General features: G+C 45.5%; 1 protein-coding gene across 1 annotated transcript; it reads left to right on the top strand.

Annotated features, from left to right (window-relative positions):
• Positions 1 to 22,531: 22,531 nt before the first annotated feature.
• LOC125521370 lies at positions 22,532 to 25,633 on the top strand. Its single transcript, XM_048686432.1, has 3 exons — positions 22,532 to 23,566; positions 24,709 to 25,242; positions 25,330 to 25,633. The coding sequence occupies exons 1-3, from the start codon at positions 22,583 to 22,585 to the stop codon at positions 25,435 to 25,437; spliced, it is 1,626 nt and encodes a 541-aa protein (XP_048542389.1). The 5' UTR covers positions 22,532 to 22,582; the 3' UTR covers positions 25,438 to 25,633.
• The last annotated feature ends 25,621 nt before the right edge of the window (positions 25,634 to 51,254 follow it).

Raw genomic sequence — 51,254 nt, 5'->3', positions numbered from 1 at the left:
ATCTCATAGTCATAGGAACATGTATAAGTCATGAAGAAAGCAATAGCAACATACTAAACGATCGGGTGCTAAGCTAATGGAATGGGTCATGTCAATTAGATCATTCACCTAATGATGTGCTCCCGTTAATCAAATAACAACTCTTTGTTCATGGTTAGGAAACATAACCATCTTTGATTAACGAGCTAGTCAAGTAGAGGCATACTAGTGACACTCTGTTTGTCTATGTATTCACACATGTATTATGTTTCCGGTTAATACAATTCTAGCATGAATAATACAATTCTCGGAAGGGTGCTTTCCAAGCTCATGTGTGGCAGAAGTTGTCATTTTTTTCTCCGTTCTTTTGTTCCGACGATCTACCTTCTATTCCTTCATCCAGAGGCATTGTGATGTTGCTCTTTTCTAACATCATCTCGAATTGTGAGGATCATGTTCTTTCTTTTGCTTATCAATTCAACCGGAGTGTCGTGTTTTCATTCAAGTTCTCTCATCTTATCAAGTTTTGCCTTCCTTCTCAACCGGAGTGCTGTCTGAGATCTTTCTTACCCCTTGTTCCATTCTTTCAATAGTTCCGGAGGCAGTGGGTTGTTGATCTCATCAAGTATCCTCTCATCTTGTCAAGTTCATGTTGAATTCTTTCCATTTACAGTCGGAGTGCTGTCCAAATTATATCATTCTTATTCCTTCTCTATATTGTTTTAACCGGAGTGGTTTCAATATCTATCTTGCCACTTAACCTCTAGATTCTCGTCGTATCCCATGTTCCTCTTATCTATCGGAGTGTTTTCAACTTCTTGCATCTTTGTTGGCTTCCTTATTTCAATTTGTTTAACCTCGAAAGGTTCTTTGGGTTCACTCATTTGTCAAAGAAGCAACTTAGTTTTACCTTTTATCTTCCTCTTCCGTTTTCCCTCCGGTGCCATCCTAGATCTCGGGACGAGATCCTCTCGTAGTGGTGGAGTGTTGTGACGCCCTGAGACCGTTGCGCCAGGTGTCTTCCAGTTATTCGCTGTTGTTGCCTTGTCTTTTGCTTGCGTGTCGCATCTTTTCATGTCATCATGTGCATTGCATCATCATGTTTTTGAAACTTTCATCCGTCCCGGTCTCCTCGTTCTTTCCGTTGTCCGTTCTGAGCCTAGACACACTTGCACGCGCCCGCGGCACGTCCGAAATAGTATTTTATAAGTGGCTGGTAAATGTTCTCGGAATGGGATGAAAGTTGGCGTGCGATGTTGTTTTGTTGTCAGTAGGTCGCCCGCCTAATTTCATCGCATTTGGAGATCGTTTGATGCCCCAACGGATAACTATAGCGACATTATAGTCGGTCAAATCGTCGGACGTTTTCGGTCTCTGGAAACAGTCGCCGGGCTGCATTCCCCCTCTTTACTCTCAGCCCAAGCCCTTCCTCACAGTCCACCGCCAGGCCCCGAAACCCCTCCTTGCTCAGAGCATAGTCTCCTCTCGCGCGTCCGAAACTTCCCCGAACCCGACCCGGACAATCGTCACCGGTGGGTCCGGATCATCCCCTAACATCTATAAAACATCTCTGTTTTGTTATTTGGACTTCCAAACCTATTTATTCTCGACCGTCCAATTTCGATCGGAGGGTCCAAACCTACTCCTTTTTCCCTATAAATAGACCACCTCTTTCCAAATCAGACCAAAACCTAATTTCTAGGGACCCACCCCATGTCCAATCCCCGCCGCCGCCAGTCAACCACCCCTCTTCTTCCTCGGGATCCATCCTGATCCCGTAGCCAATCCTCCACCTCTCCTCGAATTCATCCATCGGCTAACCAAATCCCTCCACCTCCCTCACCGACTCTGGACGCGCTCGCGGATCCGGCCGTCTCTCGGCATGCCCGCGCCATCCCCATCCCGGGCGTCGTTCACGCCCGTAGCCTCGCTCCCAACCTCCCGCAAGCAGAGGCCCCGCGAACCTCTCGCTCCCTCGAGCTCGCCGCTCCTCCCGATCCAACGCGCCCTCCGGCGACCACGACCACGACCAGGCCAAGCCTCGCCGTCCCTAGCCTCCCCCTCGCCATCCCTCTCTCTCCCGTTGCTAAACTCTCTCCCTTTCCCTGTGTTCTTCACGCAGGAGCTACAGTAGGCCATGGCGCCCTCCTTTTCCTCGCCGGAGCACCGCATCACCCGCTCGTTCCCATGCTGCAACAGAGCGCGGCGCCATGCCTGCCTCCTTTCCCTCACGCTCGTTCACCGCCGCCAAGTCCGTGCTGCCATGCCCCGCCGCTGCTGCTGCAAGTCCCGCTCTGTCCCAGCCTCTTCCCCGCCGTCCTGGTCTTCTCCTCACGCCCGGACCTCCTCGTTGAACCTCGCCGGAGTTCTTCCATGACGCCAGCAACAGTAGCAGCCGCTGCACCCTCTCACCGCCGTTTTTGCAGGAGCCTGCCGCCCATGGAGCTCCTGAAGGTTCCCGTCGCATTCGCCTCTTTCCAGGGAAGAACGCCCTCGCGCCACGCCATCGCCCGGATCAGCCACCCATCGCCGGAGTACTCGCTGGACCTCCGCACCCGCCGGCCTCCCTGCTTCTGCTGCTTCCTACATCGGTCGCCGCTGTCTTGCTGCTGCATCGAGCCGCTCCAAGCCGCCGCTGCATCCCCTGCTTCGAGCGACAGAGCACAACGGGTCATGCCCGCGTTGACCAGTCGCCTCGCTCACCCAGCGCCTCGTCCCACTCCTCGCTGGTCGACCGCGACCACGCCTGGGCCGCATCTCGCGCAAGGCCCAGCCGCGCCCCTCCAACCATCCAGCCCACCAGATCCGGGCCACGGCCCATGGTGAGGCCAACTCCAACGCCTCCTGTGTTTTTTTTCTTCTTTCGCTGTTGGGCCAGTAGTTTCTGTCCATGATGTTTCTTCCCTATGGCGATTTTATCTTTTATCTAGAGACTAACAGTTTTACAGAAAACTCCCTAAGCTTCATGCATATCCTAACTAATTAACGGTGCATCATATTAAAACAAACTTTATATGAAAGTTGCTTAGAATTTTGTGTAGTTTCATAATATGCCACTCTCAATCATGTTTAAAATGTCTGAAATGATGTTTGCACATATTTTGCCTATTACCTTGTTAAAATGCTTTATTTCATAACTTAATAACCGTAGCTCCAAATCTAATAAACTTTATATGTAAATGGGGTAGAATTTTGCCTAGTTTAACATGGTGTACTTACTTTGTAGGTTTAATAACTCTAAAATTATGTTTAGGGCAGAACAGTACCAAACCTTAAAATATGCATATGAGGATTTTCCGGACTTGTTGCTTGTTGTTCCGGCCTCATTTAAACTTGCCTAGATAGGTAGTTTTCATATGCTCCACCTCTTGCCATGTTTAACAACATTTAATATTGTTGGGTATCTAAACGAGAGAGAACTAAATAAGTCATGTGGTGTTCCGTCAATATGCAACTCGTTGCATATTGAGCTCCACTTAACTTGTAGTTTTGCTTGTGCACTTTGCCATGCCATGCATATTTAAACCGGACATGCATCATACTTGGTTGTGCATCATGCCATGTTTATGTGGTGGTTGTTTACTATGTTTGCTTCTTTCCGGGTTGCTTCTCTCGTTAGCTTCGGTTCCATTCCGGAGTTGTGAGGATCCGTTCGACTACGTCCGTTTGTCTTCTTCATGGACTCGTTCCTCTTCCTTGTGGGATCTCAGGCAAGATGACCATACCCTCGAAATCACTTCTATCTTTGCTTGCTAGTTGCTCGCTCTATTGCTATGCCGCGATACCTACCACTTGTCATATCATGCCTCCCATATTGCCATGTCAAGCCTCTAACCCACCTTGTCCTAGCAAACCGTTGTTTGGCTATGTTACCGCTTTGCTCAGCCCCTCTTATAGCGTTGCTAGTTGCAGGTGAAGATGGAGTTTGTTCCATGTTGGAACGTGGTTATTGTTGGGATATCACAATATCTCTTATTTAATTTAATGCATCTATATACTTGGTAAAGGGTGGAAGGCTTGGCCTTATGCCAGGTGTTTTGTTCCACTTTTGCCGCCCTAGTTTCCGTCATACCGGTGTTATGTTCCTTGATTTTGCGTTCCTTACATGGTTGGGTTATAATGGGAACCCCTTGACAGTTTGCTTTGAATAAAACTCCTCCAGCAAGGCCCAACCTTGGTTTTACCATTTGCCACCTAAACCTTTTTCCCTTGGGTTCTGCAGACTCAAGGGTTATCTTTATTTTAAACCCCCGAGCCAGTGCTCCTCTGAGTGTTGGTCCAAACTAGAGCCCCTTGCAGCGCCACCTCGGGGAAACTTGAGGGTTGGTTTTAGTTGTACGGATTGCTTATCCGGTATGCCCTGAGAACAAGATATGTGCAGCTCCTATCGGGATTTGTCGGCACATTCGGGTGGCTTTGCTCGTCTTGTTTTACCATTGTCGGAATGTCTTGTAACCGGGATTTCGAGTCTGACCGGGTCTTCCTGGGAGAAGGAATATCCTTCGTTGACCGTGAGAGCTTGTGATGGGCTAAGTTGGGACACCCCTGCAGGGTTTTGAACTTTCGAAAGCCGTGCCCGCGGTTATGGGCAGATGGGAATTGGTTAATATTCGGTTGTAGAGAACTTGACACTTAACTTAATTAAAATGCATCAACCGTGTGTGTAGCCGTGATGGTCCCTTCTCGGCGGAGTCCGGGAAGTGAACACGGTTCTTGTGTTATGCTTGAACGTAAGTAGTTTTAGGATCACTCTTGATCACTTCTAGTTCACAACCGTGCTTTGCTTCTCTTCTCGCTCTCATTTGCGTAAGTTAGCCACCATATATGCTAGTGCTTGCTGCAGCTCCACCTCATCACCCCTTTCCTACCCATAAGCTTAAATAGTCTTGATCTCGCGGGTGTGAGATTGCTGAGTCCTCGTGGCTCACAGATTACTTCAAACAGTTGCAGGTGCCGTTGAAACCGTGCAGGTGACGCAACCGAGCTCAAGGAGGAGCTCGATGAAGATCGTGTTCGTTGTGTTGTTTCGTTTTCCAGTTGATCAGTAGTGGAGCCCAGTCGGGGCAATCGGGGATCTGTTGCATTAGGGGTTGTCTTTCTTTATTTTGTTCCGTAGTCGGACCTTAATTGTATTCTGGATGATGTAATGCTATATTTATGTATTGTGTGAAGTGGTGATTGTAAGCCGACTCTTTATCCCTTTCTTATTCAGTACATGGGATGTGTAAAGATTACCCCTCTTGCGACATCCCTACAATGCGGTTATGCCTCTAAGTCGTGCTTCGACACGTGGGAGATATAGCCGCATCATGGGTGTTACAGCCGCCCCCCTCTAGATGGATCTAGACGGGGGCGGCGGCTAAGGGGGGAGGCTTGCCCCCCAAGCCAAGGGGGCGCCCCCTTTAGGGTTCCCCCAAACCCTAGGGGCATGGGCCCTAGGGGGTTTCGTGCCCAGCCCACCTAGGGGCTGGTTCTCCCTCCATATTCAGCCCATAGGGCCCTCCGGGGCAGGTGGACCCCCGGAACCCTTTCGGTGGTCCCGGTACAATACCGATAAACCCCCGAACACTTCGGGCGACCGAATAAGGACTTCCCATATATAAATCTTTGTCTCCTGACCATTCCGGAACTCCTCATTACGCCCGAGATCTCATCCAGGACTCCGAACAACATTCGGTAACCATGTACAAACTTTTCCTATAAACCCTAGCGTCATCGAACCTTAAGTGTGTAGACCCTACGGGTTCGGGAATCATGCAGACATGACCGAGACATCTCTCCAGCCAATAACCAATAGCGGGATCTGGATACCCATTGATGTCTACTACACAACCTTCTTCTTGTAGATGTTGTTGGGCCTCCAAGTGTAGAGGTTTGTAGGACAGTAGCAAATTTCCCTCAAGTGGATGACCTAAGGTTTATCAATCCGTAGGAGGCGTAGGATGAAGATGGTCTCTCTCAAGCAACCTTGCAACCAAATAACAAAGAGTCTCTTGTGTCCCCAACACACCCGATACAATGGTAAATTGTATAGGTGCACTAGTTCGGCGAAGAGATGGTGATACAAGTGGTATATGGATAGTAGATAAAGGTTTTTGTAATCTGAAAAATATAAAAACAGCAAGGTAACTAATGATAAAAGTGAGCGTAGACGGTATTGCAATGCTAGGAAACAAGGCTAGGGTTCATACTTTCACTAGTGCAAGTCCTCTCAACAATAATAACATAATTTGACCATATAACAATCCCTCAACATGCAACAAAGAGTCACTCCAAAGTCACTAATAGCGGAGAACAAACGAAGAGATTATGGTAGGGTACGAAACCACCTCAAAGTTATTCTTTCCAATCAATCCGTTGGGCTATTCCTATAAGTGTCACAAACAGCCCTAGAGTTCGTACTAGAATAACACCTTAAGACACAAATCAACCAAAACCCTAATGTCACCTAGATACTCCAATGTCACCTCAAGTATCCGTGGGTATGATTATATGATATGCACCACACAATCTCAGATTCATCTATTCAACCAACACATAGAACCTCAAAGAGTGCCCCCAAGTTTCTACCGGAGAATCAAGATGAAAACGTGTGCCAACCCCTATGCATAAGTTCATGGGCGGAACCCGCAAGTTGGTCACCAAAACATACATCAAGTGAATCACGTGATATCCCATTATAACCACAGATACGCACGGCAAGACATACATCAAGTGTTCTCAAATCATTAAAGACTCAATCCGGTAAGATAACTTCAAAGGGAAAACTCAATCCATTACAAGAGAGTAGAGAGGGAGAAGAAACATAAGATCCAACTATAATAGCAAAGCTCGCGATACATCAAGATCGAATCGCCTCAAGAACACGAGAGAGAGAGAGAGAGAGAGAGATCAAACACATAGCTACTGGTACATACCCTCAGCCCCGAGGGAGAACTACTTCCTCCTCGTCATGGAGAGCATCGGGATGATGAAGATGGCCACCGGAGAAGGATTGCCCCCTCCGGCAGGGTGCCAGAATGGGTCTAGATTGGTTTTCGGTGGCTATAGAGGCTTCTGGAGGCGGAACTCCCGATCTATTGTGCTCCCCGATCGTTTTAGGGTATATGGGTATATATAGGAGGATAAAAGTTCATATTGACATGAAAATAATAATACTTCAAGCATACTAACTAAGCAATTATGTCTTCTCAAAATAACATGGCCAAAGAAAGTTCATCCCTACAAAATCATATAGTTGTCATGCTCCATTTTCGTCACACAAGAATGCTCTCATCATGCACAACCCCAATGACAAGCCAAGCAATTGTTTCATACTTTAGTAATCTCAAACCTATAAACTTTCACGCAATATATGAGCGCGAGCCATGGACATAGCACTATGGGTGAAATAGAATATGATGATGGGGGTTATGTGGAGAAGACAAAAAAAAGGAGAAAGTCTCACATCAACGAGGCTAATCAATGAGCTATGGAGATGCCCATTGATTGATGTTAATGCAAGGAGTAGGGATTGCCATGCAACGGATGCACTAGAGCTATAAATGTATGAAAGCTCAACAAAATAAACTAAGTAGGTGTGCATCCAACTTGCTTGCTCACGAAGACCTAGGGCACTTGAGGAGGCACATTGTTGGAATATACAAGCCAATTTCTATAATGAAAAATTCCCACTAGTATATGAAAGTGACAAAACAAGAGACTCTCTATCATGAGGATTATGGTGCTACTTTGAAGCACAAGTGTGACAAAGGATAGTGGCAACGGCGCCAGAAATCCTTCTTGCTACCGCTTGAGCATGCGTTGGTTTTCCCTTGAAGAGGAAAGGGTGATGCAGCAGAGTAGCGTAAGTATTTCCCTCAGTTTTTGACAACCAAGGTATCAATCCAGTAGGAGGCTACGCGCGAGTCCCTCGCACCTACACAAAACAAATAAATCCTCGCAACCAACGCGATAAGGGGTTGTCAATCCCTACACGGTCACTTACGAGAGTGAGATCTAATAGGTATGATAAGATAATATTTTTGGTATTTTTATGATAAAGATGCAAAGTAAAATAAAAGCAATGAAAATAACTAAGTATTGGAAGATTAATATGATGAAGATAGACCCGGGGGCCATAGGTTTCACTAGTGGCTTCTCTCAAGAGCATAAGTATTTTATGGTGGGTGAACGAATTACTGCTGAGCAATTGGCAGAATTGAGCATAGTTATGAGAATATCTAGGTATAATCATGTATATAGGCATCATGTCCAAGACAAGTAGACCGACTCTTGTCTGCATCTACTACTATTACTCCACACATCGACCGCTATCCAGCATACATCTAGAGTATTAAGTTCATAAGAACAGAGTAATGCCTTAAGCCAGATGACATGATGTAGAGGGATAAATTCATGCAATATGATAAAAACCCCATCTTGTTATCCTTGATGGCAACAATACAATACGTGCCTTGCTGCCCCTACTGTCACTGGGAAAGGACACCGCAAGATTGAACCCAAAGCTAAGCACTTCTCCCATTGCAAGAAAGATCAATCTAGTAGGCCAAACCAAACTGATAATTCGAAGAGACTTGCAAAGATAACCAATCATACATAAAAGAATTCAGAGAAGATTCAAATATTGTTCATAGATAAACTTGATCATAAACCCACAATTCATCGGTCTCAACAAACACACCGCAAAAGAAGATTACATCGAATAGATCTCCACAAGAGAGGGGGAGAACTTTGTATTGAGATCCAAAAAGAGAGAAGAAGCCATCTAGCTAATAACTATGGACCCGTAGGTCTGAGGTAAACTACTCACACTTCATCGGAGAGGCTATGGTGTTGATGTAGAAGCCCTCCGTGATCGATGCCCCCTCCGGCGGAGCTCCGGAACAGGCCCCAAGATGGGATCTCGTGGATATAGAAAGTTACGGCGGTGGAATTAGGGTTTTGGCTCCGTATCTGATCGTTTGGGGGTACGTAGGTAAATATAGGAGGAAGGAGTACTCCGGTGGAGCAACAGGGGGCCCACGAGGGTGGAGGGCGCGCCTGGGGGGTAGGCGCGCCCCCCTACCTCGTGGCCTCCTCTTTTGTTTCTTGACGTAGGGTCCAAGTCCCCTAGATCACGTTCGGTGAGAAAATCACGTTCCCGAAGGTTTTACTCCGTTTGGACTCCGTTTGATATTTCTTTTCTTCGAAACCCTAAAATAGGCAAAAAAACAGCAGTTCTGGGCTGGGCCTCCGGTTAATAGGTTAGTCTCAAAAAATAATATAAAAGTGTATAATAAATCCCAATAATGTCCAAAACAGTAGATAATATAGCATGGAGCAATCAAAAATTATAGATACGTTGGAGACGTATCAAACACCCATAGAGTTCTGGTGTTGATCATGTTTTGCTCGTGGAAGTGGTTTAGTCAATGGATTTGCGACATTCAGGTCCGTATGCACTTTACAAATATCTATGTCTCCATTTTGAACATTTTCATGAATGGAGTTGAAGCGACGCTTGATATGCCTGGTCTTCTTGTGAAATCTAGGCTCCTTGGCAAGGGCAATGGCTCCAGTGTTGTCACAGAAGAGAGTCATCGGTCCCGACGCATTGGAAATAACTCCTAGGTCGGTAATGAACTCCTTCATCCAGATTGCTTCATGTGCTGCCTCTAAGGTTGCCATGTACTCCGCTTCACATGTAGACCCCGCCACGACACTTTGCTTGCAACTGCACTAGCTAACTGCCCCACCATTTATACACGTATCTGGTTTGTGACTTGGAGTCATCCGGATCTGTGTCGAAGCTAGCATCGACGTAACCCTTTACAACGAGCTCTTCGTCACCTCCATAAACGAGAAACATATCCTTAGTCCTTTTCAGGTACTTCAGGATATTCTTGACCGCTGTCCAGTGTTCCATGCCGGGATTATTTTGGTACCTTCCTACCGAACTTAGGACAAGGTTTACATCAGGTCTGGTACACAGCATGGCATACATATTAGACCCTATGGCTGAGGCATAGGGGATGACACTCATGTTTTCTCTATCTTCTGTCGTGGTCGGGCATTGAGTCGTGCTCAATCTCACACCTTGCAACACAGGCAAGAACCCCTTCTTGGACTGATCCATATTAAACTTCTTCAATATCTTGTCAAGGTACGTGCTTTGTGAAAGACCAATGAGGCGTCTCGATCTATCTCTATAGATCTTGATGCCTAATATATAAGCAGCTTCTCCAAGGTCCTTCATTGAAAAACACTTATTCAAGTAGGCCTTTATGGTTTCCAAGAATTCTATATCATTTCCCATCAATAGTATGTCATCCACATATAATATGAGAAATGCTACAGAGCTCCCACTCACTTTCTTGTAAACACGGGCTTCTCCATAAGTCTGTGTAAACCCAAACGCTTTGATCATCTCATCAAATCGAATGTTCCAACTTGAGATGCTTGCACCAGCCCATAGATTGAGTGTTGGAGCTTGCACACCCTGTCAGCATTCTTAGGATCGACAAAACCTTCTGGCTGCATCATATACAATTCTTCCTTAAGGAAACCATTAAGGAATGCCGTTTTGACGTCCATTTGCCATATCTCATAATCATAGAATGCGGCAATTGCTAACATGATTCGGACGGACTTCAGCTTCGCTATGGGTGAGAAAGTCTCATCGTAGTCAACCCCTTGAACTTGTCAATAACCCTTAGCGACAAGCCGAGCCTTATAGATGGTCACATTACCATCCGCGTCTGTCTTCTCCTTAAAGATCCATTTATTTTCTATGGCTCACCGATCATCGGGCAAGTCAGTCAAAGTCCATACTTCGTTTTCATACATGGATCCTATCTCAGATTTCATGGCTTCCAGCCATTTATCGAAATCCGGGCCTGCCATCGCTTCTTCATAGTTCGAAGGTTCACCGTTGTCTAACAACATGATTTCTAGGACAGGGTTGCCGTACCACTTTGGTGCGGAACGTGCCCTTGTGGACCTACGAAGTTCAGTAGCAACTTGATCCGAAGTTTCATGATCATCATCATTAACTTCCTCTCCAGTCGGTGCAGGCACCACAGGAACATTTTCTTGAGTTGCGCCATTTTCCGGTTCAAGAGGCAGTACCTCATCAAGTTCTACTTTCCTCCCACTTACTTCTTTCGAGAGAAACTCTTTCTCTAGAAAGGATCCATTCTTGGCAACAAAGATCTTGCCTTCGGATCTGAGGTAGAAGGTATACCCAATAGTTTCCTTAGGGTATCCTATGAAGATGCATTTTTCCGACTTGGGTTCGAGCTTTTCAGGTTGAAGTTTCTTGACATAAGCATCGCATCCCCAAACTTTTAGAAATGACAGCTTAGGTTTCTTCCCAAACCATAATTCATACGGTGTCGTCTCAACGGATTTCGACGGAGCCCTATTTAAAGTGAATGCGGCAGTCTCTAAGGCATAACCCCAAAATGATAGCCGTAGGTCGGTAAGAGACATCATAGATCGCACCATATCCAATAGAGTGCGATTGCGACGTTCGGACACACCATTACGTTGAGGTGTTCCAGGCGGCGTGAGTTGTGAAACAATTCCACATTTCCTTAAGTGCTTGCCAAATTCGTGACTCAAGTATTCTCCCCCACGATCTGATCGTAAGAACTTTATTTTCCTGTCACGTTGATTCTCAACCTCACTCTGAAATTCCTTGCACTTTTCAAAGGTCTCAGACTTGTGTTTCATTAAATAGACATACCCATATCTACTTAAGTCATCAGTGAGGGTGAGAACATAATGATAACCACCGCGAGCCTCAACGCTCATTGGACCGCACACATCAGTATGTATGATTTCCAATAAGTTGGTTGCTCGCTCCATTGTTCCGGAGAACGGATTCTTGGTCATTTTGCCCATGAGGCATGGTTCGCACGTGTCAAATCATTGATAATCAAGAGACTCCAAAAGTCCATCTGCATGGAGTTTCTTCATGCGTTTGACACCAATGTGACCAAGGCGGCAGTGCCACAAGTATGTGGGACTGTCATTATCAACCTTACTTCTTTTGGCATTCACACTACGAATATGTGTACCATCACGTTCGAGATTAAATAAGAATAAACCATTGACCAGCGGAGCATGACCATAAAACATATCTCTCATATAAATAGAACAACCATTATTCTCAGATTTAAATGAGTAGCCATCTCGCATTAAGTGAGATCCAGATACAACGTTCATGCTCAAAGCTGGCACTAAATAACAATTATTGAGGTTTAAAACTAATCCCGTAGGTATGTAGTGGTAGCGTGCCGACAGCGATCACATCGACCTTGGAACCATTCCCGACGCGCATCGTCACCTCGTCCTTCGCCAGTCTCCGCTTATTCCGCAACTCCTGTTTTGAGTTACAAATATGAGCAACCGCACCGATATCAAATACCCAGGAGCTACTACGAGCGCTGGTTAGGTACACATCAATAACATGTATATCACATATACCTTTGGTATTGCCGGCCTTCTTATCCGCTAAGTACTTGGGACAGTTCCGCTTCCAGTGACCGTTTCCCTTGCAATAAAGGCACTCAGTCTTAGGCTTGGGTCCATTCTTTGGCTTCTTCCCGACAGCTTGCTTACCGGGCGCGGCAACTCCCTTGCCATCCTTCTTGAAGTTCTTTTTACCCTTGCCTTTCTTGAACTTAGTGGTTTTATTCACCATCAACACTTGATGTTCCTTTTTGATCTCCACCTCCACTGATTTCAGCATTGAATATATCTCAGGAATGGTCTTTTCCATCCCCTGCATATTGAAGTTCATCACAAAGCTCTTGTAGCTAGGTGGAAGCGACTGAAGGATTCTGTCAACGACCGCGTCATCCGGGAGATTGACTCCCAACTGAGACAAGCGGTTGTGCAACCTAGACATTTTGAGTATGTGCTCGCTGACAGAACTGTTCTCCTCCATCTTACAACTGTAGAACTTGTTGGAGACTTCATATCTGTCGACTCAGGCATGAGCTTGGAAAACCATTTTCAGCTCTTGAAACATCTCATATGCTCCGTGTTGCTCAAAATGCTTTTGGAGCCCCGGTTCTAAGCTGTAAAGCATGCCGCACTGAACTAGGGAGTAATCATCACTACGCGACTGCCAGACGTTCATAATGTCTTGAGTTGCTGGGAAAACAGGTGCGTCACTTAGCGGTGCTTCAAGGACATATGCTTTCTTGGCAGCTATGAGGATAATCCTCAGGTTACGGACCCAGTCCGTGTAGTTGCTGCCATCGTCTTTCAGCTTGGTTTTCTCTAGGAACGCATTGAAGTTAAGGGCAACATTAGCATGGGCCATTTGATCTACAAGACATATTGCAAAGTTTTAGACTATGTTCATGATAAGTAAGTTCATCTAATCAAATTATTTAATGAACTCCCACTCAGATTGACATCCCTCTAGTCATCTAAGTGATACATGATCCGAGTTAACTAGGCCATGTCCGATCATCACGTGAGACGAACTAGTCATCATCGGTGAACATCTTCATGTTGATCGTATCTTCTATACGACTCATGTTCGACCTTTCGGTCTTCTGTGTTCCGAGGCCATGTCTGTACCTGCTAGGCTTGTCAAGTCAACCTAAGTGTATTGCGTGTGTAAATCTGACTTACACCCGTTGTATGCGAACGTTAGAACCTATCACACCCGATCATCACGTGGTGCTTCGGAACAATGAACCTTAGCAACGGTGCACAGTTAGGGGGAACACTTCCTTGAAATTATTGTGAGGGATCATATTATTTAAGCTATCGTCGTTCTAAGCAAATAAGATGTAAAAACATGATAAACATCACATGCAATCAAATAGTGACATGATATGACCAATATCATTTTGCTCCTTTCGATCTCCATCTTCGGGGCGCCATGATCATCATCGTCACCGGCATGACACCATGACCTCCATCACCATGATCTCCATCATCGTGTCTTCATGAAGTTGTCTCGCCAACTATTACTTCTACTACTATGGCTAACGGTTAACGATAAAGTAAAGTAACTACATGACGCTTATGTTGACACGCGGTTCATAAATAAATTAAGACAACTCCTATGGCTCCTGACGGTTGTCATACTCATCGACATGCAAGTCGTGATTCCTATTACAAGAACATGATCAATCTCATACATCACATATATCATTCATCACATCCTTTTGGCCATATCACATCACACGGCATATGCTGCAAGAACAAGTTAGACGTCCTCTAATCGTTGTTGCAAGTTTTTACATGGCTGCTATAGGTTTCTAGCAAGAGCGTTTTTTACCTACGCCAAAACCACAACGTGATATGCCAATTTCTATTTACCCTTCATAAGGACCCTTTTCATCAAATCCGATCCGACTAAAGTGGGAGAGACAGGCACCCGCTAGCCACCTTATGCAACTAGTGCATGTCAGTCGGTGGAACCAGTCTCACGTAAGAGTACGTGTAAGGTCGGTCCAGGCCGCTTCATCCCACGATGCCGCCGAATCAAGATAAGACTAGTAACGGCAAGTAAATTGACAAAATCGACACCCACAACAACTTGTGTTCTACTTGTGCATAGAAACTACGCATAGACCTAGCTCATGATGTCACTGTTGGGGATCGTTGCAGAAATTAAAAAAATTCTACGCATCACCAAGATCAATCTATGGAGAGACTAGCAACGAGAGAGAGGGGAGTGTATCTTCATACCCTTGAAGATCGCGAAACGAAAGCGTTACAAGAACGCGGATGAAGGAGTCATACACGAAGCGATTCAGATTGTGGTTGAATCTGATCTAAGCACCATGGTGCCTCCGCGTTCAACACACGTGCAGCCCGGTGACGTCTCCCACGCCTTGATCCAGCAAGGAGAGAGGGAGAGGTTGGGGAAGACTCCGTCCAGCAGCAGCACGACGGCATGGTGGTGGTGGAGCGTGGTACTCCGACAGGGCTTCGCCAAGCATCGCGGAAGGAGGAGGAGGTGTTGGGGAGGGGGAGGGTTGCGCCTTGGATGTGGTGTGGCTGCCCTCCCACCTCCCCTCTATTTATTGGGGCAAGGGAGAGGGGGGCTGTCCTCCTCCAGATGGATCTAGAGGGGGGGCGGCGGCCAAGGGGGGAGGCTTGCCCCCCCCAAGCCAAGGGGCGCCCCCTTTAGGGTTCCCCCAAACCCTAGGCGCATGGGCCCTAGGGGGTTTGGCGCCCAGCCCACCTAGGGGCTGGTTCTCCCTCCATATTCAGCCCATAGGGCCCTCCGGGGCAGGTGGACCCTCCCGGTGGACCCCCGGAACCCTTTCGGTGGTCCCGGTACAATACCGATAAACCCCCGAACACTTCCGGTGACCGAATAAGGACTTCCCATATATAAATCTTTGTCTCCGGACCATTCCGGAACTCCTCGTTACGTCCGGGATCTCATCCGGGACTCCGAACAACATTCGGTGATGTAACACCCCGGATATGATTTACCTGAGATGTAATCCAACTCTTGCCGTTTCCGGCCTTAAGTTATTTTATTTTCTCGGGTTCGGGTCTTTGTCTCCATGTGTTGTTGTCGTTGTCTTGCATCTCATATCATGTCATCATGTGCATTGCATTTGCATACGTGTTCGTCTCATGCATTCGAGCATTTTCCCCGTTGTCCGTTTTGCATTTCGGCGCTCCGTTCTCCTCCGGTGGTCATTTCTACCTTTCTTTTGTGTGTGGGGATTAAACATTTCCGGATTGGACCGAGACTTGCCAAGCGGCCTTGGTTTACTACCGGTAGACCGCCTGTCAAGTTTCATACCATTTGGACTTCGTTTGATGCTCCAACGGTTAACCGAGGGACCGAAAAGGCCTCGTGTGTGTTGCAGCCCAACACCCCTCCATTTTGGCCCAAAACCCACCAAAACCCTCTCCATCATCTAGAGCGTTCGATCACGATCGCGTGGCCGAAAACCGCACCTCATTTGGACACTCCTAGCTCCCTCTATGCCTATAAATAGATCCCTCCTCGAAATCCCGGATCCCCTCTTCCAAACCCTAGCCCCGCTCCATCCGCGCGGCCGGACAACGTCCGCCCGCCGCCGGACATCCCGCCGCCACCAACCCGTCGTCGCCACGTGGCGCGCCGCCACCCGCGCCCGCTCCGGCCCGGGGAGAGCCCCCGAGGCCCGAGCCGCCCGCCGCCCGATCCCGCAGGATCCGCCGCCGCTAGAGCCCGAGGCGCCTCCCAGCGCCGCCCTTGCCGATCTCCGGCCGCCGCCGCCCCGCCGCCTCACCGCCGTCCGCCGTCTGCCGTCGCTTCCTCGCAACCGCAGCGACCCGCCGGCGCCGCCCGCTTCCTCGCCGGCACGCCCTCGCCGGAGCCGAGCTCCGCCACGCAGCGGTGAGCCCCGAGCTCACTCCAGCCACCACCGTCCCCGTCTTCTCCGGTGAAGCCTCCGGGGATCCTCGAAGTCCGCGCCGCCCAGATCCAGATCTGAGGAACCCTAGGGGTTGACCCTTTTTTTCTCCTAAGTCTTCAGTTTATTTAGCTATGATCATCGTGCCGTAACTTTGCATCCGTAGATCCGTTTTGGGCATATAGCATATCAAAATGTTCGTCTCAGAGAGCACATCATTTCATCTCATTGCATCATTTTCATTTGAGTTCATCTTGATGCCCGAAATGCGGTTGGAAGAGTGCTATTTGAGATAATTGTCAGATCTGCTGCTCCAATTAGACAGTTGTCATTTTTGCCATGATTAATGTGTGCATGATATGCCCCTGAGCTCTACATGTGTTTTGTTATATGTTTTGCCATATATCCAGAGGTGCAACCCATGTATTTTTGTGATGTGTGTGGTGACTAGCATAAGCTTGCAAAGTGGTGCATTCGTTAATGTTGATTTCAGGGACTTAGCATTTCCACAAGTCCTTGATCTGCTTCAATATGCCATATGTTTATGTTGTTTCCTAGTGATCTGTGCCTCTTTTGAGGATGATCAGTAAGGATGTTTTGTTAATCTTGTGGTGCTCTATCCATCCATGTCTTTGTTTGCAATTATGGAGCACCCTAGCTTGAGTCAATCGAGCTCTACTTTTGCTATTTTGTGAATCTGGGCAGATTGTCTACTTGTTAGCGATTTTGCCAAGGATGTTGTAGTTGATCCGTGCATGCTATGCTATTGTTCTTGCCATGTCTAGCTTGTTTAATGTGTATTCTTGATGGGTGTGTGCTTAGATTGTCATGACTTGCTCTGTAGTGAGTGCATCGAGCTCGTAAATATGCCTACTTGATATCTGTTTTTGCATGCTCCAGTTTTCACTAAGTCTGTGATCTGTTTATGTTTTTGCCATGTTCACATGCTTGCAATTGTATTTTCTGATCCCTTTTGGCTCAAGGTCACTAAGGGACTTTTGTTAAGCTCTTTGAGTAGCTCCATGCCATGCTTTACTTTGCCATGTTCAGCACCTGTAGCATATAATTTTCATGCTCCAAAGTGTGCTACCTGATCTGAAATTCCACACAAGCGTTAATTTCACTAAGTCTGAAATCTGTTTACCAAATGCATATTTGCCATGCTTGTTTGAACCTGTTAATGGATGAATTGGCCATAGCTCAGTGTTCCTCTTTCGTTAAGCATCATGAATGGATCCCTGCCATGTATTTGGTTGTCATGTTTGAGTGCTGTAGCATGCTCATCTTGTTGCATTTAGATGACTACTTGTTGTATATCGCAGACCGGTGCCATATTTGAATTGCTTGCCATTTCCAAACCGTAACTCCGATTCCGGTGATCTTTATATCGTTTTCAAGTGATTTCATCTCACCTTTCTAGTGGCACACTTGGATTACCAATTTGAGGCCAGGTTCATTCATTCCTTTTCAAATCTTGCATCGCATCTCGCATAGCATACCATCTTTGCATCATATTGTTTGAGCTTTGCACATGGTTGATTGTGTCCTTGTTGCTTGTTTGTCTTGTTTGGGTAGAGCCGGGAGTCGAGTTCGCTAACGAGGAGCCCGTTGAGTTTGCTTTCGAGGATCCAGCCAACTCTGACAACTTTGCAGGCAAGATGATCATACCCTCGAAATCACTACTATCTTTGCTTTGCTAGATGCTTGCTCTTTTGCTATGCCTATGCTACGATGCCTACCACTTGCTTATCATGCCTCCCAAATTGCCATGTCAAACCTCTAACCCGCCATGTCCTAGCAAACCATTGATTGGCTATGTTACCGCTTTGCTCAGCCCCTCTTATAGCGTTGCTAGTTGCAGGTGAAGATTGGAGACCGTTCCTTGTTGGAACATTATTTACTTGTTGGGATATCATTATATTATCTTGTTATCTTAATGCATCTATATACTTGGTAAAGGGTGGAAGGCTCGGCCTCTTGCCTAGTGTTTTGTTCCACTCTTGCCGCCCTAGTTTCCGTCATATCGGTGTTATGTTCCCGGATTTTGCGTTTCTTACGCGGTTGGGTTATAATGGGAACCCCTTGATAGTTCGCCTTGATTAAAGCTTTTCCAGCAATGCCCAACCTTGGTTTTACCATTTGCCACCTAAAACCTTTTTCCCTTGGGTTCTGCAGACTCAAGGGTCATCTTATTTTAACCTCCCCGGGCCAGTGCTCCTCTGAGTGTTGGTCCAAACAGAGCCACTTGCAGCGCCACCTCGGGCAACTCGAGGGTTGGTTTTAGTTGTACGTAGTGTTCATCTGAGTGTGCCCTGAGAATGAGATATGTGCAGCTCCTATCGGGATTTGTCAGCACATTCGGGCGGTGTTGCTGGATTTGTTTTAACTTGTCGAAGTGTCTTGTAGAACCGGGATACCGAGTCTGATCGGAATGTCTCGGGAGGAGGTCTATTCCTTCGTTGACCGTGAGAGCTTGTCATGGGCTAAGTTGGGACTCCCCTACAGGGATTTGAACTTTCGAAAGCCGTGCCCACGGTTATGGGCAGATGGGAATTTGTTAATGTTCGGTTGTAGATAACTTGAACCTTAACTTAATTAAAATGAATCAACTGTGTGAGTTACCATGATGGTCTCTTCTCGGCGGAGTCCGGGAAGTGAACACGGTGTTGGAGTAATGCTTGCCGTAGGTTGCTCTGTAGTTACTCGTTCGTGCTTTGCCCTCTCTTCTCGCTCTCTTTTGCGAACAGGTTAGCCACCTTATATGCTAGTCGCTTGCTGCAGCTCCACATATTTTACCTTGCCTTACCTTTAAGCTTAAATAGTCTTGATCGCGAGGGTGCGAGATTGCTGAGTCCCTGTGGCTCACAGATTACTTCCAAACCAGATGCAGGGCTTGATGATTCCGTTCCAGATGACGCGCTTGAGCTCAAGTGGGAGTTCAACGAGGACTCACGCCGATATTACGTGTCTTTCCCCAATGATCAGTAGTGGTGCTTAGTTGGGGCGATCGGGACCGTGTCACATGTTGGGTTGTTCTTTTATTTTGGCGCCGTAGTCGGGCCATGAGTGTTTGAATGTTGTGATGCTATTTATGTACTTTGATTGACGTGGCGAGTGTAAGCCAACTATGTTTCTCCCCTTTTATTATCTATATTACATGGGATGTTGTGAAGATTGCCTAACTTGCGACATTGCTTTCAATGCGGTTATGCCTCTAAGTCGTGCCTCGACACGTAGGAGCTATAGCCGCATCGAGGGCGTTACAGGTAACCACGTACAAACTTTCCCTATAACCCTAGCATCATCGAACCTTAAGTGTGTAGACCCTACGGTTTCGGGAATCATGCAGACATGACCGAGACATCTCTCCAGCCAATAACCAATGGCGGGATCTGGATACCCATGTTGGCTCCCACATGTTCCACGATGATCTCATCGGATGAACCACGATGTCGAGGATTCAATCAATCCCGTATACAATTCCCTTTGTCAATCGGTATGTTACTTGACTGAGATTCGATCGTCGGTATCCCAATACCTCGTTCAATCTTGTTACCGGCAAGTCACTGTACTCGTTCCGTAACACATCATCCCGTGACCAACCCCTTAGTCACATTGAGCTCATTACGATGATGTCTTACCGAGTGGGCCCGGAGATACCTCTCCGTCATATGGAGTGACAAATCCCAGTCTCGATTCATGCCAACCCAACAGATACTTTCGGAGATACCCGTAGTGCACCTTTATAGCCACCCAGTTACGTTGTGACGTTTGGCACACCCAAAGCATTCCTACGGTATCCAGGAGTTGCACAATCTCATGGTCTAAGGAAAAGATACTTGACATTAGAAAAGCTTTAGTAGACGAACTACACGATCTTGCGCTATGCTTAGGATTGGGTCTTGTCCATCACATCATTCTCCTAATGATGTGATCCCGTTATCAATGACATCCAATGCCCATGGTCAGGAAACCGTAACCATCTATTGATCAATGAGCTAGTCAACTAAAGGCTCACTAGGGACATGTTGTGGTCTATGTATTCACACATGTATTACGATTTCCGGATAACACAATTATAGCATGAACAATAGACAATTATCATGAACAAGGAAATATAATAATAACCATTTTATTATTGCCTCTAGGGCATATTTCCAACAGTTCATATGAGAATTTGTCGTTCTCCTATGCATATGAATGTATCTTCTTGTTTTCATCTTCATTTGCAGGCTTTCAAACTTTAGAAATCTTCAACGCCCAACATGAAACAAGCCATTCACTTTGACCCATTGTTGGACGATGATTTGCGAGTGTGAAAAATTTAAGGAGCAATATGTTGCTAAAATAAAGGTGGGGGCCTTCATCAGTGGCCGAACGAAGCGAAGGTGGGAGGGGGGCCGAGAGGAAGACCAATTCCAAGGTGGACGAAAAGCGTGATGCTTCGACAATCGCCTTGCAAGAAACTTTGAAGGGTTTCGTGACCCAAAAGGAGGTGACAATTGAGAAGAGGGACAAGAGGAAGCGCCAAGAGAAAGAGGAGCAAATGAAGACCTTCTTTGACATACAAAAGAAAAGCTCAAGATTGATGAGAGCAATGCCCAGACAAGAGCAAACGAGATAAAGCTCAAGCTAATCTCGAAACAATCGGAGATCATGGCGGTGGACTTGAGCAAGATGCCTCCTCCCCCGCCCCCCGCCCCAAATGGCTTGGTTCGAGAAGAAGCAAAAGGAGATGCTCAAGCTAGCGTGATCATCTTATGTTTGGCCAAGATGCATGAACTTTGACCATGATGCGATTCTTTTTGTATGCCGACATGTGTGCCGGCATGAATTCTAAACTATGGCTGGTGATGGAGATTATTTTGTATGCTGGCATGAATTCTAGCTAGTATGCAAATATGTTTGTTTGTTGGAAAAAAATCAGTCAGACAGACCAAATGGGGCGGCCGGTTGGGTGCATGGCCAAATTTGCGCGGACTTCGCCCCTGACCCAAACGGACATAAGGCGAAGCAATTCCACATCCATTTGCATCGTGGCGTTGGAGTTGGCCTCAATACCCAACATCACCAGTGGTCTGGCCCTAGGAACGTTGCCTCATTGTCCCTCGTCAAGTCCTCTGACGGCTCACTACTCCGCCCCGCCGCAAGGATTTCAAGAGCTACCTAAGCAAGAGCATGATGTCCTTCTCGTCGACCGACAATCTTGGGTCGCAACAACCGTGAAATGACGAGCACATCTTTGCGGTCTCTGCAACTTCAGAGCTCTGCGTGACTACGTCGACCCCCGATCAATTCAATCCACATGGTGCGGCGGCAGTAGGGCCTGCCACCTTGAGGCTGGGGGCACCGACGGAGCCACTCACGGGCAAAACCATGCCGTGGCCCGCCCAACAATTCACCAAAATACATATATATACGTATGACCATTGCCCAGCACACATGGTGGTAGGCCATGCTCCATAGCCCAAACGCCAGAGTCCAATTGCCACCAATAGAGTAGCACCACTAACACATCTGTCCCCTTGCTCTGTCTACGCCTCGTCTAGTAGAGAAGTAGTACTACGACTCGTGTACTCCACTAGGGAACGGCGCCGGCCGACGGGGAGGTACAGTAGCTGGGGCAACTACAGCTAATAGGAGCTGAGCTAGAGTCAACTTTGCCTAGTGGCGACCCATCCCGGCACCCCCCATCTGATGTGGCTGCACTAGCTGCGACGGCGAGCCGGCCACAGGCGACCCGACAGGTTAAAATTTCAAAAAAAAGTTATGCTCTTGGTTAGCTTGGCCCGCCCAGTTTTTTGTTTGTAGCTCCGCCACTGGCTGGGGGTTCGGTAGCGGGAGGAGAAGTCAGCAACGGAGAGAGAGAGAGATAGATAGAGAGAGAGAGTTGACCGACCAGGGAGGAAAACTATTGTGGCTTGTTGGATTAAGCGGTCGGGGAGCACAGAGCATATTGAAGAGCAGGCAAGTCCCATCTCGCATGTATGTCCCGTTGTAATGCACGAGCTTCTTACTAGTTAGAGGAAGTTATTTATTGGTTTTTTATTTTTCTTGGCGCACCTATTACGTGATTCGCCAGTCTAAAAAGTTATGGCGTGCTAAATATAGTATAAAAAAAATCATGCATTAGCATGAAATGTCCTGTCCTTTATCTACACGCCCTCTGGCTGTCAAAACAGTGAAGGAGAAGAAAAAGGAAATTTGTGAGTGATCCGTGCCTCTGGGCTATGGCCTCTAGAAAACTGATTCGAACTGGATTCCACTCGTTGGGCACGGCGGTTTGGGTTCCTTTCTTCTTTCCAGTTGCTGCACCTCGGCCTCCACTTTCCCACCTCGCGGCCGGGCCGGCGTCCATGGCAACGCCGTCGCACTCGCACGGGCTCCCGCTCGCGCCCCTTCGGACGCTCCTGCTCGCCCTTCCGCTCTTGTCGCTCATCCTCCTCCTCACGCTGCACCTCCCGCCGCGCCACCACCCGGCCCCTCCGGGCCCCCTCATCCTCCCCACGCCCCTCCGCACCACCGCCACCACCGCCGCCGCCGCCGCCGCCCAGCCTAAGCCCAAGGCCGACCCCTCCTCCTCGTCGTCGCCCTCGCCGACGACGCTCTCGCACGTGGTGTTCGGGGTGGCCTCCTCCCGCCGCACGCTGCCGCTGCGCCTCCCGCTCCTCCGCCTCTGGCTCCGCCTGCCCGCGCGCGCCTTCCTCTTCCTCGACGCCCCGCCCCGCGCCGCCTCCGTCCCGGCGAACCTCCACCTCCGCGTCTCCCGCGACGCCTCCCGCTTCCCCTACTCCTACCGGAAGGGCCTCCCCTCCGCGGTCCGCGTCGCGCGTATCGCCAAGGAGCTCCTCCTCGAGCTCCGCCAGCAGCAGCAGCAGCACCAGTCGCCGCCGCCGAGGTGGCTCGTGCTCGCCGACGACGACACCGCCTTCGTCCTCCCCAACCTCCTCCACACCCTCTCCAAGTACGACTGGCACGAGCCATGGTACCTCGGCGCGCCTTCCGAGTCCGCCGCGCAGAACGTCTGGCACGGCTTCAACATGGCCTATGGCGGCGGCGGCATCGCCATCAGCTGGCCCCTCGCAGCGCGCCTGGCCCGCGTGCTCGACTCCTGCATCATCAGGTACCCCCACCTCTACGGCAGCGACTCCAGGATCTACGCCTGCCTCGCCGAGCTCGGCGTCGAGCTCACCCACGAGCCAGGATTCCACCAGGTGCACCGCCGCCTCTCTTTTTCCTCTTCTACTCCGAATTTCTCTTTGCCTCTGCATGTGCTACTGCTATTTCCTTGTGGAATGTTTCGACAGAGATTCCTGCGAAATCAACTGTGTGTTTCTATTGGATGCTAGTTCATAGTTATGGGGAAATTGATAAAGAATTGGACTTCTAAGCACTCTTTGGTACTCCTGGTCCTTGATTATGTTTTATTTATGCCTCATAATCACAATCACGACAATGATTGTTCTAGATAATTGAAGTCTGCCTAGGATTGTCATGTTGCTGTTCAGTCTTTCTTGATTCATCCTAGGATTGTTGTTGAGAGGGAAACTTGTCTCTAGTGTCAAACTTCGAATAATAGAGGGAAACTATTGGTGAGAGACTCAAAGGTTTGAATTAAACTCTCAAGTACTACAGTTTTTGTCTGAATGAATTCTGTTATACATTATTTCGGAGCATAGCTCAAAAGCTTATCCTCTACCATGCCCTCAAGATACGCCGAACCACACGACACCAATCCTGTAGAATGCTTCTAAAGAAAATGTACAACCAGAACTACACCACCAGGGTGATGGTTACTGGCTAACTGCTGCACTCTCCTAGTGCTGAATCCGTTCAAAATCTGTGTCACTGGATTTAGTGATCCTTGCTGGTACCTCTACAGATTTTGACGTGATGGCACTTGAGAGGGGCGTTCTGGTCCACATTTGGAGTACTAGGCGACCATTGTGGCATACTGGAATATGTCTCTGTCAGATAACCTAAAGCTTCGGGCATTGCAATCTTGATGCATTGGAAAAGCAATTTTGCCGAAATAAACGTTAGTGTGAGCAGCAGCAGAACAGTGACCTGGACATGGTTGAAGTATCCATCTCTTTCTGCTCCATTGACTTGCTTTATTTAACAATTCGCAGAACCAATGTTATGTAGGGGCTTCCTTTATGCCCAATAGAGGCCTCCTTTATCTGTATTTTGCACCCAATGAAACCTAGAGCATGGCTGCCGTTTTTCAAAAAAAAAAAAAACTCTTTTTTCAATCTTTGAACATGAAACTAGCCTGTGGTTTTACTTGAAATTGTGCACACACAAAAGGCATGATTCTGAACTTATGTGGTCTGTTGCATTTTATTATCACCAGATCGACCTTCATGGGGATATATCTGGATTTCTAAGAGCACATCCTCTTGCTCCTTTAGTGTCACTTCACCACCTTGATCATGTCTATCCTCTTTACCCTGGAATGGATCGTGCAAAGGCGGTTGAGCATTTGTTCCGAGCAGCTAATGCTGACCCAGCAAGGATCCTTCAACAAACAGTGTGCTATGACCATTCAAGATCACTTACTGCTTCAGTAGCATGGGGCTATTCTGTTCAGGTTTTCAAAGGCAATGTACTGCTTCCTGACATCCTTGCTGTGCAAAAAACCTTTGTGCCATGGAGAAGAGGTCGCAATGTTACGGATGTTTTTATGTTTAGCACCAAGCATTATCCAAGGGACGAGTGCAAACGAGCTGCTCTTTTCTTCCTAAAAAGTATTTCTTCCGGCGAAGGCAAGACGGAAAGCAATTACAGCAGGCAGCTGCCCCAGAAATGCTTGCCAAACTTGATTCAGTTGAGGAATATGCAACAAATAAAAGTGAGATCAGAGGTACTGCATCTGGTTCCTGGGAAGGTATGACTAGGATTAGTGTTATTGCGGATGGTGGCTTAAACTGCATTTTTAGCTTAAAATAAATTATAACATGGTGTTACTTTTCAGGCTTTAAGACGACACTGCTGTGACATCGTACCTTCTTCATCTGAAACCACCATGGATATTGATATCAGGAAATGCAAAGACGGTGAATTAATCGCAATGCATTCGTAGTGATTCTTGAATAATATTGGATACTCATCTGGAGTAGATAATTTACAGCATGTTCTCGAACACACCTAATTTGCTTTTGTTATATATATACGGACCACACTGTCCCACTTCATTTTGGGTCTGTAGGTCTATGTAGAGTTAACGCAACATACTGTGATGCGTCATTACCCAAAGTAATATAGTGAATCATTTTATATACTGTAATTGACATGTGTTCTAGCTTGCGATTTATCTAGCATCTGTTGAAGTATGAAGGCTGCACGTCAAGGACATCTAGAAGATCTCCAACTGAACACATATGATATAGTAGTTGTTAGGGAGTAGTTAAAGGTTTATTCTCTGTTGTAATTCTCCTCTATCTCCTCCTGTAAATCTTCTTCCCAGTTACAACTGAAACCCCACTATATGCAGCTATGGGATAAGCCCCATCCTATCAATATAAGCCCATGCGGGCTGCGGCCCTCTTTGGAGGGTGAGACGCTTCACACAATTTACATGGTATACAGAGCCATTCTTTTCCATCTCATCTAGTGTCACAAGTCACAACCTGTATTGCGAAATTTCCCCAACAATCTATGTATTTCAGAAAATAGGTGAGAATTTCAGAAAATTAGGAAGAAAACATAGAAGGGGATGAGCTAGGCCCAGCCAATTGGCGGCGGCAGCTAGGGTTCTTGTACAAATTGGATGTAATAACATCTTATATTATGGGACAAAGGGAGTAGATAGCTCTCATTCGGGTTAGATGCTCATAAACGATGCGGTATCGGCAGATTTTGGCTGTCCGCTAACTGAACTAATTCAGGAGATGTTATTACCTGTTGTTCATCCGATCGCCACTCATAAAGAAGACAATCAAAAAATAAATCATGCTCCGATTTCATCACATAACGGTTCATCATACATGCATGCTATGGAAATCACAAACTTTAACACAAGTATTTTTCAAATTCACAACTACTCAACCAGCACAACTTTAATATCACCATCTTCATATCTCAAAACAATTATCAAACATCGAACTTCTCATAGTATTCAACACACTCATAAGAAATATTTATTATTAATCTTGTATACCAAGCATATTAGGATTTTAACCAAATTACCATGCTATTTAAGACTCAAAATAATCTAAGTGAAGCATGAGAGATCAATAGTTTCTATAAAACAAATCCACCACCGTGCTCTAAAAGATATAAGTGAAGTATTAGAGCAAAACTATATAACTCAAAAGATATAAGCGAAGCACATAGAGTATTCTAACAAATTCCAAATAATGTATGGCTCTCTCAAAAGGTGTGTACAGAAAGGATGATTGTGGTAAACTAACAAATAAAGACTCAAATAATACAAGACGTTCCAAGCAAAACACATATCATGTGGCGAATAAAAATATAGCTCCAAGTAAAATTACCGATAGAAATAAACGAAAGAGGGGATGCCTTCCAGGGCATCCCCAAGCTTTGGCTTTTAGGTGTCCTTAGATTATCTTGGGGGTGCCATGGTCATTCCCAAGCTTAAGCTCTTGCCACTCCTTGTTCCATAATTCATCAAATCTTTACCCAAAACTTGAAAACTCCACAACACAAAACTTAAAATAGAAAGTCTCGTGAGCTTCGTTAGCGAAAGAAAACAAAAGACCACTTCAAGGTACTGTAATGAACTCATTCTTTATTTATATTGGTGTTATACCTACTGTATTCCAACTTCTCTATGGTTTATAAACTATTTTACTAGCCATAGATTCATCAAAATAAGCAAACAACACACGAAAAACAGAATCTGTCAAAAACAGAACAGTTGTTAGTAATCTGTAGCTAGCGCAAGATCTGGAACCCCCAAAATTTTAAAATAAATTGCTGGACGTGAGGAATTTATCTATTAATCATCTGCAAAAAGAATTAACTAAATAACACTTTTCAAATAAAAATGGCAGTATCGTGAGCGCTAAAGTTTCTGTTTTTTACAGCAAGTATAACAAGACTTTCCCCAAATCTTCCCAACGGTTCTATTTGGCACAAACACTAATTAAACACAAAAAAACACAACCAAGACAGAGGCTAGATAAATTATTTATTACTAAATATGAGCAAAAAGCAAGGAATAAAAATAAAATTGGGTTGCCTCCAAACAAGCGCTATAGTTTAACGCCCCTAGCTAGGCATAACAAGCAAGGATAGATTTAGGTATTGTCATCTTTGGTAGGCAATCCATAAGTGGCTCTCATAATAGATTCATAAGGTAATTTAATTTTCTTTCTAGGAAAGTGTTCCATGCCTTTTCTTAATGGAAATTGGAATCTAATATTTCCTTCCTTCATATCAATAATTACACCAATCGTTCTAAGGAAAGGTCTACCAAGAATAATAGGACATGAAGGGTTGCAATCTATGTCAAGAATAATAAAATCTACGTGCACATAATTCCTATTTGCAACAATAAGAACATCATTAATTCTTCTCATAGGTTTCTTAATAGTGGAATCCGCAAGGTGCAAGTTTAAAGAGCAATCATCAAAATCACGAAAACCTAACAAATCACACAAAGTCTTTGGAATCGTGGAAACACTAGCACCCAAATCACATAAAGCATATCATTCATGATCTTTAATTTTAATTTTAATAGTTGGTTCCCACTCATCATAAAGCTTTCTAGGGATAGAAACTTCCAATTCAAGTTTTTTTTTCATAAGATTGCATCAAGGCATCAACGATATGTTTAGTAAATGCTTTATTTTGACTATAAGCATGAGGAGAATTTAGCACGGATTGCAACAAGGAAATACAATCAATCAAAGAGCAATTTTCATAGTTAAATTCCTTGAAATCCATAATAGTGGGTTTAGCAACATTTAGGGTTTTAATTTCTTCAATCCCACTTTTATCAATTTTAGCATCAAGATCAAAAAATTCTGAATTCTCGGAACGCCTTCTAGGTAAAGGTGGATCATATTCAGTCCCATCATTATCAAGATTCATATTGCAAAACAATGATTTAATAGGGAACACATCAATAACTTTTAGATCTTCATCATTATTTTCATAGGAACTAGAAGAACACGCTCTTATAAAGGCATCTTTCTTAGCACGCATCCTAGCGGTTCTTTCTTTGCACTCATCAATGGAAATTCTCATGGCTTTGAGAGACTCATTGATATCATGCTTAGGTGGAATAGATCTAAGTTTCAAAGAATCAACATCAAGAGAAATTTTATCAACGTTTCTAGCCAACTCATCAATCTTAAGCAATTTTTCTTCAATCAAAGAATTAAAATTCTTTTGCCAAGTAATATATTCTTTAATATTAGATTCAAAATCAGAGGGCATCTTATTATAATTTCCATAAGAATTGTTGTAGGAATTACCATAATTATTAGAGGGATTACTAGGATAAGGCCTAAGATTGAAATTTCCTCTATATGCGTTGTTACCAAAATTGTTCCTACCAACAAAATTCACATCCATAGATTCATTATTATTCTCAATCAAAGTAGACAAGGGCATATCATTAGGATCAGAAGAAACACTCTTACTAGCAAATAATTTCATAAGTTCATCCATCTTTCCACTCAAAACATTAATTTCTTCTATCGCATGCATCTTTTTATTAGTAGATCTTTCAGTATGCCATTGAGAATAATTAACCATAATATTATCTAGGAGTTTAGTAGCTACTACTAAAGTGATTTCCATAAAAGTGCCTCCCGCGGCCGAATCTAAAAAATTTCTAGAAGCAAAATTCAATCCGGCATAAAAATTTTGTATAATCATCCACAAATTTAAACCATGAGTAGGGAAATTACGTATCATTAGTTTCATTCTCTCCCAAGCTTATGCAACATGTTCATGATCAAGTTGCTTAAAATTCATAATATCGTTTCTAAGAGAGATGATCTTAGCAGGAGGATCTTTAGGGATGCTTATCTTCAGTTCATGAAAATTTCCTCCCCTCCCGAGTCGCCCCCCGCGTGGGCGGCCGGGAGGCCCCCAGATCCCGTCGGCTGGCCCTCCCCAACTCCTCCTCCTCCTCCCTCACCGCCGCCCAAGGGCGCGGCCAGGCGAAGCCTGGTCATCGCCGGCGGCGGCGGGGACTCGGGCCCTCTCGCTCATGTGGGGCTGACGCGGGCCGGCGCCCCCGGGCCGGAGTGTGGCGGCGGGCCGGACGCCACGGCAGTTGGTGGCGGCGCCTCGGCGACTTCGCTCCCCCACGGCAGGAGGCCTCGCGATCTGGTGCGTCGCGGTCGCCAGGGACGGCGGCGGCATGACCGGATCGGGTCGCGGCGGCGCGACCGGATCTATGCCCAAGCGTGGGCCTTGATCGCTGGTCTACCGTCGGCACGGTGGCGGGTGCGACTCGTCGGCAGCTGGGCGGATCCGCTGGGATTCTACCCTTTTCTTGACAGCGCGGGCATCTCCGAGGGAAACCCTAGATCTCCTTGGGATCGAGCGATGACGGCGATTTTTTGTCATAGTCCCTCTTTAGGGCATCATTTTGGAGTTTACTCTGGTTGAAGGGACCAGCGACGTCGGTGGCGCACGTCTGGTGGAGCAACTGCCGATGAAAATTGCGCCGACTACGGTCATGGCGGACGATAACGACGTCTTAGATGTCGTTTCCTTGTCGAGGCATCGTCGTTGCAGTCTGTGTCATCAGGCTCGGGATGCTCCGGGGGAAACCCTAGATCTGGGTCTTCCAGATCGGATGATGATGGCGTTTATCGCTTTCCCTCCTGAGGGCATCGTTTTGGAGCAAGTGATAGCTAGGGGGATGGTGGAGCGGTACTTCATCTCACACATTGATGGCGGCGGAGATCGGCGGCATGGCGCTGTGGAGGCACGGCGTCCGATGCGCGGAGATGGACTCGCGCAGGAGGAGGTAGCTGTCTGGCATCATGGTGACGTCGATGGCAGAGTGGCCAGACAAGGTAGAAGCCTCAATATGATCTGAAGACGGACCTGTGGAAGATGGCGGCGACGACACACGAGTGCGTCTGACCGGATTGTGTCCCAGACCCGGTATGTGGCTCGGCTGGGGCTTCCGGCTTTTGATGTTAGGCTTAGGTGAGTGGTTTGGGTAGTGGCCCAGCTAGCATCCCTTCATCATATGGATAGGAGTAGCGGCATATGTTGCCAAGATGGTGGATTCAGATATATTGTTTGTAATACTTTGTAAGGTCCTCGAGAATAATCAATAAAGTGGCAGTATGCATCTCCCAGATGCAGAGGCCGGGGGTCATCCTCCTTTTCTAAAAAGAATGAAAATTTCCTCCCAGAGTGCACTCCTCCTCGAGTGTGGAAGCTTGGGAATGCAGTCTAGATGAATTCCTCGTCCTCCAACTGGCGGCTGTGTCCGGCAGGTTCACCTATTGTTCTTTGAAACAAGGCAGAAGACTTACCATTTTCATTTATTAAGGAGAAGGTTTAGACATAAGCCGCGTAGTGGTAAAAATAAAAGTCCTACTCTTGCGATATAATAATACTCAAGTGCTTGGCTCCCGCCAGCGCTCAAAGATGGGGCTTCTCTTTGATTTTCATGACGACAATAGTGATCGAGCCAGCGGTGTTGCAAAAAATTCGTGTTCCATGCCTTCCAAATTTCCCAAGAGACAATCGTCATCACATGACCGATGGCCTTTCTGTTGTGACCTCCACCATTCACCGCCTTTAGCCACCAAGCTTGAACAAAATCTTCATGTCACCAAGTCATTGGCGAGTAATCGTGATTGCCAAGCCAAGTGGAGATCTCATTCCAAATTCGGGTAGTGATTCTATATCAGAATAGGAGGTGGGCAGCATATTCTTGCACTTGCTTGCAGAGAGGGCATGAGCCGTAGTTTGGCCATCCCCGCCGATGGAACTGATCGGCCGCCCAAACACTGTTTTGGAGGACTCGCCAGGCAAAAATTGCATTTCGGCGGAGCCCACATCTTCCAAATTGTAGCAGACGTCCGCCCAAAGGTGAGCCCAACAAACTACGCCATTTACACCGAGGATGTCGTCTGTTCGCCACTGGATGTGAATTTGCAAGATATTCTGTCTTTCCTATCTTGGCCGAGGGTAACACCAACAAGCATCTCCCAAATGGTTGCAAACTCATGAATAAGTCAAGGTGAGGCCCTATTGGGTGTCAATTCGAGGGATCCAAACATTGTTGTTACGAGCCTTGCTGACTAATCATGCCTTCTTTTTTGATATCTCAAAGATCTTATGCGTGGCATCTTTGGGTTGAAGACCATTCAACTATGAAGATTCCTAGAATTTAGCCTTTTTACCATATCCGATGAACACCCGCGTGGCTGCAACAAAAAGATCTATGTCACTACCATTACAAGGCGTTCCCATCCCAACTGAAGTCTTGATTGGGTCAGCCCACTCGAACCTCAGCCAACACAGTCAAAGAGCGGTTGTAAACTTCTCGAGGTTGAGCACACTCAGGGCACCATAAATCTTGGGCTTGCAAACGAGGTCCGAATTAACCTTATACTTGTCGCCAGTCATCTAATCACAACCTGCCCAAAGATAGGCACGTCTCAAGCTATCAATCTTCTTCCTTACTTCAACTGGGAAATGAAGTGATGTGAGGTGATAAATGGAGATGGCTGTAAGGACGACTTTGACTAGAACAATGCGTCTTGGTGCAGCCACATGCATAGCCGTCCAGGGTGGAAGTTTGCCTGCCACCTTCTCCTCTAAATATTGAAAGTGGATGCGCTTGAGTCTCGTAATTGATAGAGGAATACCAAGATATCTCATGAGGAAAGAGGTTCAGACCACTGGGAAATCCTATGGGATGTCAGCGAGGTCGATATTGCCACAACAAATGGGCGCCACAAGGCTTTTGCCGCAGTTGGTGACCAAACCTAAAGGAGCTTAGTGTCGAGGCCAGGAAATTGATGTCATCCTTGAGCGACACAACAAAGATGACCGCATCATCAGCATACAAGGATGCCCGGATGGGGCGACCGAGGAGGGGATGGAGCTTTCCTTGATCGGTTGTCTTGGCGAGGATATAATGCAGCGGGTCAATGGCGAGGACGAAAAGTAGGGGGAGGACCCCCCCCCCCCCGTCGTAGACCACACCCATGCATCATTGGGTCACCGGCAACATCATTGAGCAAAATTCTAGAGGAGGTCATGGATAGAAGAGCAGAGATGCAGTTGCGGAACTGGCTCGAGAAATGATGGTGACTCAATAAATCCATCATATAATCCATCTAACTAAGTCGAAGGCTTTTATGATGTCAAGCTTGAAGAGCAAGGTTGGAGATTTGTTGCGGTGAAATCGACAAGCCAAATTGCGGACATACATGAAGTTATTATGGATACTCCTTTTCTTGATGAATGCACTTTGCGTATTGAAAACGAGTGTGGGCATGTGAGGAGCTAATCAAGTGGCCATTATCTTAGCAACCACATGAAATAGAGTTATGGGCCTAAAGTCGGAGATGTCCTCCGCCCCATACTTTTTGGGATGACCGCAATGTTAGCCGAGTTGAGTCAGTGGATGTTGGAACTGTGGAGAGTTGAAAAAATATTGCCAACTTGCATAATCTCGGGCTTGATGATGTCCCAACACCCTTTGGAAAAAAACCAGTGAAGCCATATGGACATGGAGCTTTATCACCATGAATGTTACGGCATATCTCTCTCAAGGTAGTTTTGGTGATTGATGACAACATGTTTGCGGACTAATCTTGTGCTTTGAATAATTCACAGATTCTCCCCTGGCACGAGACGCCTTCTTCCCCTCGGAGTGTATTTCAAGACGGTGTAGCTCTTTCGTTTCTTTCTCAGTGGACTAGTTGCGTAGAGGGCACCGTACTATCAAGAGGGGGTCCGCTGGGGTTTTGCATGGGTGGAATCATCACGTACACATCAGCTTCTCACCCTCCGAGCATTTCCTTTCCATTGAAGAGATCTCTCCTCTCTTCCTTGTCCTGTCTGGGTCAAAGCGGTAGTACCGCGCACCCAGCGGTAGTACCGCTGAGGAGCCAAGCGGCAGTACCGCTCCACAGCGGTAGTACCGCCCGTGGCTCCACAGCAGTAGTACCGTTGGGGGCCTGGCACCTCCGCCTTGTCCTCAGCATCTTTGAGAGATTCCTTCTCTCTCTCTCTCGCGTCCCAGCGGTAGTACCGCACTGCCTGCGGTACTACGGCCGAAGGGTCACAAGCGGCAGTACCGCTCCACAGCGGTACTACCGCCCTTGACCCCACTGCCGTAGTACCGTTGGGCAGTCTGGCTCCTACTGCCTCGATTCGAGAGGTCTTTTTCTCGTGTCGGGTTTTGCGGCACTAGTCACGGTTGTAGTGGCGGTAGTACCGTTCCAGGAGTGGTAGTACCGCCCTACCACCGCGGTAGTACCGCATTTGGGTCCGTTCCCTACTAGTCTCCTCAGCGCGGCAGTACCGCTGGCTGGCGCGGCAGTACCGTTGTACTGGTGGTAGTACCGCCCCCTCTCAGCGGTAGTACCACCCTGTGCGGGGCTGGTTGGTGGGGGGCAACAGGATTGTTGCCCCCACTATAAAAGGGAGTCCCCTTCTTCCTTCTCACCTACCTCTTCCTCCCCCAAGCTCCATTTATTGCTCAAGCTCCATTAAATACTCCAAGCTCCATTTTCACCCGATCTATCTCTCTAGCCAATCAAACTTGTTGATTGGCTCGTAAGTGGTTGAGAAGGCCCCGATCTACACTTCCACCAAGGGATTTTCGATTCCCCCACTCATCCCTAGCGGATCTTGTTACTCTTGGGTGTTTGAGCACCCTAGACGGTTGAGGTCACCTCGGAGCCATATTCCATTGTGGTGAAGCTTCGTGGTCTTGTTGGGAGCCTCCGATTAAGTTGTGGAGATTGCCCCAACCTTGTTTGTAATGGTTCGGTCGCCGCCTTCAAGGGCACCAATAGTGGAATCACGGCATCTCGCATTGTGTGAGGGCGTGAGGAGAGTACGGTGGCCCTAGTGGCTTCTTGGGGAGCATTGTGCCTCCACACCGCTCCAACGGAGACGTACTTCCCCTCAAAAGGAAGGAACTTCGGTAACACATCCTCGTCTTCATCAGATCCACTCTTGGTTATCTCTTACCTTTACTTGTGCAAGCTCTTTAGTGTTTCTTCCCTTGCTTGCTTGTATGCTTGTTGTTATTGCATCATATAGGTTGCTCACCTAGTTGCACATCTAGACAACCTACTTTGATGCAAAGTTTAATTTGGTAAAGAAAAGCTAAAAATTGGTAGTTGCCTATTCACCCCCCCTCTAGTCAACCATATCGATCCTTTCAATGAAGGTATTTGATTGTTGTGGTGTGAAATATGACAATAAGATAGGGGAGGAACAAGGCCTGATCAAGCGAGATCAAGCGAGATGCAGGGGGTGATGCAAGCTTCAGGCCCCTCTCGGTGGAGGTAAAAACCCTAGTCTTGTTCTCCGAGGAGAGTGTTCTTGCGTATGAGTTTTTGAGTACAAATGTTCCAAACTTGTAACAAGATGCCAATATGGATGCTTATATAGAGTTCGCTACCCCTAGCCTTTTTCTATGTTACGGGTGAGTTTAAGGCTAGTAATAATGCATGCCCACTACCATTAGTAACGGGCGCCTTAATGCCTAGATGCAATGCCAAGCTCCATGGATGTGGCAACGTTTCCATCAATGCTAATGCCCATTGGAGGGTTCAGCAGGTGACTTAATCTCCATTCGGTTTGTCTGTCCTGAGTGACTAAACCCTCGTCCATCAGGATGATTCAATGACACTTGGATAATGTGGGCCTGGGCTCTCATGGGTTTCTACTGGGTTTTAGTTCACTGAGGGCCTACCATGCAAGAGATAACCTCGTCATTAGCCCATGCATCTATTAGAATATTGAGAACCGAGTCACACTATCCGTTGGATTCGACTGAATGTTAATAGGGGACCGGGTCCCGAATGATCTTGAAGTTTGAATGAACTGTAAGTTTGCTCGAGAAAAGATCTCGATGGATTCTAAAAAGAGCAAACCCTTTGTGGATCAAATTGTAGCGAACAAGTTTTAGGAAACGTATGGTTCTACTCAATTATCTCTCGAAAGAGGCTGACTAGTTATCCAACTTGGATGTATCATAAAATCCAAGCGATGATTATGGAGTTTGGGCCAACTCTCTTGAGGAGACCCCAATCATTATCTCAGAGGAACACTGTTTTTCACCATCTTCGGATGCAAACTTGTGATTCGACACTTTGGATCCTAGACAAAGGCCCAAATTGTGCCACGGGAAGCATCAAATTCACCCTTTGGTCTTTAGTTTCTGAGTGAAGTGACCATCTGATGAAATAGTTCACTGGTACTAGTTCTTGCAGGATTGATCTGTGCGATGTGAAGCGATCACATGGAAATCCATTTCGGCTCCCGGGAGCACGTGCTCCTGCGTGCAAAAATAATTTTTGAAACGTCAAAAAAATTCCAACAAAATTTTTATGTATTGTTAGTCACATCCAAATGCTACCTGCAAAGTTTCAGGCAAAAAAATTAAACATTTTGGCATGTGCAGAAAAAAATTAAACATCAAATGTTACCCAAAATGACACCCAAAGTTTGGTTATTTCACCGACGGAAAACTACTGCTCTGTTTCGTATGAAAATTGTGAAGCATGGTTGCGACACTAACACAAATGTCCACAAAAAAGTTGAGATTTTCTTGAAATGGTTTTAATGCATTTTGAGTTACTGTTCACCCGGGAGCACCAAAACGCCTGCCCCAGGATCACACGGTCTTATTTGCATTGATCGTGTGGAAAGTTTATTTTCGGGATGTCTTCAATCGGGACGGAAGTTCCATCTGACTGAATTATCATGCCCAATGTCTTCTCTGAACGGATCACCGGAAATCCTTTGTGCATGCTTAAAAGTTTCTCTGCGGGATTGCAAGGATTTGATGGAATGGTCTGTAGGAAATTTCTTGATTCTCGTGCTTGAATCCCTCTTGACTGCAGCAGGCGTGATGATGGGCGCAGACAACGCCTCAAATTTCATGCCCATTTACTCCATTTACTATTTTATTTTTGAATAAAAAATAATTTATAAAAAATGGTTTCCACCCCCGTTTATAGATAAAGCAACGGCCCATAGACAATCCGGTACAAACACACTCTACCACAACACCCTCGCACATCCATGGCTGGAAACTTTTCTAAAAAAATCCAAGGCTGGAAACATAGAAGCTGAAATAAATATCTAATCAAATTGCATTATCATATTCTTACTTGTTCTTCAATTGCATGCAGGAATAGACTTCCGTGATCAGGCTGATTGTGTTTTTAGCATCGTCAGTAACCTCAGGAGATTGGTTAGCGATTGCTAAGGCGCAACGCCGTGCACGTTTGTAGTCGGATCGTCAAAGTCGACTCCACCAAATCAATAGTTATCATCTCATCAAAGATAACATCCTCGCCTCTATCAAACGGACAACAACTTAGATGAGTAATTTGCTAAATCTCATTTACTTGATATTTAGTAAACCTGTTTAAAACAACTTAGACGACAAACACTTTTGTCCCTACCACAAATTTGCAGTCTTGTTGAAAGACTTGCAGTTGTTGTAGGAGTGTGACGCTTGTAGTTGCATCTCTAGTGAGATACATACAAATATCCTCCGGCAAAACACTTCTGGCCTCAAGTTGTAGTTATGTTGAAGACATATAACTACAGGGCCGACCCAAGGAAGGTGGGGCTCCCATGTTTTCTTTGACTTGAATCTTTTATGAACATTTTTTGAAATTTCGATGAATTTTTTGTATTTCGTGAACAAAATTTAAATTCACTGAACATTTTTTAGAATTTGACAAACAAATTTTGAATTTGGTGAACATTAAAAAAATTATGAACATTTTTTAAATATGATGTTTTTTAATTTAATGAACAAAGTTTGAATTTAAAAAAGTGTTCAACCCCGATCTAAAAAAAATCAAATTTGAAAAGATGTTCGCCAGTTTATTAATGTTCTTGAATTTCAGAAAATGTTCGTGAATTTGGAAATAAAAACAAGAAAATGAGAAGATGGAAAAAGGAAAGAAAAGAAAAGGGATAAAAAATCGAAAGAGAAAACAAGAAAAACCCCGTTTGGTAGGTTCTAGAACCTTCCCAAAACTAAAAGTGAGCTAGCTGGACCGGCCCGCATGTACGCAGCGGGGGGATCCCGGGGGTACACGTGTGATCGCTGTCAGACGACCTATGCGCCAAATAGGATCGTCGTTCATCGTGGGAGGTCCTGATTAGTGCCTTCATCGCGAGTTGGCTAGCGGGCTGCTCGAGCATGAGTGTAGCGGGTCGAGGCCCAACTTGGCGTTTCGTGCTAGCTGGCCTCGCTAGTTTTTCTCAAAAAAATAAGCTCACATCGCTAGTAAACCAGGGGAGACTAGTATAGGATCTGCCCTTAGGTGAGATCAATCTTTTTGAAGATAGAAAACATGTTCAAGAATTATGAAAATATTTGAAGGCACACATCCATGTTTGATTTACAATCTTAAAAAGTTTAAACTCCCAATTCAAACTACAATTAGAGAACTAAAAAGACAAAATTGTATGTGAATAGTGTCAAATACTACTCACTCCATTCCACAATGTAGTGCTTCCTCTATCCCCGTGCTTTAACTTTGACAGTAAATTTAACTACCAAGACCGATTGCTGCGGGAGCAAAAATTATATCAGTGAATTTGTATTTGAAAGAAGTTTTCAATTATATATTTTTTTCTCCGGCCGCAGTTGGTCTCGTTGGTTAAATTTATGATCGAAGTTGGACCTCGAGAAGCGCGGACGCACTATATTTTGGAATGGAGGGAGTATTCATCCAAAGCTGACACTGTTCATGGTCAAAATTTTCTTTTTCGAATATCTAACAGTAGATCAAGTTTTGAGCAGATTTTCTTTGGAGTTGTAGGTATGCTGTAAAAAAGTCAGATTTTTCGATGGTGTAAATATGGAATTTTGGGGTTGATCTTACTATCTCACCTAAAAAGAAGATCCTATACTAGTCTCCTCCCCAGTAAACTAGGGAAAAAAAATAGAGCATTAGTATACTGAAAACTAGGAAAAACACTAACAGTCTGGTTTTCTATATATAAAATAATTTCATAAATTCCTTTTTCGCAAAAAATAAAGAAAGCTCACAGGAACTCATAAAAAATATCATGAATATGAAACAGTAGTTTGCAAATATATAAAAAGTTCATCGATTTTGAAAAAAATATGAATCTAAAAAAAGTTCATTGCTTTTGAAAAAAATCTCACAAATTTGAAAAAAGTTCATTAATTTGGAAAAAATGTTCATCAAAAATGGAAAACGTTTATCAAATTTTGAGAAATTTTCTTCAATTTGGAGAAAAAAGTTCACCAATTTTGTAAAATAAGTTCATAGAGTTTTTGAAAATGTTTGAAATTTGAAAAAAAATCATCTGTTCTGACACAATTTCATCGAATTTAAAAGCAAGCTCATCAATTTTGAAAAAAAATCATAAAAAGAAAAGGTCCATCAATTTCGAAAAAAAATTGTGCATTTAGAAAAGAAACAAAGAAAACAAAAACAGAAAAAAGGAAATAAAGAAAACACAGACAAAAACGGACCGAAAGAATGTGGCTGGCCTGCTACTAGACCTAGATACAAGGGGTTGTGCCCCCTGTACGAAAACGCCTTTAACGGTGCTGAAGGCGCCTAATAAGTTAGTTGGTTCATCTCGTGTCGCTTTGTTTGAAAAAAATCACAGCCAAAAAATCGAAATCATTAATTGAAGAGTACTCATTGCAAAGATTACTCTCACCTTTCTCAGGTTGCGACAAGTGGCGCACATGCCGCTGCATGTGCGTCACTTGTGGCATGTGCGTCACTTGTCACAATCTGAGAGTTTTTTCTTTTTTTAGATCCGTTTATTCAAAATGTTTTATCTCTTAAATCGTGCATCCAAATCTCGAACTGTTTTCATCGTTGTATTTCTCGCGTCGAGATCTTTAAAACTAGATCCCATGTTGATAGATTTTGACAACTTTTTTTACGAAAAAACCGAACCGGAAATACAAGTTTTTTTCCTTTTCGGAAGAGGCATGCCCGTGCCTCTCGCGAAATCACAACGGTGCCTCTCGCGGAAGCAAAACCGTGCGTCTCGCGAATGAGACAATAAATAGAAAACGCGTTTTTTTATTTCTGAGAACCGTGCCTCTCGCGGAAACAAAACCGTGCCTCTCACGAAAAAAAACAAAAAACGCGTTTTTTTTTTCGTTTTCGAGAGGCACGGCCGTGACTCTCGCGAAAGCACAACCGTGCCTCTCACGGAAGCAAAACCGTGTCTCTCGCGGAAGGAAAAAAAAATGAAAAACGCGATTTTTTCGTTTACGGGAGGCACGACCGTGACGACCGTGACTCTCACAAAAGCACAAACATGCCTCTCGCGGAAGCAAAACTGCGCCTCTCGCAGAAGGAGAAAAACAAAAACTCGTTTTTTCGTTCCTGAGAGGCACGGCCGTGACTCTGGCGAAAGCAAAACCGTGCCTCTCACGAAAGCCAAACCGTGACTCTCGTGAAAGTAAAAAAACGTGTTTTTTCACGTAATTTTTTTTGCTTTTTTACCCAAAAGCTAAGGAAGACCGGTGGAAAATCGAAACGTCGAAAAAATCCATTTAAAAAGACGAAAACGTGTGCGAATTTAAAAAAAATACGAAAAAACGCCCAAAGCACGACACGTGGCAGGCGATTGAGAGCATACCAAGTGACGTTGATCGTTGTGAGGCTCTCGAAGAAGCACTCGTCAACTAGTTGCTCCCCGAAACACATGGAAACCAAGCTCAACGCATGGCCCACATAAGCAATCATGATGCACACGGCCATCCAGGGACGGATCTAAGGGGGAACTAGGGGGGGAGGCAAGACCCCCCCCCAACGATCGTCTTGTCCCTCGATAGCGATCTGTCAATCGCTATTTTTTGGCTGGCCCGCTTGTCCCGTGCTGGCTTCGCCCCCTCTATCCTTCCTCACGCCTTTTTCATTAACGTAAAAGCTTTAGCCCATGTACGGCCCATTACATGCTAAAATCAAGAAATCCACCATCATAAAAGAAAATTGCCTAACAGGCCATCGTGGAAGGAAAAGAGGCCTGTTAATTGCAGCACACAGCCACGACCTGATTACGCACTCCCGTATCGCTAATTTCTCCAAGCCGCCGTTGCTATCGAAACTGACTCCTGAGGGATGCTGCGATCATATCTCTCCGTTGGGTCGCCATGGAGAGAAGCGGAGAAGGGAAGGGATCGCCGGAATACGCATGTGTCTATCCACGCACATGTTGCTGGTTTCCAGCAGAGCGGGCGCACGGATGGACAACAACCACTCAAGGGAAAAAGGTAATTGATTTCACATCATATTAGTTCTTTGCTTTAAAAATTATAGAAGTATAATCAGACAGATTTAGAATCAATTATAACATTCCTACTTGCGCTTGTGTAAGCATGAAGAAGAAGAGAGCAGAATTGATTCATAAATTTTTGATTCCGGTTTTGGGACTGGGTCGAGTTAGTGAGGTCCATCTCGCCAATTCCAATAAATAATGAGATTAGGTAATATATTATTTACTACAAATTATTATTTCATAAGATTATCCGGTATTTCTAGTGTTGTGAATTTGTTTTGTCATTTGTCAATTTTCTATCAAGTTTGATCATGTGAATGCAATGAATAGACATAAAAAGGGTGTGTTGACACCATGGCATCTCCATTAGACCAGACCCTAATTTTTTTACAACATTACCATTGCATATGAGACTTAGTGTGAAACCTCGCCCCCCTATGTTGAAATCCTGGCTCCGTCAGAAAAACAAACGCAACACAGGTGTGCCAGGACAAGAGAGAAACACCGACCAGCACCAGACAAACAGTTTGCACCAATCTTGCAGCAATTTCATGTGGTTAGAGATGTGACATAGTTGATTTTTCATCTAGATGAGAACTATAGCAAATCTGATATAAAGAGCACAACAGAATGAAAATTCTCAGGCATCCTTTCATGTTGATACGAGTCTTTACCTATACATGATTATATGTTAAGGTGAAGCTTGCTACATGTCGAGGTGAAAAATCACAAAATTGGCCCTTTGGCCAAAGTTCAGCACAAAATGGCCCTCTTTTGAAAATATTTCATAAAATGGCCCTACACGCATGACGCCCGCACCCAGGGCGCCATGCTAGATACCATAACGCCTCAGTCAAGGGTGCCATACTGGTCAGCGCTGACTTGCCACGTTGGCAGGGCATGCCACCATGGCTCCCCAGGCCAGGGCGCCGTGCTGATGGTCATGACGCCCCCGCTCAGGGCGCCATGCCCCTTGCGTGAACAAAACAGAGTCTCCCCTGTTTTCCCCTCCACAAACCCTCACTTTTCCCCTTCTCCACCCCGGCCGCCCCACTCAAGCCCCTACCTAATGCCCACAAAATTTCATGGATCGGAGCTCCAAATCGGTGATTTATCCTTCCCTTCATCCCTCAAGGTATTCTCCATGATTCCTCCTCTTTTTGTTGGTTGAAATCTCCACATTTTGGGGATTTGGGGAAACCCTAGGTCATCCAATTTTGCTATTTTTGTTGATGCATTTTGGTGTTTATGATTCTAGATGACGAGGATCGTCAATGTGCATCATGTGGACTTTGTCTCCTTTGAGAAGGGAGACGCGGAGTATGGTGACCTGAAGAAGAAGCCGGTAGTGATGGCGTTTCCCACAAGTCCTAGCCTTGAGGAGGTTTTGGTTGAGCTTTGAAGAAGGTTGAATTGGATGGAAGAAAGCGATGGAGTAGACTTAATCGGAAGGTATAGTGTTGGGTATGGGCAACATATTCGTTGGAAGGTAATGCCTCTTGACTCCGAGTTTCATTGGGAAGCATATAAAGAGAGTGTGTTGGCCTCACAAGATAAATCATTTGAGTTATTTGCCACAAAGGCTGTTCGTGCTCGGCTGCACATTGATTTGAATCGGTGTGCATCTTCATATGATGTTAGAAGCCCGGTTCGAGATTCAACACATGTCACTCCGGATGTGCATGACACAACAATGAGCCAACCTCCAATGACCCAATGTTTGAGCCCCGGCGGGAATGACCAAGTTGATAATGAAGACTTGCACATGGATGGTGGTGAGTTTGAGGGTGATGAATCGGAGGCTTATCTTCATGACCATTATGTTGGTGATGTTGAGGCAAATTGCATGGAAGAGGACATGGACCATGAGATTCCATACAATAGGTCCTATGCGTGGGACTCGGAGGATGAAGGCCCGGATGAAGAAATAGATGAGGATGGTTTGCCGGCTAAAGAAGCCAATGCTTTCAAGAAGGTAATAGGCCGTACTCACAAGACATCATTGTTTCGTGATCTAAGCCTAGCCGATAAGGCAATTGTTGATGGTGGCACAAGTAAAATTCTTGCACCAAGGTTAACTTCAAAGCGAGATACCAAAGCAAGTGTGTATGGTGTTAGTGAAGGAACAATCTTTGAAAGCTTGACAGAACTTCAAATATGGGCCAAGGACTACACGGTTAAGTTTCATCGGCCATTCATTGTGGAGAAGTCAAACTCGAAAGTGCGTTATGTGGTCAAATGTGAGGAACACAAGAATCATTGCCCTTGGGTTATCCGTGCAAGATGTGTCAAAGGCGGGCCACAATGGAAGATTACAAGTTCCGTGTTTCACCATCGATATAGTGGCAAGGATATTGATGATGCTAATGTAAAGGATGATCACCGTCAATTGACCTCCAAATTCATTGCATATCGATTTTCAGCCTCCATAAAGATACTCCCGACATATCCCATTTGGGCTTTGATGGAGATGGTGAAGGAGGTTTTTGGGTACGAGGTGAAGTATGGGAAGGCATGGAAGGCCAAGCAAGCTGCCTTTGAGATATTGTATGGTGGTTGGGAAGATCATACAACCGCCTCGCGATGGTGTTGAAAGCGATGGCGGCAGAAAATCCTGGCATGTACTATATGGTGGAGCCAGATGGCGTGAGAACAAGGATATACAACGATGCAAACGTTTGTATATTTGGACGTGCATTCTGGACTTTTGAGCCATGCATTAGGGCCTTCAAGCATTGTAGGCCGGTTATGTCCGTGGATGGCACATTTCTGACCGGCCAGTTCAAGGGCACGTTGTTTATCGCCGTGTGTCGTGGAATTGTCATGGAAGATGTCCTAGCGAAAGGACTTAGTCATAGGGCCATCGCAACTAGGAAGCTTAAAGGGGTTAATCGGGACAAAGAACATGAGAGGTTTTATACTAGTTCGGCCCCTTACGATGAAGGTAAAAGCCTATGTATAGTTGTGTTGGTATTGCTGGGGTTTCGATCACCAAGAGGCTTAACTCGCCGGCTTGGTTATCGATCTCTTGTTTCCTGCCCTAAGCCGCCACCAAGTCGTCCCCTTATATACAAGGGTTGACGCCTGGTGGCTTACAGAGTCCCGGTCGGCTCATAATCGTGTCCGGCTCGGTGACTTCCTTTACATGCCTTTCTTTACAAGTCTTTCCTTACATACGCCGGTTTAAAATATTGGGCCTTAAGATGCCTCTAGGCCCTTGGGCCTTCTATAAGATTTAATAAACTATCATCTTGAATGTTTACTGAGCTTTCTTTGTAACCCGCCACTGGGGCTGACCCAGCCCCTCCTGGGTGGGTCATAACTGATAGCTATATCCCCAACATTAGGCCCCAGGTTGACTTTGAACTTTGTTCTTTGTCAATCTTCAACACTTAAACAAAATCCATCTTCTTATCCTCGTAGAAGCTTTTTGTAACCCGCCATGACGCCATCTCTTGAAAACAGAAAAAACTTTTATGACGTCACCCCCCAACGGATCTTCATTTTTAATGCCTTCCGAGAATCGAGGCGTCTGTGTAGTTGGATAACCATTATTCGGCTCTTTCTCGATTTTCGCGCCCGTCTGTTCACCTTTTTCCTTATAAATAGGCACGCCTCGGCCTTCCTCATTCTTCTCTCTCTCCGTCTTCTTCCTCTCGCAACCCTTCTGCTGCTCGAGCCTCGCCGCCGTCGCGCTTCACCTCCGTCTCCGTCGACCTAGGCCGCTGCATCAACTCGAATCGGTCCAGAGAAAACAGCGGCGACCTCCGTAGAAGATCTGTGGCTGTAAGTGTTCTCCTTTTCTCTTCTCAGATCCGCATTAGGGTTTCCAGGCTTCTGCGTGTTCTTCATAGTTCATCGCAGTTCTTCGTAGTTCTTCCACCGCAGGCCTCTTGTTGATCCAAAAAGATATATATGCTTGTGCGGTAGTGGTTTTGTGCCTACTCTTGATACCCAAAAATCCCTTTCTCTGGTTCAAAGACCTCATTAGAACTTGCAGACTCATCTGCCCTAAACTTTTTAGGTCTAGAATTTTTCCCATTTTGAATAGCCATTTGATCTGGAATAATACCAAGCAATTAGGGAACTTGTTTGTCTCAACACTTAGCTGAATTTGCTTTCCCAAATCTCTGTAGTCATGGCGGCTTACTGTGCCGGCTTACTTTTCCTTATATGGCATTAGCCCTTAACTAAGCCGCCATTACTCCCCTGTATTATCATCATTTAACTGTTAATTTTACCATTGAATTGAACCGGCATGTTGCCTTTTTTTCAGTTCGTTTTTGAACATCATGCCGTCCAAAGCACCAACCATCTGCAACTGGGTTCCCTCAATCGTAACTGAGGAACGTTTGAAGGAGTTCTTCACCATAAGATTTTTGCCAGGAAAAGACATCATGTCTTACCGTGCCCCTAACCCGGACGAAGAACGACCCAATCCAAGAGATGGCGAAGTGATTGTTTTTACTGACCATATGAACCGTGGCTTCTCACCACCCGGCTCAAAGTTCTTCAGAGAGGTCCTCCATCTTTTCAAACTCCACCCTCAAGATATCGGGCCCAATTCCATTTCTAACATCTGTAACTTCCAAGTGCTCTGTGAGGTGTATCTTCAAGAAAAGCCGGCCGTGGAGCTGTTTAGAGAATATTTTTATCTGAACCGGCAGAATGAGTGCACCAACGGCCTTAGCTTGGAGCTTAGAGGCATCTCGGCAGGGCGCTGTCTTCCCCCTCATAGTCTTGCCGAGTCATCCAAAAGACTGGAATCAGACTTGGTTCTATTGTCAAGACATTTCACCAGCAAACGAGAAGCCATTGCCGGGTTATCGCCCCGACATCTTGATTCCAAGTTCGCGCTCCCTAACAAGCTTACTGCTATCGAACACAAGAAGCTGATCCCATCAATAAAGAGGATTAATGCCTTATTAGGAAACGGCTTAACCGGAGTTGATCTGACCCGCTGCTGGATCTCATGGCGGGTTATCCCTCTAAGCCGTCGGTCAAAATTGATGTACGAGTATGGTGGAGGCCCAGATGACTCTCTTCGTCACAGCTCCGTTCAACTAACGGAAGAAGATATTGTTTCAATGTCAACCCTTCTGGTGAATTGGAAAATACGAAGACTGCAGTATCATCGGGTTAAACCCCTTCTGCAAGCTTAACCCGGTGCCAGAAGTAAGGACACTCTGATCTCCCTCCTTTGTATTTTTCCCAGCCGTATTGTTTAATACTTGTTTCACCTTTCATCTTGTTTTTACCTGTCTGCAGGCCAGATCTAATTTCTGGAAAGTTAAATATGACCATGAAGCTGCCAAGAAAGCAAGAGCCGCCGCCATAAACACCAAGAAAACGACCTGGCGGTCAAAAAAGAAGAAAAAGAGCACCGCTGAAGATATGATGAAACTCGATGATACTTCTGAGTCGGAGGTAGCCCTTGACTCCCTTGGCCAACTTTTTAATAATCTTATTAACACTGATCATTACCAGGATGACACTGGGGCCAGTCAGGCCGTGGAAGAAGAGGTAACTATTTCCTCCGACTCAGCCCATTTGCCAAGACAGAAACTTCGAGTCGTAACCCGGAAAGTAAGTTTTTCACACCCTTTGGCTTATCTGGATCCTCACTTTCTTTTGAAAAAGCATCAACATGAGAGCCGTCGTCAAGCCCGGACCGAAGATGAACTGGCTGTTGTTCTTCAGCAAACTCCCCAAAAACGCCAGAATGAGGTTTATTTCTTTGTCTTCGACTTTCTGTTAATGGATGTCCTTCCTTGTATTACTTACTTTGCTTTATCTTTGCAGGAGGTATCTCGCTCTTCTGGTGACTCATCTCAAACCCAGTTTCCGGCCTTCAAGACTACCCCTGGGTAAGGAAAATCCTTTGTCTTCCGTGTTTTTCAAATTGTCTCTTTATACTGACAGTCCTATAATCTTTCACATAGTGGCCAAGCTAAGTCTAAGAAGGCCAAGGTGACTAAACCGGCGGAAGACCCGCCAGTCCTTGCTCCTGAACCGGCAAGGCCACCTTCTCCTCCATCAATTGAAACTCTAGAAGATCCGCGTGTCAATGTAGAAGCAAATCCTCCTGAGCCGTCGTTTGATGACACCACCGTGAATCCTTCCGCAACTGGACCATCAAGCTCAGCCAACCCACCATCACCGTCTGCACAAGACGTTTTGATCACCGGGAGATGCTTTGTTGAGCCGGGGAATCCAACCATGTTGGCTCGCCACACGGCAAAACAAGAGGCATTGGAGAGACAGAAAGTGCGCTTTGATGTTGCACGTTACGATCATCTGAATGCCAATGATATTTTATCCGGCTATCTCAGCCATGTGCACTCCAATCGCGACTCAGAGATCGAAATGGTCAAACAGTTACAGCTGAAATACGAGGTATGTTCTTCCGGCTTATCTATATTCCGCCAGCCCCCAAGTCTTCAGATTATGAGAGAACCGGAATGATCTGTAGACTTTATAATATAGGCCAAGACTTTTACATTTGAAACTTTTCTTGAGTTCAATAAAATAGAACAAAGCTTCACCTGTAGTCCCCAAGGGCCGGTTCATTTTGATCAAAAATGAGCCGGTACTTTAAATTGTCTTGTACTGTATTCAAAGAACTTCATAATCCGGCTTAACCTTGAGAAACTTGCTGAATAGGATACATTAGCCCCCAAGTGCCAAGTGTTGTTACTTTGTAAAGTACTTGGGACTTAAAGTATGTCTTTAGAGTCATAAGAAATTGTTTTGGCATACATTAGCCCCCAAGTGTCAAGTGGTTTTTGTAAAGTACTTGAGACTTGAATCTTGATTTTTGAACCTTAAGCGAAATCTTGACTCATCTGGGTACGTTTTTTTTGCAGAATGCCTTATCTGAACTGAGCTCGCAATTGACTGATGCGAAGACCCGACTAGCGGGTCAGGAGGCAGAAATCAAGCCCGCTAACTCCAAATTGCAAATAAGTCTCTCTGAGACGGAAAATTTATAGAACAGCTTCACTGCTAAGAAGAAAACCTAGGCAGAGGAAAAAACGCTTCTGACACAACGCGCCGAGAAGGCTGATACGTCTCCAACGTATCTACTTTTCCAAACACTTTTGCCCTTGTTTTGGACTCTAACTTGTATGATTTGAATGGAACTAACCCGGACTAACGCTGTTTTCAGCAGAATTGCCATGATGTTGTTTTATGTGCAGAAAACAAAAGTTCTCGGAATGACCTGAAACTCCACGAGATATCTTACAATAAATAATAAAAAAATCCTCGCCAAAGATGAAGACCAGGGGGCCCACACCCTTCTTACGAGGGTGGGGGGTGCCAACCCCTAGGGCGCGCCCCCTACCTCGTGGGCCCCTGGAGACCCCCCGACTCCAACTCCAACTCTATATAACTGCTTTCGGGGAGAAAAAAATAGGAGAGAAGAAATCATCACGTTTTATGATACGGAGCCGCCGCCAAGCCCTAAAACCTCTCGGGAGGGCTGATTTGGAGTCCGTTCGGGGCTCCGGAGAGGGGGACGTCGTCGTCGTCATCATCAACCATCCTCCATCACCAATTTCATGATGCTCACCGCTGTGCGTGAGTAACTCCATCGTAGGCTTGTTGGACGGTGATAGGTTGGATGAGATTCACCATGTAATCGAATTAGTTTTGTTAGGGTTTGATCCCTAGTATCCACTATGTTCTGAGATTGATGTTGCTATGACTTTGCTATGCTTAATGCTTGTCACTAGGGCCCGAGTGCCATGATTTCAGATCTGAACCTATTATGTTTTCATCAATATATGAGTGTTCTTGATCCTATCTTGCAAGTCTATAGTCACCTATTATGTGTTATGATTTGTTAACCCCGAAGTGACAATAATTGGGATACTTACCGGTGATGACCGTAGTTTGAGGAGTTCATGTATTCACTATGTGCTAATGCTTTGTTCCGGTTCTCTATTGAAAGGAGGCCTTAATATCCCTTAGTTTCCATTAGGACCCCACTACCATGGGAGGGTAGGACAAAAGATGTCATGCAAGTTCTTTTCCATAAGCATGTATGACTATATTCGAAATACATGCCTACATTACATTGACGAATTGGAGATAGTTCTGTGTCACCCTATGTTATGACTGTTACATGATGAACCGCATCCAGCATAATTATCCATCATTGATCCGATGCCTACGAGCTTTCCATATACTGGTTTACGCTTATTTACTTTCCCGTTGCTATTGTTACAATCACTACAAAACACCAAAAACATTACTTTGCTTTCGTTACTCTTTTCTTACCGTTACCATCACTATCATATTACTTTGCTACTAAACACTTTGCTGCAGATACTAAGTTTCCAGGTGTGGTTGAATTGACAACTCAGCTGCTAATACTTGAGAACATTCTTTGGCTCCCCTTGTGTCGAATCAATAAATTTGGGTTGAATACTATACCCTCGAAAGTTGTTGCGATCCCCTATACTTGTGGGTTATCAAGACCAATTTCTGGCGCCGTTGCCGGGGAGCATAGCTCTATTCTTTGAGTCACTTGGGATTTATATCTGCTAGACACTATGAAGAACTTGAGGGATCCAAAAACTAAGATCTATCCCTCAACTACAAGGGGAGGTAAGGAACTACCATCTAGCTCTGCACTTGATTCACCTTCTGTTATGAGTAAGCTTGCGACACCTAAACCTGCTTCTGCTATTCGTTCTGATATGTCGCATGTTATTGATGATGCTACTTCTGCTATGCATGATACTTATGATGAAACTACCTCTATGCCTGATATTACTATGCCACTTAGTGATTTTCTAGAGGAACGGCTTGCTAGGGCTAGAGAGATTGAAAATATTGAATCTGATTATGAAGATGAAAGTGATGATGAAGAATCACTTGTTATTCCTGAGGGTTATTTATTTGATCAAGATGCTTCTTTACCTATTTTAGCCTGCAAAGATAGATATGAACTCAAAAGGTTATTAGCTAAATGGAATAAGCAATCTCCAAATGCTAGGATGAGACCTGACCCTGCTTTTCGAAAGTGCAACTATCCCTGGGTGGTTTTGGTAATTCCTAACAACATATAGCTCATTGAGCTAACATTATTCCAAGATTAATATTTCAGGAAAAGCTCAATGAATGGCATGGCATGGATGAGGAAAGTGGATCCCTCAAAATTCTAAGGACAAAAAGTTTGGCTCAAGCTTGAAGCTCAAGACTCTACATTTTATATTTTACTGATCCAAGATCACATTGAGTCTATAGGAAAAGCCAATACTATCAAGGAGGGATGAGGTATTGCTTAATGGCTTGCTTGCTCAAAATGCTTAGTGATATGCTCCAAAATCCTCAACTACCTTCCCACATCCACATATGACCTAAACCAAAAGTCAAACTCGGCCCCACCGATTCTTTCTATCCGGCGCCACCGAGTTTCAAATGTCATAGCCACTGCCACAAACCCTAGGCAAATTGGTCTCACCGATAGGGATCTCGGTCTCACCGAGATGGGATTGTAATCTCTCTGTTTCCCTTCGTAACGTTTTGGTATTACCGAGATGAGCGATCGGTCCCACCGAGATTGCAATGTAAACTCTCTGTTTCCCTTTTGTAACACTTCGGTCTCACCGAGATGAGCGAATCGGTCCCACTGAGTTTACCTGACCAACTCTCTGGTTAGCTTATTACCAAAATCGGTCCTACCGAGTTTGTGTAATCGGTCACACCGAGATTACGTTATGCCCTAACCCTAACCATATCGGTCCTACCGAGTTGCATCTCAGTCCCACCGAAAATCTGAACGGTCACTAGGTTTGCTGAATTGGTCCGACCGAGTTTAACCATTCGGTCCCACCGAGTTTGGCAAATTGTGTGTAACGGTTAGATTTTGTGTGGAGGCTATATATATACCCCTCCACCCACTCTTCATTCATGGAGAAAGCCATCAGAACATACCTACACTTCCAATACACATTTTCTGAGAGAGAACCACCTACACTTGTGTTGAGGTCAAGATATTCCATTCCAACCATATGAATCTTGATCTCTAGCCTTCCCCAAGTTGCTTTCCACGCAAATCTTCTTTCCACCAAATCCAAATCCTGTGAGAGAGAGTTGAGTGTTGTGGAGACTATCATTTGAAGCACAAGAGCAAGGAGTTCATCATCAACACACCATTTGTTACTTCTTGGAGAGTGGTGTCTCCTAGATTGGCTAGGTGTCACTTGGGAGCCACCGACAAGATTGTGGAGTTGAACCAAGAAGTTTGTAAGGGCAAGGAGATCTCCTACTTCGTGAAGATCTACCGCTAGTGAGGCAAGTCCTTCGTGGGTGACGGCCGTGATGGAATAGACAAGGTTGCTTCTTCATGGACCCTTCGTGGGTGGAGCCCTCCGTGGACTCGCGCAACCGTTACCCTCCGTGGGTTGAAGTCTCCATCAACGTGGATGTATGATAGCACCACCT

Source organism: Triticum urartu, chromosome 7, assembly GCF_003073215.2.
Source record: "Triticum urartu cultivar G1812 chromosome 7, Tu2.1, whole genome shotgun sequence".
NCBI lineage: Eukaryota > Viridiplantae > Streptophyta > Magnoliopsida > Poales > Poaceae > Triticum > Triticum urartu.
This window is presented reverse-complemented; position numbering and strand designations above follow the sequence as displayed.

Bases quoted from the DNA above. Each gene is read 5' to 3' on its own strand.
- LOC125521370 (XM_048686432.1), top strand. From the start codon at position 22,583: ATGGCCTCTAGAAAACTGATTCGAACTGGATTCCACTCGTTGGGCACG. The intron at 23,567-24,708 runs GTGCACCGCCGC...TATTATCACCAG, and splicing joins ACGAGCCAGGATTCCACCAG to ATCGACCTTCATGGGGATAT. The intron at 25,243-25,329 runs GTATGACTAGGA...GTTACTTTTCAG, and splicing joins TGCATCTGGTTCCTGGGAAG to GCTTTAAGACGACACTGCTG.